General features: G+C 43.5%; 1 protein-coding gene and 1 pseudogene across 2 annotated transcripts; one reads left to right on the top strand and one right to left on the bottom strand.

Moving 5' to 3' along the window:
* Window positions 1–40515: 40515 nt before the first annotated feature.
* LOC120248168 lies at window positions 40516–41786 on the bottom strand (annotated as a pseudogene).
* A 2580-nt stretch (window positions 41787–44366) lies between these two features.
* SUB1 (SUB1 regulator of transcription) lies at window positions 44367–64679 on the top strand. 2 transcript variants are annotated; one of them, XM_039256417.1, is made up of 5 exons: window positions 44367–44470; window positions 47007–47079; window positions 49415–49537; window positions 59624–59732; window positions 61660–64679. In XM_039256417.1, the coding sequence occupies exons 2-5, from the start codon at window positions 47008–47010 to the stop codon at window positions 61737–61739; spliced, it is 384 nt and encodes a 127-aa protein (XP_039112348.1). In that variant the 5' UTR covers window positions 44367–44470; window position 47007; the 3' UTR covers window positions 61740–64679. The 2 variants fall into 2 exon arrangements, with proteins under 2 accessions (XP_039112348.1, XP_039112347.1); XM_039256416.1 differs by lacking the exon at window positions 44367–44470 and adding an exon at window positions 44703–44721.
* Window positions 64680–71662: the final 6983 nt, after the last annotated feature.

The raw sequence follows: 71662 nt of genomic DNA, 5'->3' as shown, positions 1-71662 counted from the left end.
ATATTTAGGGGAGGGTTATCGGTTCAATAAAGAAGAAGAAATATACTTATTTGAAAAATGAATGTACTAGATATTTTTATTTTTTATTTTTTTAAGTTTATTTATTTTGAGAGAGAGAGAGAGAGAGTGAGCGGGGGAGGGAGAGAGAGAATCAAAAGCAGGCTCTGCTCTAGCAAGAGCCTGACTCAGGCTTCGATCCCACCAACCGTGAGATCATGACCTGAGTTGAAAATCAAGAGTGGAACGCTTAACCTACAGAGCCACCCATGCGCCCCTGTACTAGATATATTTAAATCAGCAAAATATCCCTTTTTATGATGCTTTGCAATGTACTAGTTGAATGATCTTGAGGTAAATAAACAGGTGACCCTACTAGTTTACCCCCGTGTTGGGAAGGAAGTAGCTGTCTGATCCAAGCCACAAACTGATATACTGATGAAACCCAGACACCAAGTCTGGAAGGATGTCCATTAGAGGGTTCACCTGGCCAGGGTGGGGGGTGCTAGAGATGGGGGGGGTGGCCCCTGTCTTGTTTCATCAGCTTCCTGCCTGGTTTCCCTCCCTGGGGTGGAAAACCTCAGCTCAGAACTCTGTGAGCCAGATTGCCTCTTCTTCCCTTGCTGGGTCCTTTTAGTGATCTTCTTTCTGGTGAAAGCTGGGTGGGGGGAGGGAGGGCCAGGTCCCCGGTTTTGTCATCCCCATAAAGACTGTATCTCCACCTCCAGCTGCGCTTCTCCTTGCAGATGGAAAATACACAGGCCCCTCAAAGTACAGTGACGTCTTGCCTTCATCTTCTACTTCCTTGGATTTCTTATCTCCTCTGCCCCCCCCTCCAGCCCTGGGGCTCTTCCTTCCCTCACCCCTTTTGCCCCCTTCCTCAGTTTGAATTCAGTCCTTCTGCTTCATCTGTTCTTTTCTGGATAGATCCAGGGCTTTGGGCGGGGAGGGTGCTGGAAAAGGGGGCAGGAGAGGCCCCTGGGGAGACTGCCTTTGGGGAACAGCAGAGGAAGGTTTGCAAACCTTTGACACTTGCCAGTTTAACAGAGTCTTTAGGTTAGTGGGTTAAGAAGCATGGCGGCCTCCTTTGTTATTCTATTTTGTATTCAACCCAGAAGGAAGAAGGGTGCAGGAGGGAAAAAAAAAACCCCAAAAAACCCTTTCCTGCCACATATAAAATATTGCAGATGTTAACTGATGATTACAAAGACAGTAAAGCAGGCCAAGAAACTGCTGGGGGGAGGGGACTCGCTGAACTGACTGTTCAGGGCAGATGCTCTGGAGGATTGAATTACAGAGAGTGAGGTTGTCGCTGCCATCATCCCCCAGCCCTGCTCAGTAGGGCTGGAAGCTATTTCCAGCATGTGGGAACGAGAGAGTCTGCACTATGTGTCTTTAGGAAGCACTTGATTTTATTCCTTGTTTTGGAAAATGATACCCACCTCTGCATGCACGTGGGTGCCTTTTTTACGGAGTGTTACTCGGAGACTCAAAATAAGGAACAGTGGTAGACTGGGCATGTGTGGGTTTTGCCTCTTCTGTAGCCATCCCCCCCACCTCCTCTGGTAACAGCCCTACATTTTTGCGGCGGGGGGCACCCTTCCTGACTCCCCAGTTCATGCAATCAGTGAGACCGAACCCCACCCACCCCAGTGCCCCTATTCCAAGCTGGCACTTTACATCAACCTAAGCAATCTGTCACTATGAATGCACTGGGGTGTCCGTGTGACTTAAGTTGGGGTGAGGAGAATCAGCCCCGGGACTTTGCTGTCACGTCGTGAAAGCGGGGCTTCCCTTCTGCTACAGGGGCTAAATGGAGGGGATATAAATCCAGAGAGGCTCCTGGCTTTCTTTGTGAAAGCTTGCTGGAGAACAAAGCCCAGTGCAAGGCATCCGGTTGTGCAATGAAGAGAGAAGGTTCCCAAAAACATTGTCTGAGTGTCTGCATCTAGCTGAAGCTGAAACTGATAGGGCCCCAGGACTCTGAGCTCTTTGTGCCTGTGAGTCTTCCCTCCTCCCTTTTGTTTTCAACATTTTGCGTTTGAGTTTCTGTCACTTGCAAACAAGAGGCTTCCACCTGGTTACAGGAGGCTCCGGAAAGCCCAGCAGACTTGTTAGAGTCACTGTGCTGGGTGAACGAAGTAGCAAGGGCTGCTGTGCCTCGGCCTCTGCAGCTGCTCTTGCAGTGGCTAAAGCTTGCAGGCTTCCTTCCAGGTCATGTTTGACTGGGAGAACACAGCTGCCTCTGAGAGAGATCGCCAGCCAGGAGTAGGCAGCCAGAACTCAGCCAAACAACCCACACGCTCAGTTCTGTGCTAGTGTACGCCAGGGCTCTCCAAGGACGCCATGAACAAAAATGAATGCACACGAAGGTCTGACAGGATCTCAGAAAGCTGATGTGCCCCTTGTGCCCACGTGAAAAAAGAATTTGTTCTCAGACCCCCTGGAAGAGACGGCTCTTGGCTCACTGACAGGAGCTGATGTGAAAATGTTCCTTGAGTGGAAGGCAGCAGCTGTGAAGAGAACGGACGATTGGAAAGGAAAGGCCATTGTCATATTTATTTCTCTAGCGAACATTGAGTGCCTTCTATTGTCCTAGGACCAGAAACACTAGTAAAAGGCAAAGTTCATGCTCTCAAAAAGCGTGCAGGTAGGTCAGGGAATCAGGCAAGAACATTGATGGGTAAGTGTAATTAGTGATACCTCAGATGGCAATAATAGCAAGGTGATGCCCATCCAACAGCGTCCATCTCTTCTTCCTTAGGTCATAGGATCCTGATCGTATCTCAAGAGGCAAGATGCTCAGCACCGTCCCCAGGCTCAGGATGAACCCATGATAGACCTAAGCCAGTGATTCTCAAATTTTGGTATGCATCAGAATCACCCTTGAAGGGCTTTTAAACTCAGAATCCCAGGGCGCCTGGGTGGTTCAGTCGGTTCAACGCCCGACTTTGGCTCATGTCATGATCTCACAGTTCATGAGTTTGAGCCCTACATCAGGCTCTCTGCTGTCAATGCAAAGCCTGCTTCAGATCCTGTGTCTCCCTCACTCTACTCCTCCAGCCTCTGTTTCTCAGAAGGAAATAAACATTAAAAAAATTAATAAACAAACAAAAAAACCCCCAGAATCCCAAGCCTCCCCCCCCCCCGGCCCTGAGTTTCTGATTCAGTAGATCAAGGTGAGGCCCAAGAATTTGTATTTCTTTTTTTTATTTATTTATTTTTTTAAATATTTTTTATTTTATTTCTAGGAGAGAGAGAGAGACAGCGTGAGCAGGGGAGGGTCAGAGACAGAGGGAGACACAGACTCTGAAATAGGCTCCAGGCTCTGAGCTGGCAGTCAGCACAGAGCCCGACGCGGGGCTCGAACCCATGAACCGCGAGATCATGACCTAAGCGAAAGTCGGACGCTTAACCAACTAAGCCACCCAGGCGCCCCAAGAATTTGTATTTCTAACAAATTCCAAGCAATGCTGCTGCTGCTGGCTGGAGTTCTGATAATCTAAATCAAGCATGGTCAACTGGTTTACCATCCTGGTGTTTGGGTTACGGTTGGACACATGACCAAGCTTCAGCCAATGAAGTGAAAGTGAAAGCCTACGGAGGCTCTCCAGGAAGAATGCTCGCTTCCAGGGAAAAAGAGAGTTGAAAGGAAGCCAACTTTGAGTGGAGTTATGCGAGGAGATACTGTTTGAAGCTCCTGTTGGCATGTTCTGACCGTGTGGACGTGGCCGGGCGACTTGCAAAAATCCTAACCCAGAGCTCTGACATTGATGAGGAGCTGAGCACACTCTGGAACCATCCACCTTCAGACTCTGCTGGGTGAGATAGTTAAACGTTGCTGTTCCCGTTTTCGTTTAGAGCTGGAAATATCCCAACTGATTCAGAGGGCCGCCGATCTGAGACTGAGTGGGATGGGGTATCAGGATAGGCTTCCAAGAGGAGGTGACTCACTCTTATTTCCCAGCTCTTCAGGAAGAATGGCTCCCATTTGTACTTTGGCAAGGTGACAAATGATGACACTTTATAGACTCACTACTTTAGAGTGTAGCTTTTGAACTGGCTAAACGAGGAGGGTGAAATGTATGAATGCCAAGGGTTTATTTCATATATAAAAAATGTTGTGGAAACAGAATGAGGAAAGCATTAAATCTATCTATGGTAAAGTTAAGGAACGACTTGTGTAGGGACATTTGGGCCAGGCCACCTACAGCTGATGTCGGGTAGAGGGCAAGTGTGGTGCTAGAGCCTAGTGTGTAGTATGTACCCGTGTGTTTCTAGGGCTTAACTGATCTTACGAACACACCGTCAAGAGGAAGTGGCTCAGGCACTAGTCTGAAGACATGACAGAACTTGGTGTCTCTGGGTAAGAGCGCACACCCAGGTACGGTGACCTACAGGCAGCAGGGCTACAGGCAGCAGGGCTTGGACTGTGCTGTGATATGAAAAAAAAAAGTGGAGAGCACTGAATTAAATTAAATTAGAAAGCAAAAATCAAGGGCTGTCAGTTAAGTCAACCAAACCAAACCAAACCAAACCAAACCAAACACCTATCCCAACCCTCAAGGGCTTGTGAAACCCACACCCTCCCTGCCTCAGACAGCTCTTACTTCCTGTGTCTTAAGGAGGCAGGCCCTCCCCTCAGAGGGGGACTTGCTTCCTGCCCTACTTAACGCCAGTGAACCAAAATACACCCTGGCCTGTGGTGGAACTGGAGCCCGGTGCGAAGTGAGCCAGGAAATCTAGAAAACGATCATTTGTTAACACATGTGATTTTTACAGCTGGGAGTGACCATTCACCCGGCCCCAGCCAACCACCACAAGGAGGGGACCAGTAGCTCCCCACATCTGTAACCCATTGCTTATTTACTTTAAGAAGTCCTGACGATGTATCTGAGAATGGATTTGAAGCTGCTTAAACAAGGATGATGGAATAGAGTTTGGGTTTGGGCTGAACATGGGAGCAGTTACATGCTATGGTGGGCAGGAGGGTTTGGCTTTTCTCCTTCTCAACAATGAAAATAGCTTTTGAAATGATGTAAAGTAATGCCCATTAAAACCATTCAGAAAAATCAGGCATCTGTAAATCAGGTTTCACCTCTGGTCCTGGGAAATATGCACCTTATACCCAGTGCCTGGGGAGGGCGACTACTTCCCTTTGATCCTTAAATAGCAGCTTTATTGAGATATATTGCACCTCTACAATTCAACTTTTTCAAGAGCACAATTCAGTGGTTTCAGTGTATTCACAAGATGATGGAATGACCCCTTCCGTCTGAGAGAGCTGCCTGAGGGTATGATGGGACCCAACAGAAAGAATCCATGCCCTAATCTCTTCGGGTGGGGAGGGGTGCGGGAGGGAGAGGAGGATAGGATAGTGAGGGAGGTCGGTCAGAGAACTTCCTGAGCAGCCCACTAGAAGTAAACGGGAGAGAAGCGTCATCTAGATCATTTAGTGTGTTCAGAGCAACTGCCAGCCTGGAGTGGTCAGAAGTCACAGAAAGCAGGAGTGGGGGGTGGGAGGTGGGGAGAGGCTGGCAGAAAGAAAAGAAAAGGAAGCATCAGGACACTTTTGCCTCAAGCTGAGGGAAGAAAGATGCTTCAAATTTACATAAAGCTAGGAGTTCTGATTATTACATCCAACAAGACATTCATTTCTAAAATCAGACTTTTCTTGCGGCCTAAAGCAATCAGAAAATGTTTTTCTTTTCTCAGAGTAAGTGATAAACTATGGGGTTTGCCCAGGTTTCATCCCAGACAAACAAGAATTAGCCCCACAAGCCGTATGGTTCCTGTTTTTCAACATAGAAGTTACCCTAATAAATAACTTCAGGGAATATAAGTGTTATGAAGGGATAATAACAGTTTAGGTGAGAGATGATGAAGACAATAAATAAGGTATTTTGGCCAAATGGAGAAAATTGCTTTATTTAAAAAATTTTTTTAAATGTTTATTTGTTTTTGAGAGACAGAGTGAGCAGGGGTAAAGGGGAGGGAGAGAGGGAGACACAGAATCCCAAGCAGGTTTCAGGCTCTGAGCTGTGAACACAGAGCCAGATGCGGGGCTGGAACCCACCAACCGTGATATCATGACCTGAGCCAAACCAAAGCTGGACGCTTAACCAACTAAGCCACCCAGGCACCCTAGGCCTCTAAGTTTTCTAGTTTAAGGGGTTAGGTGGATGATGGTCCCAACCCCTGAAATGAACACAAAAGGAGGAACAGAATTTTATGGGCCAGAGGAAGACAAAAGAGTTTTGTTTTGGACTGAGTTTGAGGTGCATGTGTCCCAAGAAAGTCAGTGCCCAGGAAACAGTTGGAAATACAGTCTGGAGCTCAGGTGACAATTCAGATGCTATGGATTTTGGGGTTTTCAGGACATGGAGAGCAGGGGACACAAAGCTAGATAAAATCCTGCAGAGAAGAGCCCAGGGGGAGAAAAGGCTTGAGAAAGAATCAACATTTATAGTTAGCGGAAGATACCAAAGCAACAGCAAAGGAGCAGGTAGAAAGGAAAAGAGAGGGGCCTCTGGCAAGCTCAGTTGACAGAAAATGTGACTCTTGATCTTGGGGTTGTGAGTTTAAACCCACATTGGGTGAGAGATTACTTAAAAATAAAATCTTTAAAGAAAAAAATAAAGGAGAAGAGAATGTGATAACCACACCCCTAACATAGGGAGCTGAGGGAGGATGTCTGAGCCACAAAACCACTCCTCTCAATAGTGCAAACAAATTCAGTTTTGGTGATGGCTGGACTACTGCGTTATTCTTCATAGCACATCAGCTAACACCCTTGACCGCGCGACAAGATGTGGCATTTGAGCAGTGGATGAACTTGCAGAATTCTACCTGCTCATTTGCGGTGATTCCTTAAAATCAGTGACTTGACCCACAAGATAACTGGATAGAGTTGGGTTTTGAACAAAGGTCCAGAATGAAGTCAACTATTTGACTTCTGGATGATTTCTCAGATCTAGAATGCTTTGACATGGGAGAAGAGGCCCTTCCTGCTCTGACCACTGATTCCTTTTCAATCTTATTTCTCACCATTCCCCTCTGTTTACCTTCACCTTCAGGCAGTTCATTTACTTGAATGTGCCAAGTTGTCCCTCACCCCTCCTGCTTTTACCAACCTCTTCTCTCAACTTGGAACACTGGTCTCTAGCCTAAAACCTTTGATCAACTTCCATTCAGTTTTGGGATAAAATTCCAACATGATTGTACATGACCATATCCTTGCCTATTAATGAAAACAACAACAACAACAACAACCACACAACCACATAAGGAAGCTTCATGTTACCTAAACTGCCAACTGGAAGAAAGTTGAAATTTTAGGGAAGTCCTAGCTCTTTAAGTTTTTACCAGACACTGTGTTCCATCAGATAGATAATGCTTTCCATCATCTTTGACCGAAGCCAGCTTTTTGAATTTGCTAACTTATAATTGTATTTCCCCTCCTCGGTGGAATAACATGATGTCCTTCTTCACCACCTCGGTTTCATGAACCTTCCCTTTCTTTCCCTGGATGCCACAAAATCTCTCCTCCCCTGAGCATCACAGGACAATTCTCAGTCAGGTTCTTCGGTGTACCTATGTCAAAAGAAAACCTGTCACACCATCTCTTTTCTTTCCCCAAATCTAAAACTTCAGTCTAATACTGAGAAAACACCAGACGAACCCAGACTCAGAAACATTCTACAAAATACCTGGCACTCTTCAGGAGTGTCAGGGTCAAGAGAAACAAGGGAAGACCAAGGAACTGTCACAGACTGGAGGAGATTAAGGAGACATGACAAGCGATGGATATAGGGTCCTGGATTAGGTCCTGGAACAGAAAAAAATAGTTTAGTGGTAAAACTGGAGAAATCCAAATAAACTGTGGTTAATTACACTGCACCAATGCTACTTTCTTATTTTTTGAAGAAGTGCCATGATATGTCAGATGTTAACATTAAGAAAGCTAAAAGAATACCTATAGGAAATTTGACATAAGAAAATAACTAAGGTGTGGGGGTCACCCAGCTTTTGACTGGAGAGCACTCCGTTTCTTCCTTCATTAGTTCTTAGTAAGTGACAAATCCTGACATTAAATTCTAAGTTCTACACTACTTCTCTGATCTTATCTCATGCCATCTTTTCTTTGATCCATTTTGCTTTAGCCTGGACCTTCTAGTTCGGGGGACACCAGCCTCCATTACAGGGTCCTTGTGTTTGTGATTTCTTTTCTCTCTCAGCTCTTTCCTCTGCTTTATTGCAAGGCTGGCTTCTCTCCTTCAAATCTCAAGCCTAATGTCATGTTTCAGCTTAATGTCCTTCCAGGAAAGAGAGGCCTTTCTTGACCACCTCTCCCATCGATCTGTCATGCCATCTTTAGTATTTTTCTCCATTGCCATCATCACAATCTGTAAACCATTGATTTATTTACAGATTTTCGCCCCAGCAGAATGTTTGCTCCATCAGGTCAGAGACCTTGTCTATCTTTTTCTCTGTTCTATTGTCTGCCCTTAACGCAGTGCTCTGCCTATGATAGTTGTTCAACAAATATTTGCAAAGTGGATGCCGAAGGATGGTTTTCCAAGAGTTGAAAACATGACATTCATCAATCATATGGTGAGCATATGTCAAGTATTTACTTAACCATTTAATGATGGAACCAGCAAGGTAATAAAGCTGGTCTAGGGAGAATTCTGGGGACAGAGTCAGGAGGCATGCTGAGGTAAGGTGGTTTGGTTAGAGGCACATCTGGTTAATGTCCTAGAGGGCAATAAAAGGTAATCTTTGGGGTTGTCTTTTCTCCTGAATCATTTGCATTTCTAGTGGACAAAACCCTATAAATGAACAGGTAACTTCACAGAAGCTGGACCCTAAAGATAATAATTGATAAAACAATGTTAATTCTTTACAGGAATAATGTTTGGGTAGGTCTGCTGGGCAATGCTCAAGCATGACATTGAAAGGACATGTAAGTATCTTTTTGCCTTAATTCTAAATCTTGGACAATTTTTTTAAGTGTTTTTATTTATTTCTGAGAGAGAGAAAGAGACAGTGTGAGCAGGGGAGGGTCAGAAAGAGAGGGAGACACAGAATCGGAAGCAGGCTCCAAGCTCTGAGCTAGTTGTCAGTACAGAGCCCGACGTGGGGCTCGAACCCACAAACTGTGAGACCATGACCTGAGCTGAAGTCAGACGCTTTACCGACTGAGCCACCCAGGCACCCCTAAATCTTGGACTATTTAAAAAAACTAGAATAGATGAACAAATTGAAAATTTCCGGTTGAAAGGGGGAGGGCTCCATGAGTTAGGGAGCGAGGCCACAGCTCTCTGCTTTATCACGGCTTCCACGAAAGCCATCAGCATTTGATTTAGCATCTTCTTCAGGAGGCAGCCAGTGTCTCACCTCCTTCATGAAGTCTGCCTAGCATTTTCTCTCACCCCTAGCGAGGCAAACTGAGGTGTTCCTCCTCGTTACTGAGACAGTAATTGTTCTCAAGACCTTAGATGGGTTTCCTGCAAAGCCCTGGTTTATGCCAAGATGCCCTATTCCTGTTGTATTCCTTGCTTCCCAGGCCAGACTTTTGTTTTGTGGGTTTACTGAGACATGCCCTGGGGATCGCCAGAAATAATTGAAGCAGGGCAGGGAGGAGACTTTGAGGGCGAGAACCCCATCCCTAGGGGTCAGTCAGGACAAAGTAGGCAGAAACATTAAGGAGGACCTCATTTGTATTGTGGCTGGTGAAGTCAGGGGCCTACTGGTCAGACGGGCCTCCAAGCTGCTTCCTCACTCTTCTCTCAATCCCATGAGATGCTCTCCTGCAGCGGGTCCGGAGGCCAGCCTCACACAGGTATCTTTCTCTAGTTTTAGAATTGACTTTATTCGCGGTGAGGGTGGGAAGGACAGTCTCTGGGACCAAAGTCCTGAGCATCGAATCGAAGAATTCCAAGAAGAAATCATTTCAAGGCCAATAACGACTCAACCCAAGCTGAAAACAGTCCCCTTAGTGCGTCAGAAGGGAACTTTAGGCAAGTGGCATCTTGCCAGGGAATTGACTCAAAACCACTCTGTGGCAGCCCAGAGGTGCTGGAGGGGAGTTTCAGAAACAGTCAGCACCGGGAGGAAGGTGCAACAGTTTACAGGAATTGCCTCACTCACGCGTTGATGTTCATCCTCTGCGCAACGTTGCTCATCTCTGCGGCTTCGAAGCAGCATGCAGGAATCAGATGGTTACATCAGGAAATCTGGACACCCTGGAGACATTCGACTCAATCTCTTTCCTTGTGCAGGTGAGGAATCCAAGGCATAGAAAAATGAAAGGGTTTGCCCAGAGCCACACAGTGGAGAACTGTGAGCTAACTCCGGCTCTCTTGTTTCTTAGTTCATGTGTTTCCAATCCCTGGTAGCTTATATAGTAGCTAGGCAGAAGGTGTGGCCAACAAATGGGCTTGCTCTTCTGCTGCTGTATCTCTATTCCTGGTGCAGAGCTCAAGCATCAATCAACAAACAGTAGGTAGAGGGAGATATGGCCCCAGCGTATGGGAGCAGCATGTGACAGTGTCTGCACAGACATAATTCAAAGCAGTGCCATGGCAACCAGCATTCACTTTGGCCACAGATCGCACGGCAAGCTTCAGGGTATAATGAAAAATGGCTTCTCACTTGCTGAGCTGGAGTGCTGCAGCCTCTGTTTCCCCTGTAGCGAGTGACTCTAAAATATCCCCAGCACTGACTAGTCCAGTTTCTTTACCAAAAGTTGGGTACAGGTGGGGGGTGGGGGGTGTTCCAACAAGAGAAATAAACTGCACAGAGTTGGGAATCCCCAAGCATTACTAGGTCTAGCAGTATGGTTTTACTTCGTCATAGAGTAATGCATTGTTTCAGTGTTTTCCCTGAACACTAATGTTCCAATGAAGTACCTTGAGTGGTGAGGGGAAGGTAAGGGGGAGGGGCACCATCATGGCTATCTTTCTTATATATGACAGGTTCTGCTGCTACCAAAACAATAACAATGACAATGACAACGACAGCCCTAAGCCATGGCAGTAGACCAGGAGGGGTCTGGTCTGAGTTAAGCATCATCTGTAGAATTGATTTTTAGGACATCATACTGAGATACTGAAGCCTCCTTGATTTTAACTTGAATGCTCATGTAATTGGCAACACAGAACTCAATTAATATGTGCTTTCCCCTCCTTTTCCTGAGTTTCCAATTGGGAACCTTGGAATATAGACTTCCGACTTCCCTGACATGGAGGTGTGACACTGCTGATGCCACCGAGTACAAGTGTGACTTTCCTGACTGTGCCCTCTCCTGGGGCCTTCTCCTCTTCCCTTCAGCTGGTTATAGAGTGACAAACCCTGTAGGCTATAGGATGAGGGGACACAGGAATGGCAGAGCAGTAAGGTACACTTTTTTGATAATTCACGAATATTGCTACTTATTTTATAAGTACTGAAAAAAATAAGGTAGGAAGTATTCAAGCTGCTTGATACCTGAAACCTGGTTCTGAATGAAGCTCTTGAACCTGAACTGACCTGCCAGCCCTCTATTATTTTAAAAGAATTATTTCTGGGGGGGCACATGGGTGACTCACTCTGTGAAGCTTCTGACTTCATCTCAGGTCATGATCTCACGGTTCGTGGGTTGGAGCCCCGCGTCGGGCTCTGTGCTGCCAGCTCAGAGCCTGGAGCCTGTTTCAGATTCTGTGTCTCCCTCTTTCTCTGACCCTCCCCTGCTCATGCTCTCTTTCTCTATCTCTCAGAAATAAATTTAATAAACATTAAAAACATTAAAAAAAAGAATTTCTGTACTAATAGCTAAGTCAACATCCTATAATACCCCCATCAAAACTGCCCTTGGTCATGCTAAAAGTGTTACTTACAACACTTTGGGATAAAAGTTAACAACATGCTTTACTGATAATAGCAGAGGCATTAAAAAATGACATCACTTGAGAAGAAATCGAGAGCTAAGGAGACCCCAGGGCTGGTTCATTATTAGGTTTTTGTTGATGAGAAATTACTGCTATAAGTTATCACAAAAGTGACGGGTGAGAACAACGCAGACTTATTCTTTTACAGTTCTGGAGGCCAGAAGTCTGAAATCAGTTTCACTGGACTAGTGTCAGTTGGCAGAGCTGATATTTTCTGGAAGCTCTAGGGAAGAATCTATTTCCTTGCTTTCCTTAGCTTCTGAAGGCCTCCCACACTGCTTGGCCTATGGGCCCTCCTTGAGATGCTACAACCTTATGTCTCCTGCAGCCACACCTCCCTCTGCCTCTCATAAGGACCCTTGTGGTGACAGGGCCCACCCAGATAACTCCAGATAATCTCTGATTTGAGGATACTTCACTTAATAGCACCAGAAAAGTCCCTTCTGTTATCTAAAGTAAGATCGGCAGGTTCCAGGAATTAGAACACAGATATCCTCAAGGTTATTATTTGGCCTACCACTGTTGTTAAACACCCGGGCCCTTTCTGTTTTCCTGCCCTGCTGTTCTCAATGTTTTGGTGATGTCCCAAAACAAAATTCTCAGGAATTTTAATTGATCAATTAATTAATCAATTATAAAATTCCAGCAGAATTGACATGCAATGTTATATTAGTTTCGGTGTACAATACAGTGATTCAACTCTCCCTTTGTGGTTTCAAAATCACTTTGTGGAGCGCCTGGGTGGCTCAGTCGATTGAGCATCTGACTCTTTGATATCAGCTCAGATCTTGATCTCAGGGTGTCTAGTTCAAGCCCTGGGTTGGGCTCCATGCAGGGTGTGGAGCGTACTTAAAAAATAAATAAATAAAATAAAATTTCTTTGGGGCTCCAAGCATCTCATCCTCATGAGGCCTTGTCTATGGCAAGAAGGGAGGCGGGTTCCCAGCAGGCCTCTTTGGTTATCAAGGAGGACCTACTCTCCCAAAGAAGCCACGGCAAGTCCCCGGAGTCAGACGGGTCACCCGCCTGTGCTCTAGCAGCAAACAAGGCTGGGAAGTTGCTGGTCTCTGCAGCATGGTGTGGGGACTGCTTCCATTGGGAGAATTCCCTGGAAAAGAGGGAGACAGCTCCTCACTCTTGAAGGTCTTGCTGTTGATTCCATAGTCATGAGCACCAGGCAGCCATAAAGGCACATGTGATGAGATGACAATCATGACAGATGAACTGTCAATCCGTGGATGGAAGCGAGGACATTTAATGTGTGTATGGGTGTATTTGTGTGTGTGTAAAGCATCAAATATAATGTTTGACAACTATGGTCATGAAACATGCTCTTTAAGGATAATGTGTGATAATCGAGTTGCCTTTGATTCATTTAACTGACCCCTGAATCACCTTTCATGTGCCCAACTGCTCCATCAAGGGCTGAAGTTACAAATATGAATAAAGAAGGTCTCTGGTGTCAGAGAGACCCTGGATAACCCTGGTCAGAGATGATCTACTGAAGAAATGGTGTTGCTCTGAGGGAGGCATAAGATGCTGGGGTGACACACAGTGATGCTCTATGAAATCTGGGTGCTGTCACGTTTTATGGAAGCAAGAAATGAACTAGCAGGAGCCAGAACTGGCTGATGGCCTTTCGCTTTCCCATTTCAAAATTTCCTCCCTCCACACCTTCTCTCTTTCCTCTCTCTGCTCGCATAGCTGAAGTTGAACACCCTACAACCGATGGGCTCCTGTGCAGTTGGCTGTCCCACTGTGGTCACACCTTACATAGACGCTACAGCCACGTAGGAGGGTTGCGAGTGCAGGAGGCATCCATAGGTGCCTCTCAGAGATGGGAGGTGACCAAAAGAATGAGGAAAGGGGGGGCAGGCAGAGGTGAGGTTGTAATCTGAGTCCCCTATGTTAGCCGTCTGTACCCACTTACAGACAGCTTGTTCCATTTCTTTGAGCCTGGAAAAGAGTGAATAAAACTCTCCCTGGGTTTGGAGGAGGGGGGAGCCGCCCACTGCTCTCCCCAGGGAGGGCTAAAGCAGTCTGCTATGGAGAGGCTCCCGGCAGGTGCGGAGATGTGGGCTGGCCCTGCGCCAGCCCCTGTTGTGTTTTGGATCAAGTAGGAAAAGTTCCTGCCCAGAAATAACAGAGCTGAAGGATGTGTGTGGGATTTTCTTCTTGTGCTCAGTGTGTTTCTGCCTCCATCCTGGCCTCACTTCAGGAAGGGGAAGTTGGGGTGCTGTAGCCCCTGGCAGGCCACTGTTAGTCCTGGAACCCCTTCAACAGTGTTCCATTCCATTTCCATCAACAATTACCAGGCAAATGCTCGAAGTATGAATTAGTCTTTCTGAGGTAGACACTCCAGGCCGCAGAGACCCTGAATCTTTAGGAGAGCTGAACTTCATCACCGGCGGAGGGAGGGGTGCGGTGGGGCCCCTATCTTAGCTGTTATTAAGCTGGCATTTTCCCCCAAAGCTAACGTATTTTTCATCTTGACCTCAAATTAAAAACAATGTCAGTAAGAACACTCGGGTAGTAGACGAGAAGGCTCATTCTGTTGACAGAGGGAAACAGTGCCCCCCTGTCTGCGGCTTCAGGAGGGCCCCAGGCCGCCCCAGGCCTGAGGCTGGTCTCAGGCGAACAGGCACAGGCGCTCACAGGGTTCGCGCTCCCTTCCCGGGAGAGAAGGTGAAGCAATGTTTTGAAAGGCTGGCTTCTCGCTGCCCTCGGGAAAGTGGGTCAAAAGGAGAATGGCTGCTTCTTTGTTGTTGTGGAGACTCCCTCTCTCGTTTTGAAGCATCAGGGAGGCTTTTCCTGCTGGTCTATTAGAGGCAATTTTGGGGAGAATAAAGAAAATGAAGAAAGAATAAATAAAATAGGATGTTTGAGGGGGAACACCGGAAGGTTCTGAGGAAAAGTTGGAGGTGGCGGTGACAGGGGCTGCTGCCCAGAGGTGCCGTGAGGGGTCCCCCTGAGAAGAGGGTCGCTTGGAGGCTGTTTTTGAGGTGAAGTCCCTCCAGCTTTCCCAGGGATTCTGAGGCGTTTTCACTCCCCATCCCGGCTTTCCTTGGCTAGAAACAACTGAATTCCAAGCGCTGCATCCACCAAGGCTTCACTCCTGGTACCGGGGCGTTTATCTGAGTTTAAACCTGCATCTGCGGGGCTTAGAACACCAAAGTGTGGCAATGGTGGCGGCGAAGGCCCTTTGCTCTTCCGGTCATCTGTGCACGTAGGTGTCTGCCGAGACGGCCCCTCCAACTTCCCAGTTCATGCAGTTTGCACCTAGGACGCTCCTCGTTCCTGCCCACTTGGTTCCTTCAAGTACCAGGGCCTTTCCTATGCTATTCCATGCTTAGTCTTTTTTGGGGGTAATGTTTGTTTTTGAGAGAGACAGAGTGCAAGTGGGGGAGGGGCAGAGAGAGCGAGGAAGACACAGAATCTGAAGTGGGCTCCAGGCTCCGAGCCTTCGGCACAGAGCGCGTTGCAGGTCTTGATCCCATGAACCACGAGGCATGACCTGAGTCAAAGTTGGACGCTTAACTGACTGAGCCACCCAGGCGGCCCTTCCATGCTTAGTCTTGAGAGCAACAGAGTCCCTCTGAGGCATGAACTTCTCTGCAGCCATTAGGGCTCAGAGCACCAGGCCCTTGACCCTCATTGACATCTGTCCTGCTGTCCATCCCTCTTTTCATCAGCACAAAGCAAATTTTCTCAAGTGGAAAAGTGGCCCCTCCAATCCCACTTCCAAACATCTGGCTCTGCCTGACTCCTATCAGTACCTCTGTAGGCTTTAGGCTTCTGGAAGCCACAGTCAGGAAGAAGTCTGTCCGCTTATCTCTCTGATTCTCCTTTGCTTTTGTCCTTCAAAATGGCAACGGGCATGAAATAGGCTATATGCTGGAAATGAGCAAAAGAGAAGACTATATGGAAAAGATTTGTTAAGGCTTCGAAATATTATTCTGCACACACATGGGTGGGAACTTCATATCATCTGCCCAAAACTAAACCAGTGTGTACATATGGACCCAGAACCACCTGTGTGCTCGCTAAAACTATAGAATCCTATGCCACACGCAGTCTGCTGACCGGAAGCCTTCCGGGCAATTCTTGTGTGCACTGAGGCTTAAGAGTGACCTAGTCCCAGCCTCGATCCAATCATCTACTGAACTTAACATTGAGTTGTACCTGTTCCCAAGCCGGTTCTGAGTACTTTCCTGTGTGTGCAGGGATCTTGTTAAGTTGCATGGTGGGACCCGAGAGTCCACATTTCATTTTTTTTAAAGTTAAATTAAATTTTATTTTATTTTAATGTTTATTTTTGAGAGAGAGACAGAGCGTGAGTGAGGGAGGGGCCAAGAGAGAGGGAGACACAGAATCTGAGACAGACTCCAAGCTCTGAGCTTTCAGCACAGAGCTGTACACGGGGCTCGAACCCACAAACTGGGAGATCATGACCTGAGCTGAAGTTGGACGTTTAACCCACTGAGCCACCCAGGCGCCCCTGAGATTCTACATTGCTAACAGTGGCTGCTGCTGGTTGGAGGACCACGTTATGAGTGGCAGCATCTGGAGAGTCTGTGTTGCCGTCCTTTGCAGGCCTGTGAGTTTGTCTTGAGATGTCTCAAGTCCCTAGTGCCAGTGGTTTGCTTGACCTGGGATACAAAATTGCTGTACATTAATGGATACTGTGCTTTGTCGAGTGGGCTCTATCTAGTGGTCATCTAGACTCTGCCTCCCTGTTCCCCTCTTCCCTCCCCTTGCTGCCTGCTACCCTCCCCCTGCTCTGCCCTAAGCGGCAACTCCACTGCTGTGCCCGTTTTCCTCACCCTGTGGGCCTCCTCTGACTGTAGGTAAATAGCTGAACATCTCTAGAGAATCTTAAGTTTGCTAATATGACAAAGCCCTTTTTTAAAAAATTAATTTTTAATTTTAATTTTATTTTATTTTAGAGAGAGAGAGTGAGTAAGTTGGGGAGAGGGGCAGAGTGAGAGAGAGAGAGAGAGAGAAAGAGAAAGAATCTTAAGCAGCGAGGAGCCCACCTGGGGCTCGATCTCACAACCATGGGACCATGACCTGAGCTTAAATCAAGAGTCGGACTCTCAACCCACTGAGCCACCCCGGTGCCCTGACAAAGCCCTTTCTGTAACAAAAGGGGAACTAAAATTTGAGCAAGCAAATAAAGGTGAGTTAAGAGTTCTCTTAAGTCCCTCCTCAGTGGGAAATACATTATAACTGCTGGCACTGGCCTTGACTTTGGAAGAAGAACTGTGTCTGAGTCTGTGGGAACTATTGCCCCTTTCTGATAGGCTGAGGATAAAGAGGAACCCTAAACTCTCTTGCATGGCATATGCTTATCCCTCAAGTCCTTGCAGAGTAGAGGGGAGAGCTTATAGAATATAAGAAGTGGTGAGCTTCTTTTCTTCAGCCATGGAGAACTTTTGATGTTCAAACTAGCATGGCTTTAATTTCTATTACTTAGTAAATAATCTCTATTACTTAACAGAGATTGGCTAAAGACAACTTCTCATGGCAGTGGGGTCCAGGCAACAGTCTGTGGAAAACTCCATCATGACACTTGGGAAAATTTGATAACAACGATTTCAATGCCCACCCCAGAGAGGCTGGTTCAACAAGACCCTGAACTATATTTTTAGAAATACTCTTTAGGTAATTTTATACATACATCCAGGTTTAGGAACCAGTGCCTTAGTACGTGATTTGCCAACTTCTTAGCAGAAACATTTATTCATTAGATACTTAACGAACAACTGTTATATGTCATGTATTGCTCTGAGCCTTGGGCAAGCAGAATAAGACTGGTGACATATTTATAGCACTTCAAAATATGGAAGGGAGAAACATGAGGAGTGGATTTTTCAGGAATTTTAAATACTCATTGTTTGGCAGAAAGTACTGGTTTTTGCGGAACCCATGAAGCACCATCAGATGCTGTGATATATAGTTTGAGAACCACTGCGCCGGAGGCCTGGGAAGCAGTTTGGAGCAATAAAACTAGAATCAGGCATTCAGTTTCCTGATCCATTAGGTGGGGACACATTACAGCCTTGCTGTCAGTTACAAAAGTTCCAAACACAAAGCATGGTGTGCTTTGCACAAAGTGCAGAGGCCGAGGAAAGGCCCTACCCCTAACATAACAAGGAGCATCCACAGATGCAAAATGGTGCAGCTGCTGTGGGAAATGTCTGAGAGTACCCCAAAAATGTTAAACCGTATAACCCATCAAGTCCCCTCCTAGTTATATATCCATGAGACAAGAAGACACATGTCCATCCAAAAACACGTAAGCACGGTTCTCAATGGCATTATCCATGAGAGCCAAAAAGTAAAAACAACCCAGATGTCCATCAAGTGATGAATGGATAAACAAAATTGGATATATCCATATGGCAGACTGTTATTCAACCATAAAAAGGAATGAAACACTGCTAACGTGCAACAGCATGGGTAAGCTTGAAATCAGTACGGAGAGTGAAAGGTCACAGAAGACCACATATTGTAGGATTCGATTGATATGTTCTGAATAAGAATATCGATAGAAACAGAAAGTAGCTTAGTTGTGGCCAGGGACTGGTGGAGGGAGTAGAGAGTGATTGCTGATGGACAAGAGGTTTCTTTTGGGGTGAAGACAATGTTCGGAAACCAGGTAGTGGCAATGGCTACACAATCTTGTGAATATACTAAAACCCACTCAGTTGTATACTTTAAAAAGTGAATTTTATGATGTGTAAATTATATCTCTATCTAAATTCAAAAAAATTTTCAATGTTTATTCATTTTGAGAGACAGAGCATGAGTAGAGGGGCTGAGAGGGAGGGAGACACAGAATTCGAAGCAGGCTCCAGGCTCTGAGCTGTCAGCACAGAGCCTGACGTGGGGCGTGAGCTCACAAACTGTGAGATCATGACCTGAGCTGTAGTTGGACCCTAAACTGACTGAGCCACCCAGGCGCTCCGCAATCTAAAATTTTTTAAAGAAAGAAGCAACCACAGATGATAAAGCCAGCCCATGTTGTATGTCTAAAAACTAAGAAAATGCTCAGATCCTGTTGTGCCTTAGCTGGAACCCACAGGATGCTGCAGAAGGGGACTCAGGGTTTAGATGATAAACCTGGTCGAGCCCCTGATGGCCTTTCTTTGCTGGGGTTGAAAAGGTTATCAATATCTCAGACAAGAGGGATTGGTGACTACCAAAACTATACCTATTACCCTCACAATAATTATCTTTTCTGGGCCCACATTGATTGTTTATATATGTTTATATTCAAGTCATAGGAATGGTTTATTAATTTTTTTTCAAATGTTTATTTATTTTGAGAGGGAGGGAGTGCATGGGGGGAGGGACAGAGAGGGAGAGAGAGAATCCTAAGCAGGGTGTGCCCTGTCAGCATGGAGCCCAACATGGGGCTCAACATTACGAACCATGAGATCATGATCTGAGCTGGAATCAAGAGTCAGACTTCACCCAGGCGCCTCAATTTGTTAATTTTCAAATATTTAATTCTGTTTGCTATTTTTCAAAGACCCTGTTCCAGAAGCCCATTCAGATTGCCAGAAATTCAGTAACAGGTCGTGGTGTAACTCTCACGTAAGCCCAACTAGACAATACGTACACAGGCCTCAGTTAAGTAAATCTACTCGATCAGGTCTCACAGGCTCCTATTGGGTCGTTGAGGAAAGTATTTTCAGGAGAAGCAATTTGGAATTTACATGCTCTGTGGAAATGCCTTAGGGGGACAGAAGGTGTTTTTCAGCATGAAAAGTTTGGATCATGGATGGGAGTAAAGGCCTGCCAGTGAATCCACTTCCACTTTCTGGCTCATCGCTGCCTTTGGGTTTTCTCCTTTGACTGGTTCTGACAATGTGCCATTTTACAGAACGGGTCACCGTTGCTTCCGAGCTGCTGCACACACGGCCTCGCACATCTGGGATTACTGCATCAGGTTCGCAAAACCGATGAGCAAAAAACTCTTTTGAAGTTTGCCTTTAGCATTTTGCAAGGAGGTTGCTCACCAGCTGTTTGTGTCTGTTCTCTAGTGATTGTTTTCCACATTATCAATGAGTAGCGTGCAATTACATCGTTATAATGGCAAGTACAAATGGAATTCTCAGTAGGACATTTCTGGGAGAAGAGATGTACTCTTTCTAGTCCCAGTGCTCTAAAGAGGCTCCATAGTTAGACAAACCCATGGCTTCAGGGAGATGAGGGCCCTGTGGTCAGTTGCCAAAGCTTAGGGCTTCTAGCAACCCTCAGGCCATTAGCCAACAAATATCAAATGCTGATGGCACACCAGGATTGAGGTTTGCCGCTAAGATCCATCTGAATCTCTTGCTACCTGTATTTCTGACCCAAATAATTAATGATAAATCTTCCTTCTCCTGGAATTCACACTGAATTAAAATGATCCCTATGGTCTAGGTATAATTAGAACCTCATTTGTTCATGCATTTTTAAACAACAGCTTTATTGAGATATAATTTACATATCATAAGTCACTTTTGTTTCAAGAAGCAGGGCTAATGAATTCAGGTTGAAGGAACTATAGCTCAGTTTGACATAGAAAAAGGTTTGGTTTTTTTTAATATTTACTTATTTATTTTGAGAGAGAGAAAGAGAGAGAGAGAGTATGACAAGCAGGAGAGGGTCAGAGAGAAGGAGAGAGAGAGAAAGAAAGAGAGAGAGAATCCCAAGTAGGCTCTGTGCTTTTAGTGCAGAATCTGACGTGAGGCTCGATCTCATGAACTATGAGATCATGACCTGAGCGAAAACCAAGAGTTGGATGCTTAACTGACTGAGCTCAGGAGCCCCTAACTTTTTTTTTTTTTTTGATTTTAGAGAGAAAGCAGGTCTCAGGGGGTGGGGAGGAGACGGAGAGAATCTCAAGCAGGCTGCACGCTCAGCACGAAGCCTGATGCAGGGCTCAAACCCATGACCCTGGGATCATGACCTGAGTCAAAATCGACAGTCGGATGTTCAGATGCCCCCTAGAATTTCCTTCCTTTTATTTTATTTATTTTTAAAGTTTATTTATTTATTTTGAGAGGGAGAGGGGCAAGGAGGGACAGAGGGAGAGAGGGAGAGAGAGAATCCCAAGCAGTCTCCACACTGTCAGTGCAGAGCGCAATGCAGGGCTTGAACTCACAGACTGCAATCATGACCTGAGCCGAAATGAAGAGTCTGATGCTTAACTGACTGAGCCACCCAGGCACCCTGGATTTCCTTCCCTTTAAAGGCTGAATAGTATTCCTGTGTGTGTGAGTGTGTGTGTGTGTGTGTGTGTGTGTGTGTGAGAGAGAGAGAGAGAGTGTGTGTGTGTGTGTGTGTGTGTGTGTAATATACCAATCACATTTTGTTTATATATTCTTCTGAGTTGATGGACACTTGGGTTGCTTCCATGTTTTTGGCTATTGTGGATAATGCTGTTATGAACACAGGTCCCTGCTTTCAGTTCTTTGGGGTAAATACTCAGAAATGGAATTGCTGGATCATATGGGAGTTCTATTTTTAATTTACTGAGGAATCACCGTATTGTTTTCTATCACGGCTGCACCATTTTACATTCCTGCCAACAGTCCACAAAATTTCTAATTTCTCCTACATGTCTCCAACACTTGTTATTTTCTGTCATTATTATTTTTTTGACAGTAGCCATCCGCAGGGGTGTGAGGTGGCATTCATTCATTCTCCATGCTAGGTGGGTGTGAAGAAGGAAAAATAGAAACAAAATTGTAGACATAACCCTTGCTTCAGTCTTAAAATTACTTTAGGGAAGTGAGATCATAATTTTAAAGTCAGCATTTTCAAAGCAATTCCAGCAGTTCCAGGCACTGTGCTAAGTGCTTCTCTAATTCAGTCCTTTTAGAGCAGCCCTGTGAGGAAGGTAGGAAGGCGGGGACCCGGAGGGCAGGGACCCGGAAGGCGGGAACCTTGGAGGGCGGGAACCTGGCACGTCTCAGCATTTGCCAGCTGCCTCCAGGTCAGAGCTGAAAGGCTAGATGAGCCACCTGTCCCTCTGAAGGCTGTGCTCTGTCTGTAAATCAGAGGATGAGGTTAGCCTGATCTTGTTAGCCCAATCTCACCAGGGCTGGAGAAACTGGTGTGGCCTACAGAGGTAAGCACAGGTGGTGCTAGGCTCCCACTGGAGATGTTAGTCATCTGCTGCAATACACTTTTACCCCATTGTCCGGAACTAGAACAGAATTTGTTTGTAAGTGGAAGCAATAGAGAATCTACCCAGAGATGCCCTCTATTCTCTCCATTGCTATTTTTATAGAGAAGGGAAAAGGGCCCCCAGGTCTGTAGCTTACCCAACATCATACAGACCGATACAAGGAGGGGTGGGAGAGCAGCATCTGAATGCTGGCCTGATGACACGTCTGATTCTTGTTTATTCTAGGAGCATATTGTTTAATGTCTTCACTGAATATCTTTATCTATGTATCTCTATCTCTATAAGTGGATAGACATCTATATCTCCACTGAATCTCTCTCTTTCTCTCTCCAGTTTCCCCAGACGGCCACTGAAGTAATTTTTGGTCTAGACCTGCTTGAAGATAGCAAACCCAACCAACTCTGAGCTAGTGACAAAGACCAGCAAGCCCTCACAGACACAAAGGACACTGGGAGCTCCAGCAGGAGTTACAGCTTTAGAGCAGGCTTGAAATAGATGAAGAGAGGAAGGCATGTGGAAGGCAGCATGTACCATTCATCTGTGGGCTCTGCAAGTCTGGACCATTGCAGAGGGCTCCCTAGAGGCCGTGCCTGTACCTCGGCTCTGATTCAAGTCCTATGGAATCCAGTTCTTTTCCACTAGGTAGGGTTTTAGGACTGTAGTGACGGTCAGTTCTAGGTGTTAACCTGGCTAGGCTATGGCTATGTTAAACACCAGGCTAGATGTTGCCGTGAAGGCACTTTCAGATGTGGTTAATATTTAAATAAACAGACTTTGAGTAATGCAGATTACCCTCCACAATGTGGGTACGGCTCATGCAATCAATTGAAAGCCTTAAGAGCAAAGCCAGAAAGAAGTTCCCCAAGGAAGAAGGAGTTCTGCCTGCCGTCCACCTTTGCACTCGAGGCTGCAACATCAGCTCTGCCCTGGGTCCCCAGCCCGCCTTGCAGACTTCAGACTTCCCAGCCCCCCACAATCATGTGAGCCAATTCCTTAAAGTCTCCCTCCTTCTCTCTACCCCCTCCCCCCCACCCTACATACTATTGGTTGTGTTTCCTTTGGAGAATCCTGACTACTACAACTAACCTAATGTCCAAAGATATCTGGCCTTTGTGCTCCTATAATTTGGTGTTAGGGAGGAATTTGCAGCTGGTGTGGTGGCTCAGGTCTCAGGCCTGGTCTCAGTGGGGACAAGGCTACAAGAAAAACCAACAGCGTGGAAGGAAATACACTGCACGTTGACAGTGCCATTTACACAGTTCCCAGCATCCTTACAGCAGCTTGGTTTGAAATAACCTTTTTTAAAAATCTGGTTCTTTTTTCCCCATTATAGATTTTTGTCTAATCATCTTTCTGATGCTGTCTGTGGGGAATCTGCAAGATCGTGACCCCCGCCCCCAGGCTTATTCACGGAGTGGGGGGGGCAGGGGGACAGTCGAGGCAGAAATGGTCCATCTCTGTACTATAGGCGAGCTCAGCCAGCTGTACAGGAGACAGCAGGGGAGGCCCTTTACAGATGCTCAGAGGCCGGCTTGAAGCAGCTGAAATGGAAGTTCTGGGAGGAGAGAGCTGCAGAGGCAGCTGCAGGCAGAACCGTAGGGGAGGGGATGGGCTGGAAGCGGAAGAGAAGACAAGCCTGGGGAGCCTGGCCTCCTTCTTTCAGCAATGCCCTGACCTTGAGAGCCACGAGCCAGAGAAACAGACGAGCTGCAGAGAAGGGATGGTCCCCGCTGGCAATTTCTCTCCAGGAGCCCTGCGCATCCTCTCTGGTGACAGAGGTAGCTAAGGACTATTATTCCTGTGACCATCGCGGATGCCAGACACGCAAGAAATGACACTGATCACTTTCCTGCATCCCGAGAGACGATGTGTGTGGAAGCACCTGAAGCTATACCCACAGCACCCAGTTCACTCTTACCTGCGGTACTGAGAGAAAACCAACTCCCATAGCCAGATGGGAATGAGACATATATTATCTATTTGCTTCTCTGTAGATACAATTATAATTATATGTATAAATTCCCTGCATTATACATTTTAAAAGGTTATTAGTTGTAGCTGTTGGCATCATTTTCAGATGAAAAGGATAGGATGAGGGAATGTTTGCAGCTGAGTTTTTGGGGATGGAGACGTGTGGTGTTTGGAAGTCTCTGTGAGGGGTAGTGCAGGGCCCCTTACTTCCTCCACCTGTGCTAAGTCGGGGCTCCCGTATCAAATGTACATCACATAGTTGCAATATACTTTTGAATATCGTTAAAAAATTTTTAAATGTTTATTTTGAGAGAGAAGGGAGAGAGAGACAGGGTGTGAGCGCAGCAGAGAGAGAGCCAGAGATGCAGACTCCAAAGCAGTCTCCTGGCTCTGAGGTGTCAGCCCAGGGCCCGATGTGGTGCCCAAGCTCACCTGCTGTGAGATCATGACTGGAACCGAAGTCGGACACTTAACGGACTGAGCAACCCAGGTGCTCCTACTTTTGGATACCATTTTAGGATGACTAGAATAATGAGTTACTGTTCTGTACCATATCATCCACCTTGTTCGGAATTCACAGGAATGTCCTAGATGGGAAAGTCACTTTGATGAAGTCCACTGAAACTCTGACAGCTCTCACAAGCGCAGTTCTCAAATGGAGGCTACTTTGCCCCCTGAGGGGTTTTTGGCAATGTTTAGAGATGTTTTCTAGTTGTCATACCTGGGCGAGGAGTGCCATTGTCATCTAGTGGAGGCCAGGGATGCCACTAACCATTTTACAATGCACCGGAGAGCCCCACACGAATTACTCAGCCCCACACGCCGTAGTGCTGGGGTTGAGAGACTCGCCCAAGAACAAGTCAACAATCCTTCCAATCGGCCCCTCTTCCCAATCATTGTAGCTAACAGGAAACCCAAGTGTCATTACCACATTCCTTGCCTGTCTTCCTGGACCCCTTTCTCCTTTATCTGGGACAGCCTGTCAGGAGAAACTATATGTTGTTTTTAAAACAATGAAAATAAATATCCCATTTAAACTCGGGTACCTTCAACTGTACTTCTTCTTCCGCTTTCTTGGTTGTGCCACCAGGCCGACACATGAGGTGTGCAGGGGGCAGTCCACAGGGTGACAGTCACATGTCGTGTGAGAGCCCGCCTACTACAGGCCTCCCTTGGTCCCTAAAGAGACTTGCTTGAGGCCATCCGTCCCCAGGGCAGGAAGGGATCCAGCAGGCTGGGGCCTCCTTATTTAAAAAAAATTTTTTAATGTTTATTCATTTTTGGGAGACAGAGCGTGAGCAGGGGAGAGGCAGAGAGAGAGAGAGAGGGAGAGAGACACAGAATCCAAAGCAGGCTCCAGGCTCTGAACTGTGAGCACAGAGCCCAACGCAGGGTTCTAGCCCACAAACCATGAGATCATGACCTGAGCCGAAGTTGGAGGCTTAACCAACTGAGCCACCCAGGCACCCTTCCTTTTACATTTTTAAAAAATACTTATTTTATTTTTGAGAGTGAGAATGCGAATGAGTGGGTGGATGGGGGAAGGGCAGAGAGAGAGATGGGGACAGAGCATCCGAAGCAGGCTCTGTGCTGGCAACTGAGAGCCCAATGCAGGGCCCGAGCCCACAAACTCAGGTCATTATGACCTGAGCCAAAGTGACCTGAGCCAAAGTCAGACTCTTGACTGAGCCACCCAGGTGTCCCATCCTTTTACATTTTTAAGGGACTTGAACTTTGAGGGAAGTTCACCTAAAGCAAATGTCAGGAGACATTCAGCTTTTGTTTGAGGGCTCCTCTGGGTGAAGGAACACCTTGCTTCCGCACAATTGTCTAGACTCAGAAATTAGAGTGTCTGCAAGGTCCCTGCTAGGGGGAAAGTTCATAAGGTGTACAGCTTAGAACATCTTTCTTGACATTGTTCCAGTACACCCCTCAAGGCCTACGCAAGCCTGGTTTATCTAGAAGCTTCCCAGGCCTGGCATGAGGGCACAGACTCCACAGCGGCCCTCCCTCCTGGGGTCCTGCGAGTTAGGGGGCAGCGCAGCGCCAGCCTGAGTGGTGCCCAGCACCCGCTCTGGCCTCACCCTAGTCCTGGCCTGCACACCACCCCCCCCCACCACCTTCCAAGGGGCTGGAGCTGCCTGTGCCAGTGGAAAGGGTGTGGGAGGATCCAAAGTGCTTGTGAGCAGACATCTGCAGGGGCCCGTGTGATCTTGAATCTCTTGTCCAGTCCTGGAGATAAACCCTAACAGAGTCGCTTGGTCTCAGACTCTTCCTTCCAGCTGGGACCCAGCCTATTCTTGGTCCAGATTATTTTACTTAGTTTCCTAAAATGTCTGTATTGTCTTCCCATTTCTAAATTGCCATGCTCCTCTTTCTGCCTGTCCAAGCAGTATCTCTCTGTTGACCTTCTGAATTCCTATGGTTCTCAGGGTGCTCCCTTTTAATTTTTTTTTTTTTTATTTTAGAGTGTGAGGGAGCACAAGTGGGGGAGAAGGACAGGGGGGGGAGAGAGAGAGAGAGAGAGAAAGAATCTCAAGCAGGCTCCACACTCAGTGCAGAGCCTGATATGGAGCTTGATCCCACTACCCTGGGCTGAAATCAAGAGTTGGACACCAACTGACTGAGTGACTCAGGCACCCCCTCAGTGTGCCCTCTTAAACATTTTTTAAGTTAAAAAAAATTGTTGAAGTATAGTTGACATACAATGTTATGTTAGCTTTGGGTGTACAATGTAGTGATTCAACAATTCTATACATTAATGATGCTCACCACGATTAAGTGTCATCACCATCTGTCATTACAGTATTATGGACAATACTCCCTATGCTGTATTTTCATCTCCACAATTTATTTATTTTATAACTAGAAGCTTGTACCTCTTAATCCCCTTCATCTGTTTTATCTGCCTATCCTTCCTGCGGCAACACTACTTTATTCTCTATACTGAAGAGTCTATTTGTTTTTTTGTTTATCTGTTTGTTTTGTTTAGTTTTAGAGTCCACGTATTCATTTTGCTCTTTTTTTTCAAGTTTATTTATTTTAAGAGAGACAGAGACAGCACAAGCTGGGGAGGGGCAGAGAGAGAGGGAGATGGGGAATCCCAAGCCGACTCCACACAGTCAGTGTGGAGCCCCATGTGGGACTCAAACTCATGAAACCTCGAGATCATGACCTGAGCTGAAACCAAGAGTCAGAGGCTTAGCCGACTGAGTCCCTAATTTTGCTCTTTATTCAAGGCCCTTGCCAATGCTGTCATCCTTTTTTTCCCTTGCACTTATTAATTTATAACTTACTATTTGTGGCAGGCTGATAATGGCCACTAAAGATATCCACGTCCTAATTTCCAGAACCTGTGAATGTACCTCACATGGCAAGAAACACTTTGCCATTATGACTGGGTTAGGGATCTTGTGATGAGGAGAGTTTCCTGGCTTATCTGGATGGGCTGCAAATGTGATCACAAGGGTCCTTACGAGATGGAGGCAGAGGGAGATTTGACTATAGCAGGAGATGTGATATCGAACGGACTTGAGGAGGGGGCCACCGACTAAGGACTGTGGGCAACCTTTTGAAGCCGGAGGCAAGGATGGCCAGGAAACATATTCTCCTTTCAGAATCTCCAAAAGGAAAGAGCCCTGCCAACGTCTTGGACTTAAGCTCAGCGAGAGTGATTTCAGACTTGTGGCCTCCAGAAGTGTAAGAGAACAAATCTGTGATGTTGGGTCGCCTAGTCTGTGACTATTGGTTATAGCAGCAGTAGGAAATGAGTACGCTGTCCTTGTAGTCTGGTAAATAGCACGCATGCTCTCCTAGACTATACATCCATGAAGGAGTCAGCACAGTTTGGGATTTAGAGCAATGGCTCTGGGGCAATCAAACCTGGGTTCAAATTCTGGTGGACCCTTGTAGTGGACGTTTGCCAGTGCTTTGTCCACTCAGGCTTTTGAACATCCTTCCTGTGTGAGGCAGACTATGTGACCCAGTGCTCATTTCCCATATTCCATTACTAACAGGAGTCTGATCCTATATAGGGTGGTAAATGTGACCATCTTAAAAGTAATCACATTTCTGGGGCGCCTGGGTGGCTTAGTCGGTTGAGCGTCCGACTTTCGCTTGGGTCATGGTCTCGCGGTTCGTGGGTTCAAGCCCCGCGTCGGGCTCTGTGCTGACTGCCAGCTCAGAGCCTGGAGCCTGTTTCAGTCTGTGACTCCCTCTCTCTCTGACCCTCCCCTGCTCACCTGTCTCTCTCTCTCTCTCTCCTAGAAATAAATAAAAATATTAAAAAAAAAAGTAATCACATTTCATATTTAAAAGTATTTGCACCAGGGCTCCTGGGTGGCTCAGTCGGTTAAGCGTCCGACTTTCGCTTAGGTCATGATCTCGCGGTTCGTGGGTTCGAGCCCCGCGTCGGGCTCTGTGCTGACTGCCAGCTCAGAGCCTGGAGCCTGTTTCAGTCTGTGACTCCCTCTCTCTCTGACCCTCCCCTGCTCACCTGTCTCTCTCTCTCTCTCTCCTAGAAATAAATAAAAATATTAAAAAAAAAAGTAATCACATTTCACAATCTCCTTTGAAGCTACAGGGGGCACTGACAGTCCTTTGCCAAGTGGTCATTTCTGGGAGGGGCTTCTGAGGAAGCTCTTTAAAAGGGGAGTGATTTTGACTGGCATGCACGTTTGTCCTTGGACTTATCCTTTTTTCCTCAGAAGGCCACATGCTAAGGACGGGGAGTGGAAAGGTATAACTATCTGGGGTTGTAATGGAGTCATGGAGATAGCGTTCCAGCCCTGGTCCGGTCTGCACACTTCCAGCTTCTTTCTTTGTGGGAAGAATAAACCCTTTATTTGGGTAAGCCACTGTTTTTTGTTTATTTTTGTGTTAAATATTTCTTTGGGGGAGAGGACACCACACCTCTCATTTAAGAGAAATATGGTTATAGTCTAGAGGTCTTTTGTTTTTTTTTACACTTCTCATGCCGTGAATTCACAGGGCCTGTTGTTCCAGCAGCTCAGGCTCCTTTCGGTTGGTTTTCACAAAGTGTGCGTCTTGGGTGGAGCAGGCTGGGGCTTTGGTTGAACCCAAGTACCTTTCTCTTTGGCTTCCTTCTTTTTCTGGTCACTTTCCTTCACACACTTCACAAGCTATCTCTGCTCATAGAGTGCTTAATAAGCTCACTAAGTACATGGATTCTCTTGGCAAGAATCCTGCCTTTGTTTATTTACAATAGCACCAATTGCATGCTGGGTACCTTTGTAGACACTTCGAGTTCTGCTGTCCACAAACGGTAATGTTTGTGGGGCATTCTTCCCTGAACAGTGCCCATTCTCTTGATGTCCACAATATCACCTTTCTCATAGATTTGCATGTATGTGGCCAAAGGAACAACTCTATGTTTTCCAAAAGGCCTAGAGAACATACAGCCGGAGTCCTCTTTCTTTCCTTCTGTTGGTCATCTTGATGCATTACTGGAAGATGGCAGATCTGACTGAAAGGCTAAGTCACTTGTTTTTCTTTTTCTTTTCTTTTTTTTAAGTTTATTTATTTTGAGAGAGAGACAGAGAGAGAAAGAACGCACACACAAGTAGGAGAGGAACAGAGAGGGAGGGAGAGACTCCCAAGCAGGCTCAACACTGTCCGCACAAAGCCTGATGTGGGCCTCGAACTCATGAACTGTGAGATCATGACCTGAGATGAAATCAAGAGTTGGACACTTACCTGACTGAGCCACCCAGGTGCCCTATTAGCCACTGGTTTTTTATGTCCTCTGTTACCTTAACCCTATGATTTGTTGTTTATTCTACTCTGTGGAACATAGCCATTTTTATCTTTGATTCTACTATTCTAGTCCATTGTTCATGTATCTATAACCAAGCTCTAAACTTCCTAAAGGAGGCAAATGACGAGAGGGGAAGAATACGGGCTCTGGAGTTCCATAGACCTGGTATATTTGTTGGAATAAGTGGTGCCAGTGGTAAGACAGACAAAACTCAAATTCTTTGTGGTTTCAGGAAATATAAGCTTATCTGTTCACATGGAGCCCTTTCTGGTGCACATGGTTGTTCAGTGAACGGGCTCTCACCCTCTCATGGTTCTTTACTGCCTATTTCCCTGGAGTGGTTTTCCCATGTGCACAGTTAAGAACTTGGACAGATCTAGCTACTCATTAGATTGAGCTGGAAGAAACTGATGACATTTGAACACAAAAATAGACTACAAAATGGCAGTTTCACATGATTCTGCCTAATTTTACATGTGTGATTTTAAGCAAGGGACTCTCAAAATCCATTTCCTCAGCTGTAAAATGGGGTACCGACACTTCTTCCCTCTAGGGAGGTTATAAAGATTAACTAATAGGATGAAAGCAGACCACTTAGTAGAGGGTCTGACACATAGTAGGTGGCTCAAAGGAGTAGCTACCTTTTTACCTCGTGCTTACCTCAGCATCTCTGGCACGTGCTAACCACTCTTTAATTATCTTCACAAAAATTGAGATACACTTCACATACCAAAGGATTCACCCCTTTAAATGTATAATTCAGTGGTTTTTATTTTCACCACCCCAAAAAGAACCCTCATAGCCAATTAGCAAATCACTTTAATAATCTTTTAACTACTACTCTAGCCCTGGAATCAATGATCTTTTCTCTTTAGTATTATTTTATTATTTATTTATTTACTTAAAAACATTATTTTTTAAATGTTTCTTTTCGAGAGAGAGAGAGAGAACAGGGAAGGGGCAGAGAGAGAAGGGGAGACACAGAATCTGGGGCAGGGTCCAGACTCTGAGCTGTCAGGACAGAGCCCGATGCAGGGCTCAAACTCACTAACAGTGAGATCATGACCTAAGCTGAAGTCAGATGCTTAACCGACTGACCTACCCAGGCGCCCCTATCTATTTATTTACTTTTAATGGAAGTCTAGTGGACACACAAAGCTGCGTTAGTTTCAGGTGTAAAACAGTGAGTCCACAAGTCTATACATTATGCTATGCTCACCACAAGTGTAGCTACCACCTGTCACCATACAATGTATTACAATGCCATTGACTATATTCCTTCTGCTGTACCTTTTATCCCCATGACTCCATTCATTTAATAACCAAAATCAATTATCTTTTTTCTTTAAAGACTTTTTTTTAAGTAATCTCTACATCCAGCCTGGGGCTCGGACCCACAACCCCAAATCAAGAGTCACGTGCTCTACTGACTGAGCTAGTCAGGAGCCCCTGGAATCAATTATCTTTTGAAAGAATAATCCTTGTTGAGAGTACCTTGCCGATAGTCCTTGCTTATAGGACTCACTCCGTATTTATTTATTTTATTGGCATGTTCTGCAGAGTTAAAGAAACATTATTTATTCAACAATTGGTAACCTAATTTAATGTGCATGCCCATGTGTGTGATAAGTGTATGTAATCACAGATCCTACACTGACGTTCAGGAAATCAGAGTGTCCCACACCAGAATAATAGAAACAAAAACAACAACAACCTAATAATGTTGGTAACAGTCCTGGCTGTGTGTTTAGAAAGACACAGAAGCTGTTGCAGGGCTGTGAGGATCTCCGCCTCCACAGCTGGGAGAGAATTCACCAGGGAGACTGGCAGGAAGAGCGCATCTCCCATTCTTCTCACTTGCAATGACCTTCTTCTTCTCTTCCCCGTGGCAGTCACTGCAGCTCCTGGAGCCTCAACGGAAGAAACAGAATCAGAATCCGCATTTAGGAGGGCCCTTGAAAGCTCCTCAATTGTATTTAATTTTTTGTTTCGGAGCATTCTATAAATAGCATCGTTTGGGGCACACACAAAGAAGGGCAAGTCAGAGCGAAAATAGCCTAGTTCTTCTTCGTAGCTAAGAATGCCCACTTTCCACACCTGTCACATTGGACAGGATGTGTCACTGGGGCAGTTTGCCTGATTCTGTTCAGAGTCGCAGCTGTAGAAGCAGATGCACCTTTGCCTACTTTACACTCTTGAAGAAAGGTCATCCTGGAAAACAACCCACTTTAGTATTTATGTTACTCTGCATGGTTGATGGTTTCAGTAGTTAATCACTGTACTATATTTATTTTGGAGATGGTTCATTGCTCTTATTTCGAAACAGGCCAGTTCTCCTTTGCACCTGCTGTGACTATGAGGGCATTGTTCCGGCTTGGGTCCTTCCTTAAAAGTATGAGGTGCTGTCAACTCAGAAGGAGCAAGAAGTACTATGCCACAGCACTGCAATCAAAATAGTTCCATTATTTTAATTTCTGATGCCTAGGAGTGAACACATAGATACGAGAAAGAAAGCTTTCAATGTGAACGTGACCAATCCAGTGGCAAAACATTTAAAAATGGAAAAATCCAAATAAAACTTGAAGACTAAACAAGGCAACAGGAGTGAAAATAAAAACAGCCCCTGGTGGGTCCAGCCAGCTGGTTCCACAATTGTCTGGAATTACATGGACTAGTTGGTTGAACTGCTGACAGAGCAGGACCCTGAGAGCCGGGGAGTTGACAGACTTGCCCTATTCCTATTCTGGTCGACATCACTACTGGTCTCCGGACCTGGCTCGTCAGCACTCTTTCTGTTGCTCTGTACAACTCCCCCCCCCCCGCCCCCTCCCCCCATCCATTCCCTGAGTGACAAAAACATGGAGTTTGGGCATCTGTAACTCTCACCTTGAGTTCAGTCAGATCAACACTTCTAATTAGCTTACAAAGTCTGGAGCATTCCTGAATAGGTTTAGGATATTAGGTGGCAACAGAGTCCTCCCTCCCCCCACCCCATAGCCCAGAGCATGGGTTGTGCTTAAATCTGGGATGCCGGCAACTGAGATCAAGTCCAGCACCTTTACTCACCAGCTGAGTGACTCTGGTGCTTTAGTGTCCTAAGGTTGCCTTAACAAATGACTACAAACTGGCTGGCCTAAAACAACAGAAATTTCTTCTCTTACAGTTCTGGAGACTAGACATCCAAAATGATGGTGTCAGCGGAGACATACTACTTCTGATGGCTTCGGGGGAAGGATACCTCCTTGCCTCTTCCTAGCTTCTGTGACTTCCAGCAGTCACTGGTGGCCATTGGCTGGTAGACTTTTCATTCCAGTCCCTGACAAGGTCATCACATGGCTTTCTTCTCCATGTTTCTGTATCCAAATCTCCTTCGCCTTTCTCTTATAAAGACAGCAGTTATTGGGGTGTCAAGGTGGCTCAGTGGGTTAAGTGTCTGACTTCTGCTCAGGTCATGATCTCACAGTTTGTAAATTCAAGCCCCACGTCGGGCTCTGTGCTGATGGTGTGGAGCCTGGAGCCTGCTTCAGATTCTGTGTCCTCCTCTCTCCCTGCCCGTCCCCTGCTTGTACTGTCTCTCTTTCTCTCTCTCATTCAAAAATAAATAAAAAACATAAAAAAAAGACAGCAGTTATTAAATGTATGGCCCACCCTAATTTAACATGATCTCATCTTTTTCTTTTTTTTTTAAGAGAGAGAGGGGCAGAGAGAGATAGAGAGAAAGAGAAAGAATCCCAAGCAGGCTTCATGTGCAGCATGGAGGCCGATCACACCACTTAGGGTTCGATCTCATAACCTGAGCCATTACCTGAGTCAAAATCAAGAGTTGGACGCTTAACCAGCTGAGCCACCCAGGCATGATCTCATCTTCTCATCTTAATTTGATTACATGTACAAAGACCCTATTTCCAAATGAGCGCACACTCAAAGGTGCTAGGAATAAACAGTAAACCAGCCCTGGGTCAGAATTCTAGAGAATTAATAAAAATTGCATAAATGAACTAAATGTAAATTTGTGTTGAGTGTTTAAAACAGGCAAGTTTTATTAAAAATGTCCTGGGGAAGAATTGTTTAAATTCATAGAAGACATATCTTATTTTTAAAGATCTAGATCTTCACAGCAGGGACATTAGTAATCTGAGAATATAACTTTAGCAGAATCTAATGTGGTAAGGGGTCTCCAGAAATTTCTAAAAAATTTTTTTCAATGTTTATTTATTTTTGAGAGACAGACATGAGCAGGGAAGGGGCAGAGAGTGAGGAGGACACAGAATCCAAAGCAGGCCCCAGGCTCTGAGCTGTCAGCACAGAGTCTGACACGAGGCTTGAACTCAGGAACCACAAGATCATGACCTGAGCCAATGTTAGATGCTTAACTAAGAAGTAGATCTTTAAAAAAAAAAAAAAAAAAAACAGAGATACCAGAATCTGTATACCTGTCTTGTTTCCTTAATCATAGTTAAATGTTTGAAACTGGAAGGGAGAAGCTGATTGCTTTTGAACAACATGCACTTATTAAAGATACGAGATGTGAAAAGACCACAGTTCTGAAGGAGGTAAAGTGGCATGGTCATGTTGATCCCTGGTCTGCAGCTTTTTGTGATGGCCCAGAGTCAAATATCCCCACAGAGCTACCCTGAGCCCCAGTATTCTGAGGTATTAGCACATTGGATTATTTGGGTTTCTCAATGTAGGTAACCAGCCCTGCGGCCTCTGGTTAAGAGGCTCTGGTTTGTAAGGTTGGCAGAGGGGAGTTCTTGTTTCAGCAGCGATCATCACAGTGTTTGATTGCCCGCTCAATCACTATGCCCACCGATTGGCTGGTATAGCTCATGCTGTGCTCACGGACAGTATCCTCAGGGGTGTGATGGTCAATCAGCCAGGTAAACCTTAGCATTGGGACCCAGTGAAGGAGGAGAATGCTTGGATTGGATTGTCATATTGGTTTCATTAACTATCACAGGCATAGCAACATAGGATGCATGTTTAATGTGGAGCACTTCAAAAAAGTTTAAGCAATATAACGTCGACATGGAGTGTCCTCCACGGCCTCTTTGGGAGGTTATGTACTTATCCAAACGGTGATAACACATTTACACTTGACATCCTTCTTTTTTTTTGAATTGTCACCAGAGCCATTTAGTGATCCACATACAAGAATATCGTTTTATGAATGTTTTTATGACTCATATAAACATGGCCCTGAGAATTTTTTTTACTCCTTCCAAACAGAAATTGATTTCAAAAGCTAAGTATTTCCTATTACCAGGGACATATAAAAGACCAGACAGCTACTCTCAAAATGGAGTTCTGAAAGTTAACTTTGACCAATGTCAGAGTCATTGTGGTAATTATATAGCTTCTAAGAAGATGACTTCTGAAGGGGAAAACATTCATTTGGTTGTAAGTTATGGCATATTTACTAGGAACTAATTACACTATTTTATAGAACATTAAGTAAGTCAGGTATAGATAGTAAGAGGAGTTATGCCATTCACCTAGTAAAAGTGGTATGTATTTTTTGGTATTACAAAATGCATGCTTCTGTGAGAGGTAACATGGCATTTCTAATGAAAGTTTGATCTAAGAATAGTTCTGCTACGGAGTTCAGAAAAGTCACCCTAGGGGAAAAATGCTTAGCAGTTTGTATTTAAATAGCCTCCTTAAATATATTCCTGTTACTCACTGCATACGACCTTACATATAATTCATATTTATTTATAATTACTTGAGTGGGAAGAAGTATTAAACTTTGGGAACTATAAATTATTCACTTTTTAATGTTCTACTATGAAAGTTAATTCCAGTAGATAAAGAGGAAAAAACGCTTGTAGCAGCTTGTTTGGGAAGAAATTTTAACCCTGTGCATTCAGGAGCAAACACAGTCCTTCCTCTCTCCCCACATTTATATCAATTTGTCCACTTTGGCCTCCAGCTGTCCACAGAGGAATTTCGCTCTTTGCTTTTGATTGCTGTTGGCTATTTGATTTGGTTTATGTCTCACCGAAGCCAGGCTCATATAACACTAGGTGAATATTCTTGCTGGTTCCTTCCTTCTCTGTCTCTAGACTTAACTTTCCAGACTCTCAGTGGGGTAGGAAAGGGAGAAAGGAAACTACTTTACCATCTTCCTCAAAGCCTTTGAAGCACGACTTCTCTCCCTTAGCTTTTTCTCACTTCACTGCATCTGAGGGACGTGGCTCTCACCCTGCAAAGACAGACACACTTCCTGTGTCTCCTCTTACGGAGAGGTGTACCACCGTGTCACTGCTCTCCAGCATCAATGCACTGAAGGGTGCCCAGGGCTTGTTTTCACTTGCTTCCTCACCTGCACATATGATGCAGATGCTCCCTTCTTAAGTGTTCCCAGGACCTCAAGATGTCCAACGCTACCGATGTTTTAATAGTCAAATGGAATGTTTGTTGCTATCATGTCATTTGCTATGGGATCTCCAGTTGGCTTCCTAAGTTGTCCAAAAGTCTGGAGGGAATTGTGGTCTGCTTCCCTGTGTTAGCCTAGATGCTCTTGACCAGAGGCTTCTGACCTCCCTCTGTGCACACCCCATCCCTGGCACATAGCATGGCTCCTCTTCCTTTATTTCTTGTTCCCTCTTTGTACATTACAAGTACAGCTCTTGTGCTACAAACTCAGGCTCAGGAGAAATGTGACTTTCTGGATTTTTCTATGATTGCATTTACCGATCACCATTCATTCCATCTAGTGGCAGAAACGTCATCTTAGCCAATTTCAGGTTAAACCCATGATTTCTCCGGTCAGTTGTGGGCAGGGGTGGGACGGGCTTCTGCGGTGTCAGAGCCTCAAGGGCGGCGGTGGGGTCCAGACTGTTTCCCTCCACCTGCCCACGCAGATCTTCAGTTAAGAGTTGGTCTTGTCTGGTTCTCGTCTTTCGTGCTCCTTCACGCTGGCGTTTGTTGAGATGTCCTTTTTCTGTCCACTCTGTCCAGATCATGGCTGGTGGGATCTCCCTGCCCTGACCGCAAGGCCCCCCTCAGACCTGCTCGATGTCAGTGCCACATCTGCGCTACTCTGGACAATTGAGGAAGACCTCCTGCTGAGAGAGGCCCGGAATGCAGCCAAGCCGCCCTGGGCCTGCCATCCTCAGCACACGGACATCTCTGCCTCACCTTGTGGCGCACAGAGGACCTCGGCGAGCTGGAATGACTGGCTAACTAGGTTTGCTTTGCTCTCAGATCCTCAAACTCTCTGGGGATCTTTCTTCCCCCAGGGCCTGTCTCAGGGACAAGGGACAGAGCTCCCTCCTCAAAGACACTGAAGAGAACTTTTATCTCATTTCTCTTTTACTCTCCCTTTCCCTAGTCTGGACAGCATCTCCAGGGCCTTTGGGTAGAGACAGAGATAACAGGGTTTGATGAATCACATATTGTTTTAAATCTATAATTTATGCCTGGAATCCTAAGATTTTATCATTTTTTTAAATCTTATTTATTTTGAGGGGGGAGGGGCAGAGAGAGAGGAGAAACAGTGAATCCTAAGTAGGCTCCTTGCTGTCAGTGCAGAGCTCTATGAGGAACTCTGATCATGACCTGGGCAGAAACCCAGAGTCTGGGCGCTTAACTATCTGAGCCATACAGACCCCTTGGGAATCCTAAGATTTTAAAAGTCAAAAGGCAAGAATTGGATTCCTGTGCTCTGCCCTAACATCCTTCTCCTGTGGAAGGCTGGGGCTGGGGAAGTGGGAAGTCAGGAAAGGAAAAGGGTCAGAGTGGGAAGTGCTGGGAACCAGAGCCGCCCTGGGTAACATTTCGAAGGGATACCCTGCTGCCTGAATAACTTTTTCTGAAGTTTCGGAAGAAATGAGTAATGGAGGTATTCACAGTGCAGCATATGGCAGGGAACCCCTGAAGAATCCTCTGCACCCTCACCCCTCCGGGGCACTAGGAATTTCTCCCTAACTGTCTCTTCCTCAAGCTCTGGTCTTCTGGGGCGACTGAACCTTGTCCTTCACGCTTTCTCTTCTCTTCTCTGCTCCCCAAATCACCTCCCTTTCTGGTCTACCTATAGATATTCCAAATTCATCTCATTTTTTACCATCCGCTTCTTCCAGAGCAAGGCCCGGAGTTGGGGATGGGGTCCATTCAAGTCCAAAGATTCCCTCTAGGGATTTCCCTCTGAAAGGAGCAATCCCCCACCCCATCCGGTAAAAAGACAAGTGAATTCACCTGCCTCCTATTATTTGAAAATGACTGCATTCCTATTTTGCTGTAAATGAATTTTAAAAACCCCACAAACCTACTCTTTCACTTAAATGTAAACATTTTTGTTTATTGCTTGAATTATATTTACTTTAAAAAAAGAGTGGATTTACTTTCAAGGATTTGCTAACAGCTTCACCAAGTATCACAAACCAAGAAAGCAGAGCCAACAACATTTGCATGCAAGGCCTCACCTTTCTGTGCTTCTAAAAATTCATACTCCTTAACAGTTCTCCTCCTCCCAAAGCTCAGAGAATTGAAACTCAAACCCGCTGCAGGCAGACCGCCCAGTTCCCACAGTGACACACAAACTGAATGAAAACTTTTGTTAAAGGGGGAAGGAATGGAGAGGAGAGGACACTGTATTTATTTATTGGTGGTTGGTTTCCTTAGAATATTGAGCAAGATTTTGAAGGAGACCCAAATATGCTAGCCCAAAAGATGCCTCGAAATTGACATCAAAATTGTTTTGGGCTAAGGGCACCTAAAAGAAACACTAGGTGCAAGAAAGACACTTTGATATCCCCCTTTCTTCCTAAAAGCAGGAGATAAAATCCCCATATGGAAGATATCTTTCCCAAACCAGAAGAAGAGTAACGTTCTTATCGTCAAGTCCAGAAGTTGAGACTGAGGAAATTCTGTACAGATAGGCCTTGTTCAAATAATTCTTATCTTTCTTTAGCCTCCCCCACATAATTTAATTACTTATCCATAATCACCTCTAGTTCAACCTAATATAAAGGGATGCTGGTTTTGCAACTTACATGAAATAAATCTATATGCTTTTCTCCTCTATATCTTTCTTATGTCAACTTAATGCTCAACCTCAGCAAAGACCCTAGAGGGTGTAGGTAAGCGCTTGCTTCTGCTACAGTTTCATTAGGTAGGTGTGTATGACAGAGGGGACAAGAGAGCAGGGGACCGAGCCAGTGGGCTGTGCCAGTGTTTATTTGCATGGCTACTTTTATTTCATCATGATTTAGAGTTCCACAAAATATTTATCTTTAAGGAATTAACTTGTATTTTTGTCTGCATTTAATCTTTTATTTCTTTGTTTATTTTCAGACTGGTTTGGTGTGGTCTTTGCCAGTGTTTGTTTTTTTTTTTAAAACTTTACTTTTGAGAGAGAGAGAGGAAACAAATGAGTGGGGGAGGGTCAGAAAGAGGAGACGGGGAATCTCAAGCAGGCTCCCTCCACCCCCATGTGGGTCTGGAACTCAGGAACCTAATCATGAGATAATGACCTGAGCTGAAGTCAAGGGTCAGGGACTTAACCTACTGAGCCACCCAGGTGCCCCTGCATTTAATCATCTAGAAGTCAAATAGTCCTAGAAGGGAAAGGGTCTGGGGAAGGATGTTTCACACGAGCAGACTGGGAAGCCGTCTTCTGAATTCTGCTTGTTCCTCAAGCCCTTCACACATGCCATCCCCCCGCCGATTCTCCAGAGAAGACAGAACTCCCTTCTCCTGTGAGAAGGGGTGGATGGAACCGCTGACCACATTGTTCGACATAGAGTCCCAACCATTCCCTGCTTTCCTCATTCCCGTTTTCTGTACCCCTCAGCCTTCTGTGGCATGTCAGAGCTGTACTTCTGAGCTTCTGTAGGATTCTGCATTTATTTTGCCAACTCTCTTACCATTCTTCTACGCACCCACCATTCTTCTTCATATTTTGGGAATTTGCACCATGTATGTTCTCTGCTATGGTGGCCATGAGAATGCACATCTTCTCCTACTTATAAGGGGCAGAGAGAGAGGGAGAGACAGAGAATCCCAAGAAGGCTCTGTATCATCAGCTTGGAGCCTGATGTGGGGTTCGAACCCAGGAATTTTGAGATCATGACTTAAGCTGAAGTTGGATGCTTAACCTACTGAGCCACCCAGCTACTCCAGGAAATTTATCACTTCTTATGTTAGCAATCAAAGAAGTCTCCTCTATAGTGTTTCCAGGCTCTAGCTCTTCCTTCTTTCTTCAGCCCCATCTTCATCTCGCCCCAGACATTCTGAAAACATTTTAACTGCCACAGCTCAAAAATCTTCCACATTTCATTGTCTTCATTTTCATATGGGGTAATCCAAACTCTTCGGACTTCATTTAGGGCCCTTTACCATCTGGCTTCATCCTACTTTTCTGGAAGAATTGCCTACTCTTCCTTGTGCCAACTCTACTCCATGAGGATTGACACTCAGAGCTTCTTAGTGTGCTCAGAGTTCCTCTCTTCCCATTCCACATGTTCTCTCTCATTCCCCTAGGTCAAGTTCAAGGCTATCTTTCTCTTCAAAGCATTCCCAGTTTATTCCAATCCAGAGGTCCAGCTTTCTGGACTTTTCTAGTATTTGTGGTGGTAGCTGTCATTTCACAATCATCCAGTCCTTTGCACCATTTCATGGAAATTGGTACCCCAACCCCCCCTCCCCCCCGGCTAACGTAGATCCATTTCTCTGGGCATAGACGCTACTGGAGGGAAGCTGCAGGATTCCTCAGTGCTGATCAGTAATGATGGGTGAGGAGGAAAAGGCAGAGGTTCTGTCTTGGATCTTGGAGAAAGGCCAGAACTGGGACCCTGAAGGTCTGCAGAGCCAACACTTCCTGGGACTTGAGCAGCCCTGTTGTTGCCCCTGGGGCGCTGCTTTTCATCAGTCTCTTCTACTTCCTTCCTCTCAGGTAGGAGTTTTTCCAGCACAGAGAGTTAATCAAAAGAGAGAAAGCCATTCTCAGGATAGTTTACCTTAAATTCGATGATTAGGTGACATTTTTCCTGTGGTCTTTGATAAATTGGCATGCCCTCATTCAGCACACACTTGATATCTCCATGCTTGACGATTTGACCTGGGTGAGAGGTGATGACAACGGTTCTGCTGTCAAGAGTAGATATTGGCTTTTGAAAGGCACACAAGTACTTCCACCGACTCTATGTCCATACACATGAAAAGATCCTCTCCTCGCCTGAGTAAAAACAGCTTGATCCTGATCTAAAACAATGATAAGAACTCCTGGTTCTGGTCCAGGTTCTTGGTCTTTTTCACCATGGAATGTTATCTTCTGGCCATCTTTTATGCCTTTGTCAATATGAACTTCTAGAATCTTCTTTTCTCGAACTATCTTCCCTTCATTGCAGCTTTTACCTCTATCTTTAGGACTGATCTGTTCCCCATGGCCCTGGCACTCCATGCACACACATGGAATTTGCCGAACCATTCCAGGTCCTATCTGATGAATTCTTATTTGCATTCCAGTGTCTTGGCAATTGCGACAACATTCTACTGCTCCTTTCTTACCACCTTGGCCTTCACATTTGTCACAAATCACATTCTTTTGCAGACCTAGTTTTCTTCTTGCACCATTATATAAATCTTCTAAGGTTGCAGAGAGCTGATGCACAACATTTTTACCTCTCCTTTCTCTTTGCATTCTTTCTCCGCCTCCAAAAAGCATATCAAAGATGTCCATGGGGGAGACAAAACCACCACCTTCTATAATTGCTTGCTCTCCTCCTTTGTCATATAATTCCTGTTTCTTCGCATCAGAAAGCACTTCAGAAGCTTGAGAACTCTGTTTAAACTTCTCTCCTTCATCTGGAGTCTTGTCAGGGTGGGACTTGAAAGCCAATTTCTTGTAAGCCTTTTTCAATTCTTCCTGGGTAGCATTGGATTTGACCCCTAAAACATCATAGTAAATAGTTTCTTTCTCCATAGTCTATAGTTGGTGAGTTGGTCGGTGAGCTGGCCGAGGCTGGTGTAGGGGAGAGGAAGGAGTGCACTGTTGGGCGCAGCTCGGGTAGCCACTGCTCCTCCGCTTTTCATCGAGTGTTCTAGAAAGTTCCCTAAAAATTTTTTAAAAATGCTTATTTATTTTTGAGAGAAAGAGGGAGAGAGAGAGGGAGGGGCAGAGACTCCAGCCTCCAAGCTGTCAACAGAGACCTATGCAGGGCAGATGGTGAGATCATAACTTGAGCTGATGCCTAATTGCCTAACCAACTGAGCTGCCCAGGCACCTCGAGAACTTTTTGATCTTCAGACTCATCTTAAAGCCTTTGCTCTGCTTCAAACTCCCAACACCAAAATTTTAGCCCAGCTGCCCCTTTTCCTTCAGATTTCTGTCCAAATAGTCCCATTTCATCCCTATCATATCTAAATTAATTTCACCCAATATTCTCTCTATGGCATCATTCTGTTTTTCCTTTATTTTTCATAGTACGTATCTAAAATTATCATCTCTATTTCATTTTTTGCTTGTTTATTGTCTGTTTCATGTATTTACATAGGCCCTATCAATCCTATTTATTCCTGAATTCCTGGCCTAAAGAAGGTGCTCAAAACGTGTTTATTGAATGAGTGATAAACTGGGAAAGGACCTTTGGGCAGTTTCTAGCATTTGAGGAGAGAGAATTGTAACTCTTTCTATCTTGAAGGAGGAGGAGGGGGAGGTTGTGAGTCAGATGACTACAACCAGTGCCCTGAACCCTTGTCCCTCCTCAGCCAGCACCAGATTTCCAGGAAGAGACATGTTCATGGCTCCCAGGGCCTGGGCAGCCCAGTGTGACCCGCTAGTTACCCCAGTATATGAGCTCAGTACAACCAGATATGCTGACAGTGCCCTATGGCACTATTGGCCACTGGGAAACTTTGGTCAGCTGGCCACAGCATTGGTGGGGGAGCTCCCTGAACTTCCTTTGGCAGGGGGCAAACTCTAGGCTGGCAAGCGACCATGCTGGAACAGCAGTTATTGAGTACCTTCCTTTTTTTTTTTTTTTTTACAAATTAATTTAAATACTTTTAACTTTTTCAACATTTTCATTGAAGTGTATCTTGTATCTGTGAAATGCACAAATATTATGTGAAACTTTACATCTGTGTACACCTGTGTAACTGTGACACGGAACAAGATATGTTCAGCCTCTTAGCAGATTCCTTCATACTTGCTCCTACATGATATCCCCATAGATTATTTTTGCCTTTTTTGGAACATCATATAAAAAATTATACAGTAAGTGTTTCATTTTCATTTTTATTTTATTTATTAAATTTTTTTAAATGTTTATTTTTGAAAGAGAGAGACAGAGTGCAAGCAGGGGAGGGGCACAGACAGAGGGAGACAGAATCCCAGGCAGGCTCCAGGCTCTCAACTGTCAGCACAGAGCCCAACATGGGTCTTGAACTCTCTAACCAGGAGATCATGACATGAGCTGAAGTCTGACGATTAATGCTTAACCGACTAAGTCACCCAGGCGCCCCAAGTGTTTCAATTTTAAGTGGTCATGTAGCCTGACACTACATGATTAGGAGGGAGGTAAGAACTCTCGCATTCTCCCTCAGTCTACAGCAATGTGAGTTAGACAGTGCAGGGTTTGAATCATGACTCACTCCCTCTATAACCTCTAGCTGTTTATTCAACCTTGTTGACCCTTGGTTTCTTCATTATAAAATGGAGAGAATAATTATTCCTACTTTGGAAAGTGCTTGTTAGGATGAATACTATATGCAAAGTGCCTCATGCAGCAGCTGACACATAGAGGGTGCTTGATAAATGTGTGTTGGATAAATAAAACTTTATATATATTCTTTTTTTAAGTTTATATTTGAGAGAGAGAGAGAGACAGAGCACATGAGCAAGGGAGGAGCAAAAAGAGCAAAGACACAGAATCCCAAGCAGGCTCCTCACTCTTGGTGCAGGGCCCAATGGGGGCTGGAACTCATGAACTGTGAGATCATGACCAGAGCTGAGCTCAAGACACCCAGAGACCCCTATATATATTCATAGCTATAGCAGGCATTTATTAATTGTAAATCTATTGGCTATGTTCCTACTTGTAGTACGGATTTCTCTTGTCTTCTGTGAACTACCTCCAGGACTTCAGTTTAAGGATAGGGCGTGGGTGGTCAAGAACTTCTGTAAAGATTACCTGTGCTTTCCAGGATTATATATGTAACTTTGGCTTCTTTCCTTTGGATTTTACCAGCCAGAGTCAAAAACTGAGGATGGGGGGGTGGGGAGGGGGGGTGGGAGGTCAAAGGACTATTTCTGGGAAAATGGGCTTTTTCAGCATAGAAATTTCACTTTAGTACAAGAAACATTTATGGAACTAAGTGCAAAGCTCGATGTTTGTCATTCATGCTTTATTCGTGCCCTCAGTCACACTCACAGGTCAGGCTCAATCTTTGCTGCATTTCACTTTCAAGGTACTGGCTCAGGACGAGGGCGGTCCCTTTAAGGCCCTGGAAAGGGTCTCGCTGTTGGTTTCGGCCGGGAGGCCACGCCCCATCACGTGTAAGCAGTCCCAGAGGGGCGGGGCCGGCATCTCTTGGCTTTCGTCACTTCCGGTTCTCTGTCAGTTGCAAGCGAGCTAGCAGAAGGCTGTTCGGCTGCAAGAGCGGAGCGTGAGTGCTGGGGACCCCGCCCCCACCCTTCGAGTCCCTGCCCGGCCGATCCCCACCCTCCCGGCGGGGCCGCGAGCCGCCTGCGGCCTCTACCCGGTTCACAGGCGACGGCCGGGGGAAATGGCGGCGCTGCCAGACCTCCCCTTTCCCCGCCTCGGCCTCCCTGGACCTCCTCCTTCCCCGACCCCGCGCCCCATGCGCTGTAGGCCACTCCGCGCCAGAAGCTGGCTCCCGGGAATGGCTCCGGCGCGGCGAGTGCGGCCGTCCCGGGCAGCTGGGCGCGGCCGGGCGGGGTGGGGAGCTGCGGGGAGGGGGCCGGGGCGCCCTCGGGACAATGCAGCGGCGGCCCGGGCCACCGCGGGGGCGCGTGCGGAGACCGCCTCTCCTCAGGGCTCTGCTGGGGCTCTCACCGTGGCCCCCAGGGTGGGGGGCTGTCTAGGGGAGGGAGAGAGCGGACCCCGTCGGAGGAGGGCTGGGGGGAAGGACGGGTGGTGTGCTGGGGGTAGCTAATGCTTCGAGAGAAGAAAATGGCGCTTGGTGCAAGTCCCTCCTCTTCCCATACGGTCTCCTCCGCACTTCGCCGCCTCCCACGCCCCCTCCGACCAACCTGTCTCCCCCCGCCCCAGCCGTTGCCAGCCCCAAGGTTCCAGCAGCTTTCTGGCGTCGCGCAATCCCCTTCCCAGTGTTGGTGCTCCTAACCCTCGTGTCGTACCGAATTCATGTGCCTTTTAGTCTACGTTTATCTTCACCTCGTTTTTACTAATCCTCCACGCCATCATCAAAGAATGAGGATTCGTTTTTTCGGTTGCGTTTTGTATATAGTCTACCCTAGCTTTTTAATATCACCTGCCTGAATTACTAGCCTGCCTCCCCCCTCCCCTTTTTGAACAGTAAAGGGTCATTAAGTAAAAGTAAAAATACATTTTGTCAGAAGTTCAAAGTTACCTTAGTTACCATTATCTTGGATTTTTTTGTTGTTGAATGGGCTTATAATTTGGGTTAATTACGAGGTCATTCTTTGAAATAATCCTAGCCGTCCCCCCTCACACCGCCCCCCCCCGCCGCATTTATTAATAGACCGTATAGTTATGCTTGACTGTTTCAAAGTGAAAAAATAGGGTATGTTCAATTTAATTACTTCTTAAAAAATGTTTCTTGGCATTATTAGCTGCTAGCTTAAAAAAACCTAAATTGATTTTGGAGTTTAGGATGTAAAAAATGGAGCAGTAACAGGATTAGTACATAGGACATGGTTCAGAACGTTGTAGGTTCTCCCTGAGTTTACTCTTCGCATTAAGAAATTACCAGTTAAAATCAACATGGCTGGTTGGGTATGTTTGAGCTTTTTGAAATTAGTGGCTACAATTGGAATGGATGGCCCACTTCTTTTACCTTGACCTCCTATTGTGGAATACATTCAATGCCAGTGTCAAGACCAGTTTAGTCTTAGAGAGCTAGATTATTTATTATTTTTTCGGGAGAAAATGTGGCCTTTTTCCCTTTATTCAACGTTTAATAGACTATGTTGTATATATTGGGCCCTTTAGGGTATATAAAATTTAATAGAGCCCAGTCTTTTTGGATGGAAAGCAAAAGATATTTTAGTAATCAGTTTACCACTTGGTGTTATAAAGTGTGTTGAAAAGAGGTACAGCATGCCTTGGAATCCCTTGAAATTTGGGCTTTAGCTCTTTTTTTTAATCGCTGCAAAAGGAGATGTACAAGGCCCTCTGGCTGTGCTCAGGCCCTCAGTGAACATCCACTTGAAAGCAGGGGACTGGGCTATGTATGTACCTCTGGAGGCACTAGGGAACTAGGGTCATAGTAGGAATTTGAGAAGAGGTGGTGTACCTCCCATAAGCAGATTCTTCAGAATTTTAATTATATGCCAGAGAAGAAAATCAGTGTAAAATGTAATGAATTGTTAAAAGTTATGTATAACTTTGTGAACTCTGAATGAGTGCTTGTTATTTTGATGGCATGGTCAGAAAGCCAAAGAACATTAAGAACATACATAAAATGTGAAAAAATGGGATAATCGTGGCAAGTGAATTAGCTATGGATATCTATAGTACAGCTCTTCTCCCAGCTGTGTGAATGATGGGGTCATTTCCTGCAGTGAATAATTCTGTTAGGTCTCCTCAGTGCAAAATATAAAGCAGTACTGAGAATATTCCTACTTCCTGGTTTTAACAGAGATTGCTGTCAGCTGCCTTCTTGCAATTTATCTTACCCATAAACCTCTCACCTCTCAAAAATGCAGTATAAAAAGACCCAATGGCTTTGAGAAAGTGGTGTAGGAGTGTGAGATGTGTGTGACATTTTACTTCTTTCTCCTTGCTGGGTTCTGGGTGTTATTTTCAACTTGGAGGAGCATAGATTAAGAGTATAACTTCTAGCATTGTGCTTCACGTCACAATTCCAGTATCACAAAATGGTAAAACCATGGAACTTCTTGAATTTTTGCTTGGGAGAGATTAAGTTGGAGGTAATGGAATAATTTGTAAATTATTTATACAATGTATTTGTCTTTCAGAATGCCTAAGTCAAAGGAACTTGTGTCTTCAAGCTCTTCCGGCAGTGATTCTGACAGTGAGGTTGACAAAAAGGTGACTATTAATACCAGCCATTTCTGTGATACTTACTAATTCAGCATTATTGCCCACATCCAGTTCTGAAGGACAGCAAGGCATGTCAGAATGGTAAAAGGAGAGCCTGGATGGCTGTTTTTGAAAGTGCAAATGGTTCTGGACCACGTGACCAGAGTGCCTGGGGTACTTGTTCGTGCACACTCCTGGCCCCTAAATGGGACTTGAGCAAGTCTTCCGACTTTAAGAAGCCTCCCACTGAGGACTTCCAGGAACACTAAACCTGCAGAACCACCACCTTACTCCGTAGGGGGAATAGTATTAGAAATAGGCCAAAGCCACTATTTGCGTTAATTGGAAATCTGCCTAATCTGTAGGTATTGTGTGTTGTCGTTGAGCTAAATTACCTGAACTCTTTGAATGCAGGTGTCCATTTTGACAGTCTTCTCAGCCATTGATGTTTATCCAGCCCAGCAGCGTTACTTAAAATGTAGGCTTGGTACATGTTAAGTTAGAATGTTATTTACTCTGGTCTCCTCTTAGTTAAATCAACACCCAGCAAAGCAAACACGAAATTACCCATTTTGACGACAGGCTTTTTCTACATTAGATGACAGCTGTGCGGGAAGCTGGGCATTCTGCTTAACTGCGCAGCCCCACACTGTAGCTCCTGCCCTGCAGAGCTTTTCATTTCCTAGAAGCTTGTATAATTCTGTCTCTGAGTTTAGTTGACAGTTAGTTAAAAGAACTTACGGGTGAATCTTGGAGGAGATGGACCTTTATAGGGAAGTACAGAACCTAGTACCTAAAGGTTGAAATAAGGCCTCAAAGAGCATACATAGCTGTAGTCCAGAAGGAAATATCTCTTAACTTTTTATTTGCATTTGGTATGGCAATTTAATATGTTCATTTAACATTTTTATTGAGTTTTATGTGCCAGTCCCTAGGGAGTATCCAGGCCCTGATATAAAGAATAGTCACTTTCTGCTTATTGAGCTGAATTGATTTTTGCCATTTGTCCCAAATAATATTCTTAATTCTGTAAGCACTTAAATACATTTGGTTTTGGGGCGCCTGGGTGGCTCAGTCGGATAAGCGTCCGACTTTGGCTCAGGTCACGATCTCTGTGGGGTTCAAGCCTCTGGTCACTCTGCGGAGAGCTCATAGCCTGGAGTCTGCATCAGATTCTGTGTCTCCTTCTCTCTCTCCCCCTTCCCTGCTCATACTCTGCCTCTCAAAAATAAATACACTTTAAAAAAATTAAATACATTCACTTTTTCAGTTATATATATGTACATTATATTTTATCTAGCTTCATCTAATTTAGTAAGACTTAACACATCAGTTTATACTGTCCACTAAAAGGAACATGACTGCCCTCTACTGTTTAGGTTGGGAACTCCACTAGTTTGCATAGGCATTAGCTAGTTTTAAGAATGAGGCTGTATAAAGTTTTTACAGTAATGCTGCCTTATTTAAAATATTGTTTTGATTTTGAATATTAGTTTAACACATTGCTGTCCACCTTTGGTGATTTTTTTTTTTGTGATGAGGAAGTTCTTGAGAATGCTCAGTACAAAATAGCTTTCTTAGATTTGCGTACTCATAAATTTTTTCTTTCTTTTTTTAAAAAAATTTGTTTATTTTGAGAGAGTATGCACTCGTCTGTGTGAGCAGGGGAGGGGCAGGAGAGGGAGAGAGATTCCCAGGCAGGTTCCATGCTCAATGCAGAGCCTGACTTGGGGCTTGATCCCATGAAATGTGAGATCATGACTTGAGCTGAAATCAAGAGTCAGACACTTTGACTGAGCCACCCAGGCACCCCACATACTCATAATTTTCAAAGTCAATTTGACTCCCTTTTGGAATAGGCAGTGAATAAATAACATATCCTAGATTAGAATAAGTTGGTTATATTCTTCCTAATTAATATATTTCCTTTGTAAAAATAAATTAGTAGCTGACTAACCTTAATAGACTTGTGGTTTCTAAAAGTTTATTCAAAAGCAGCACACCCACACCCCCGTCTTTTTTTTTTTTCTTCTTCCCAAAGAAATCAGATGTGGGTACCTGGTCTGTTAGCTGTTTCTCTGGTTATTACCTCTTTGATGCCTGAAGTGACTTTTGGGCTCTTGGGAACACATTTTGAAAACACTGTGTTAGATATTAGGTTAGTCCCATCGTTTTCTTGTCAACTGAAACTTGCCTGTGTATATATATAGGATTGTTCTTCTAATGAATAAATGTAATCTTTCGATTATTTAAGTCCTAAGGAGTCATGAAGTGTTTGAACCTGAGATGTGTTTTTTTCCTTATGTGTACAGACTTTAACCATTATTCTTGTTTTTCTTTCAAGTTAAAGCGGAAAAAGCAGGTTACTCCAGAAAAACCTGTAAAGAAGCAAAAGACTGGTGAGACTTCGAGAGCCCTGTCATCCTCTAAGCAAAGCAGCAGCAGCAGAGATGATAACATGTTTCAGGTAATTTCCTTAGATCCAGAGGAATTATTATCTGGCTTGATCTGATGAATGTTAAAAGTACTATAATCTGATCCTGCAAAATAATTTTTAATGTCTCTTATAATCGTTTTGACGAAGGATATTCATTGAAATATGAGAGCAAGTTCATAGAAATGAAAGTAATTTATATGATACTAGGTTATTGTTAAAGTCTAAAAGCTTGTAGTTTGGCTAAATGTAAAACAATGAATTTAAAATTATATAGACATCCAGGGGCTCCTGGGTGGCTCAGTTGGTTAAGTGTCCGACTTCAGCTCAGGTCATGGTCTCACAGTTCATGAGTTTGAGCCCCGCATCAGGCTCTGTGCTGACAGCTCAAAGCCTAGAGCCTGCTTTGGATTCTGTGTCTCCCCGTCTCTCTGCCTCTAACCCGTTCTCTCTCTCTCTTTCAAAAGTAAACATTGAAAAAAATTTTAAAGTTCTAGACATCAAAAACAAGAGCTTGAGAACTACACATTTAAGAAGCAGTTTGAAGGAGATGGGTCTAGTATTGGGCAGTGAAATATGGATTGGGTATTATTGGAAAAGCAACAGTGATATGGCCTGCATAGTTAGGGCTTGATAAGAACAGAAGAGGCAAGTGAGTTTAGTGAAATTGGCCCCCTGTTTGTGTATAGTGGGGAATAAGGTTGAGTATCGGGAGTTCACTGCAGGGATTGGTAAAATCATTTGGAGAGGACCAGTGTAGCTTCTTTCCTTGGGTTTCTTCTGGTTTTAGACTTCTTACTGGCATCTGTGTACTAGGTGGATTCGTAGGGAGAGGTAATGGAGCCGAATGGATGCAGGTAAGGTCTCTTAGGTAATTATAGGTCATGTCTGTATTGAGGTGATAAAAACTGAAATGGTTTTTCCCAAGGACGAAATCGTGATGATTATGAAATTACTGTGAAAGGACCAGTGGACAGAGGAATGAAGCAGTCCATGAAGAGGGAGAAGAGGAGGTGACTAGAGACCTCTCGGTGATGGGAAGGAAGGAAAAGGGTGATGTAGGGGAGAGAAGGTAAAGGAAATTAGGAAGAGTACAGCATGGAAGCAAGAAAAGGATAAGTTTTTCAAGAAGGGGGCACAAGTATGGGGCGCCTGGGTGGCTCAGTCAGTTAAGCAACTGACTTCGGCTCAGGTCATGATCTCGCCGTTTGTGGGTTCGAGCCCCACATCGGGCTCTGTGCTGACAGCTAGCTCAGAGCCTGGAGCCTGCTTCACATTCTGTGTCTCCCTCTCTCTCTGTCCCTCCCCTGCTCGTGCTCTGTCTCTGTCTCTCAAAAAATGAATAAACATTAAAAAAAAAAAATTAAAAAAAAAAAAAGGGGGCACAAGTATTAGTTGAAGCCAAAATGTTGGACAGAATGAGGTTGCAAAGACTTGACTGTAAAAGGCTAGTGCATATATATGTGTATGTATGTACCTCCATATGAAGTGTCTAGTTAAGTGCTAGATAAGATAGTATTTATTTTTATTTATTTTTCTTCTTTTTTTCAATTTAAATTCAAGTTCGTTAACATATAGGGTTTCAGGAGAATTTATTGATTCATCACTTAAATGCAACACCCAGTGCTCATCCCAATAAGTGCCCTTCTTAATGCCCATCACCCATTTAGCCCATCCCCTGCCCACCTCCTCTCCAGCAACCTTCAGTTCTCCGTTAAGAGTCTCTTATGATTTTCCTCCCTGTCTTATTTTTTCCTTTCCCCTATGTTCATCTGTTCATGTTCTTAAATACAAGTGAAATATATTTCTTTTTCTCTGCCTGACTTACTTAGCTTAGCATAATACACTCTAGTTCCATCAATGTTGCAAATGGTAAGATTTCACTCTTTTTTTTTTTTAATTTTTTTTAATGTTTATTATCTTTGAGTGAGAGAGAGAGACAGAGCACGAGCGGGGGAGGGGCAGAGAGAGAGGGAGACAGAAAATGAAACAGGCTCCAGGCTCCGAGCTGCCAGCACAGAGCCTGACGCGGGGCTCGAACCCACAAACCGTGAGATCATGACCTGAACCGAAGTCGGACGCCCAACCGCCTGAGCCACCCAGGTGCCCCGATTTCATTCTTTTTGATGGCTAATATTTGTGTGTGTGTGTGTGATCTTTTATCTGTTTATCAGTTGGTGGACATTTGGGTTCTTTCCATAATTTGGCTGTTGTTGATAGTGCAGCTATAAACATTGGGTTGCATGTACCCCTTTGAATCTGTATTTTTGTACCTTTGGGGTAAATACCTAGTGCAGTTGCTGGGTGGGAGGGTACATTTTCAGGAACCTCCATACTGTTTTCCAGAGCAGCTGCACCACTTTGCATTCCCACCAACAGCGTGAAAGTTCCTTTCTGCGCATTCTCTGCAGAAAGAAAGAAAGTTCCTCTTTCTGTGCATTCTCGCCAACATCTGTTGTTTCCTGAGTTGTTAATTTTGTTTTACTTTTAATGTTTTATTTTGAGAGAGAGCATAAGTTGGGGAGAAGCAGAGAGAGAGAGAATCTGAAGCAGGCTCAGAGCTGTCAGTGTGGTGCCTGATGGCAGGGCTCGGTCTCATGAACCTGTGAGGTCATGACTCAAGCTGAAACCAAGAGTTGAACACTTAACCGACTGAGCCACCCAGGCATCCCTGAATTGTTAATTTTAGCCATTCTTACCGGTGTGAGGTGGTATCTCACTGTGGTTTTGATTTGTATTTCCCTGATGATGAGCAATGTTGATCATCTTTTCATGTGTCTGTTAGCCATCTGGATGTCTTCTTTGGAAAAGTGTCTATTCATGTCTTCTGCCCATTGCTTCACTGGATTATTTTTTTTTTTTTTGCGTGTTAAATTTGGTAAGTTCTTTATGGATAAAATAGATATATATATATTTTGAACCTACTGATGGACTTGAAAGACAGTGTCAGGATTAAGGTTAGAATGGGAAAATAGAAGTTGGATATTTTTACTCACTTTTTGCTAGTTGTATGTGTGAATAAAAAAACAGACATATGATGGTTATACTTAATACTGTATTGAACATGGAATATGCTAAAAGAGTAGATTTCAGGTGCAGTGATCATACAAAAAATGGTAACTGAAATGATACGTTAATTATTTTGACTAGTAATCATTTCATTAAGAATAAATCACATCTTCATATGGTACACCTTAAATGTACACATTTTTTGTTAAAAAATACTAAAAAGTTACAGGGCACCTGGGTGGCTCAGTCGGTTAATCTTCTGACTTCAGCTCAGGTCGTGATCTCATGGTCTGTGAGTTCAAGTCCCGCCTCGAGCTCTGTGTTGACAGCTCGGAGCCTGCTTTGGATTCTTTGTCTCCCTCTTTCGCTGCTCCTCCCCTGTTCACACTGTCTCTCTCTCTCTCAAAAATAAATAAATATTTAAAAAAATACTAAAAATGTAGACAAATTGTAGGTGGATTATTTAGTTATAGATTTTAGTCCTCTGACTTATCTATAGCTTATGGGAGCAGACTAATTTGATAGAGAATATAAGTCACTATATGTAAGGAAGAATTATGAAAGGGCCCTCATTTCTTTGAGTAGATACTAAGTTTCAATGCTTACTGTTGTTTGTATTTCATCAAGCCTTGCTAAGTTCTGGGTAAGCAGGAATGCTCCAAGTAGACGTGATCTCTAGTTTCATCAAATTCATGGGGACAAATATTACACTAATAAACATATGTATGTGTGTGTGTACGTATATATATATACACATATATTTATAATTAAGTTCTATTAAGGGTTGAGAAATAAAAGGGTAGGTTATTATCAGAGAGAAGGTGCTCTGGGAACTTTTCTCTAAAGAAGTGACGTTTGAAGCTTAAGACATAAAGGAGGAGGAGCCAGTCATGTGAAGTGTACGGAAGAGGGAATCCTTTCCTAAGTAGAGAGACTTGTGCAGATAGTTTGTGGCTGGAGCCTAGGAAACCTGGTTGAGAACGTAGATAGATCTGGTAGGTACGGAGGGTGAAGGGCCAGGTCGTGCACTGTTGGAATTTTATCAGAGTGCTATGGGAAGTTTCCATAAGGGTCAGAATGAAATGTGGAACCTGCGAGAGAAGCAACCTTCCTTACCTAGCCCTTCCTTTTGTGGAGAATGAAGTGCTGTACTGTCCTATTTTTTTTTTAACTTTTTAATTTATTTTTGAGAGACCAAGACAGAGCATGAGCGGGATAGGGACAGAGAGAGCGAGAAAGAGAGAGAGACACACACAGCATCTGAAGCAGGCTCCAGGCCGAGCTGTCAGCACAGAGCCTGATGTGGGGCTTGAACCCACGGACCGTGAGATCCTGACCTGAGCCGAAGTTGGACGCTTAACCGACTGAGCCACCCAGGCGCCCCCTGCAATGGAATATTTTAACTTAATGTTCACAATAATGGTAAAAACTTTTGAGGATTTGGGCAGCTATCTATATTGGACTTTCTCTGATCAGTTCTTGTTCACCATGTGCCTGCCTTTGTCTAATGAAAGCCTCTGTGGCATTTTAATGGATTTTATCTTGTCTATTGAAGAAACCAGGACCCACATTTAGATATTCTATTATGTTAGAGCCGTTTGGGAAAAACCAGATCTTTTTTTAGGGGGTGGTCATCTCATCACAAAAAATGGGTTCAATTTGTAAAACCTCATATGTGGAAAACTTCCTGAGTCTCATAAAGCTGTAAGACTCCTCACTCTTTTGAAAGTGCCTCTTGGTTCCTCTAGGAAGAACCGTATGTTTTATTTCCAAAGTGACTTTTCACAGACCTTAGTAGTGACAGGCAAGATAATCTTGACTTTTGTTGCCATTACAGCCTTTTCCTTGAAATAGTATTTTGGCCATTAAAAAGTATTTTGGTGGTAATACTGAATTTTAATTGCCTTAGAGCACAGTAGAATACGTTGGTTGTATAATATAAAATCAGAGCTTCATTTTTATTTATAATAATGGTTTGATAATTTTATTAATATTTTATTTGAAATTTTTTGTATATGAAGGAATTACTCACAACCTTTATCAGATCTCCAAAGAAGGGAATCAAAAAAATAAAAGAATCAGTTTTCTCTATGTTGTACCTTTTTTCCTCTTGTTAAATTCCACATTATATGCATGTAAAATTATATGCATTTTGTCATCTGATTTTATTGCCTCGTAACATGTAATTATACAGATCTTTATTCTTTCTACTTTAATAATTCTATCCGTACACTATTGCCTTCTCCTTGTTGTTTTTGAGGGGAGTGGTTATAAGAGTTTGTGAGCTTTATTCATTTCTCTTCAAGGAAGAGGTGACTCTTGGGCAAGTTCCTTTCTTTTTTAAATAAACTTCATTGAGATACAATTTAATGAAGGGCACACATTAAGCATAACTTGGTCAGCTGTGGTCACTGTATGTACGCTTGTAGTGAGGCCATTTCCATTCCCCCAGGAAGCTCCCTCCTGGCTTCTCTTTGCAGTCATCCCCTTGCCTAAGTAACTAATCTGATTTCTGTAAATAGAGATTTATTTTGCCTGTTCTAGAACCTCATATAAATGGAATCAAATAGTTTCTATTGTTTTGTGTCTGGCTTCTTTTGCTCAATATAACATTTTGGGGCCGGTTCTTTTATCAGATTGTTCCTTTTTATTGCTGAGTGGAATTCCACGTAGGATTATACAACAAATTGTTTATCCACTCCCTTTTTAAAATTAATTACTTAAAAACAATTTTTAATGTTTCTTTTTGAGAGAGAGAGATGTCGACAGAGTGTGAGTGGGGGAGGAGCAGAGAGAGAGGGAGGCACAGAATCTGAAGCAGGTTCTAGAGCTTTGAGCTGTCAGCACAGAGCCCAACATGGGGGCTCGAACCCAAACACTGCAAGATCATGACCTGAGCCGAAGTTGACTGAGCCACTCAGGTGCCCTTGTTCCTTTTTTTTAATGCTTATTTATTTGTTTTTGAGAGAGAGAACGGGGGGCGGGGGGGGGGCAGGCAGAGAGAGAACCCAAACAGGCTCCACACCGTCAGTGCAGAGTCATGTGGGGCTCAAACCCACGAACCGTCAGATACGACCTGAGCTGAAACAGAGTTAGATGGTTAACTGACTGAGCCTCCCAAGTGCCCCTGTTCACTTTGGATAGACATTTGGGTTGTTTCTATCTAGTCTGGGGCTGTTAGGAATAAAGCTTCTGGGAACATTCTTGTACAGGTCTTTTTGTAGATATTTTTTCCTTTTGGGTAAATATCAGATGCATTCACTGGGGCTAAGTGTATGTTTAGCTTCATAAGAAACTGTCAAACCATTTTCTGTAGTAGCTGTGCCATTTACACACCCACCAGCAATGTGTGAGACTCTAGTAGCTTCACGTCCTCGCTGGGTTTTGTCAGTCTCTCGTTCTCTTCACATAAAGAAGTTAATGGATGTATAGTGGGAGCTCCTTATAGCTTTACCTTGCGTTGCTGTCCAGCATCTTCCTTTATTGGAAGATTTTGTTCAACTGTTTTTAGCCCATTAAAAAACAAAAAAGGTCATTTGATTTTATTGAGTTGAAAGAATTCTTTATTTTAGATACAAGTTCTTTGTCAGATGTAAATGTAGTAGACATTTTGTTTAGGTCTGTGGTTTGTCTGTTAATTTTCTTAAGCATTTAAAAAAAATGCTTACTTTTTGTTTTAGAGAGTATGAGCTCATGAGGGAGAGGGGCAGTGGGTGGGGAGAGAGAGAGGGAGAGGGAGAGAGAATGAATGAATGAATATTAAGCAGGTTCCATGGTCAGGGCCAAGCCCGATGTGGGGCTCCATCTCACGATCTTGGGATGATGACCTCAACTGAAATCTAAGATGCTTAACTGGCTCAGCCACCCAGGTGCCCCAAATTCTTTTAAGCATTTTCAGAAAGCTTTTATTTTGGGGATTCCTGGGTGGCTCAGTAGGTTGAGTATCCAACTCTTGATTTTGGCTCAGGTCATGATCTCACTCACAGTTGAGAGATCAAGCCCTGTGTCTGGCTCTGCACTGTGCTTGGGGTCTACTTGGTTCATTTTCTCTCCCTCTCCGTCTCTCTGCTCACCACCCTTCCTCCCACCCCCCGCCCTTCTGTGTGCATGCATTCTCTCTGAAAATAAATAAACATTAAAAAAAAAAAATAATTTTTATTAAGTTCATTTTTGTCAATTTTTTTTCTTTTTTGGTTAATACCTTTGTTTTCTAAGACCTGCTTCAGTACTTACCTCTAGGTCACAAAAATTTTGCCACTTCTTTTTTCCTAGCAATTTTTATAGTTTTAACCTATGTGTTTAGGTCTGTGATGCATGTAGAAATGGTTTAGTTTTTCTGTATATGGTGTGAGATAGAGGTTGAACTAATTTCTCCCCCCATAGAGATATTCTTAGAGTTAGTAATTGCGTATGGTAAATCACAATGAACAGTTCCACTATAATAATTATTCTGGTCTTATTTCATTTATCCATTAAAACAGTTTACTGGGAACGCAGTATGATAGGCACTCGGGGGTTTCAAGAAGACTGATTAAAAAATAAGCCATTTAACGTGACCATAAGATCACTGGTGACTAATTTAGAGTAGGCAGTGGGAATTTAATTAGCAAGAAATAGTATTTCTCTCCTTTCAAATTTTAGCAATAAAGGAAATAGGGAAACACGGAGAAAGTTTATAAAATGCAGGTTAGGGAAAAATGTTTTCTAGAAGAAGGGAATGAGCATGTTAGGTGTGAAGCCAGTGAAATGGGAAAGAGCGCATATGCAAGAAATGGGATAGACAAAGTAAAGAAGTTAAGAACTGATAATGCTGTGAGTACAGAGAAGAGAGATTTGAAGGCACTTACTTGTATCCAGTGGACTTCATTTTCTCCATAAAGCCTGGGGCATGCCATGGAATTAGGGTTACGCCAGCAGGACAAGAATCTTGAAAATAATAACCAAAGGAGAATGAACAAGACCTAGCTGAGACTAGAAAAAGAAGTCTAAGAGGAGTAGGCAACATGGAAGCCATTAATATGTACTGGGTCAGCACAGCTGTGATTCTACTACAGTAATACTTGTGTCCCAATAAAAAGGATTATTTAATAATCAAGGGATCCAGGTCCAAAGGGAAAGGAACATAGCCGAACCCCAAATCTCTACATGTTGATGTGTTCTAAGCACAAAAATCACAGCTGGCTTTTAGTCAGTAAGCTTGAAGAGTAGTTTCAGAATGAGTAAGAGATGGGCAGGTGTTAACAGCTTTGATCAGAAAGTGTGACTCCTTAGTTTAAGTGCTAGATAGTATATTACAGCAGCGGGAGACATCCTGCTCACACACACTTTGTTGAGTAAATTCCTTTCCTTCTCTGTGCAATTTGTAGTTTGTTAAGCACAGTGTAAGGTTTTTGAAAAATAATTTTCTGTGGGTAGTTTTAAGTTCTTACTTTGAGACTGTAGGTGAAGTGTATTAAAGATGTTATTTGAAATGAATGTCTAACAGGCCAAGCCTTTCTCAAGTTAACTGTTGACTACATCTCTGCATTCTTAGAATGGTTTGTTGCTACTGGAGTCTGTGGATTCCTACTGGTTGTAGTTGGTACTACAAAATTTTGCTTTCTAATGATTTTTATTATGGTAAAAAATAAAAAAGACTTTACGTAGAATTTGCCATTTTAACCATTTTTAAGCATATAGTCGTGTTAAGTATGTTCATATCATTGTGAAATAGATCTCCAGAACTTTTCATTTTGTAAAACTTAAATAACAACTCCCCTTTCCCCCTCCTCCCCCTACCCATTGAATCTGACTAGTCTAGGCATTTTTTGTTTGTTTGTTTGTTTCAGTAAAGGTCAAGTTTCCAGACTTTTTTTTTTTTTCCTCTGAGGATTTGGTTTCTTTTATTGACAGCTTTTTTTTTTTTTTTTTTACAAATAGTTTATTGTCAAATTAGTTTCCACATAACACTCAGTGCTCATCCCCACAAGTGTCCTCCTCCATGCCNTTTTACAAATAGTTTATTGTCAAATTAGTTTCCACATAACACTCAGTGCTCATCCCCACAAGTGTCCTCCTCCATGCCCATCCCCCCCTCCCCCGCATAGGCATTTCTTATAAGTGGAATCATAAAGCATGTATCTTTCTTGAGTGGTTTATTTCACTTAGTGTGTGTCAGCAAGGTCATCCGTGTTGTAGCCTGTGACAGGATTTCCTTTTTTTCTTTTAATTTTTTTTGAAAGCGTGAGCAGGGTGGGGCAGAGGGAGAGAATTTTTTTTTTAATGTTTATTTATTTATTTTTGAGAGAGAGAGAGAAAGAGAGAGAGAGAGAGAGAGAGAGAGAGAGAGAGAGAGACCTAAGCAGGCTCTGTGCTTAACACTTACCTAACTAAACCACCCAGGTGCCCCTAAGATTTCCCTTTTTTTTTTTTTTTTTTAAGGCTAATACTCCATTGTATGTATATAACACATCTAGTTTATCCATTCATCTGACCATGGACATTTGGGTTGCTTCCATCTTTGGGGTGCTCTGAGTAATGCTGCTGTGAACATAGGTATGCAAATAAATACTTTCTTAAGACCTTGCTTTCATTTTTTTTTAGGTACATACCCAGAAGTGGGGCTCCTGGATCATTGCTAGATCATATATTAGTTCTGTTTTTAATTTTTTTGAGCAATCTCCATACTATTTTCCATAGTGTTTCTCTGTTTTACTGTTGATTCGTTTAATGTGAAAATGCTTGGAAGGGTGAAAAAATATATATACTTCACTTAATTCCATCTTTTTTCTTTAAGAAAGATTTCTTTTTTTTAACCTTTTTTTTAATGTTTATTTTTGAGACAGAGACAGAGCACGAGTAGGGGAGGGCCAGAGAGAGAGGGAGACACAGAATCTGAAGCAGAGTCCAGGCTCTGAACTGTCAGCACAGAGCCCGATGTGGGGCTCAAACTTGTCAACCGCGAGATTGTGACCTGAACTGAAGTCGGAAGCTTACTGACTGAGCCACCCAGGCGCCCCAGGAAAGATTTCTTAAGAGTGACATTTCCTTTGATTGTAGTTTTGATATAAATATAAATATGGACATCACTCTTGAAATGAATACGTTTCTATATTTTTGTTTCTTTTGCAGATTGGGAAAATGAGGTATGTCAGTGTTCGAGACTTTAAAGGGAAAGTCCTAATTGATATTAGAGAATATTGGATGGATCCAGAAGGTGAAATGAAACCAGGAAGAAAAGGTGAGATTTAATTTCCTGAATTTTGTCCTAATATTAGGACCAAACTAAAGGTTATCTAAGTAACCTGTCTTACTTGAAATTGAAATCGTGCTGGCAGTGCATTGGGAAGATCCTCATTTAGTTGATTGTTCTGTAGTCTTTGTGGACATGACTCTTATTTCAGTCACCTGTCTTAAATAACTTTTGGACTAAATTCCAAAAAAAAGAATACCTTAATATCATTTCATTTGGCTGCTAATTTGTTAGGATATAACTTTTTTTTAAATGTTTATTGGTTTTTGAGGAGGGGGAGGAGGGCCAGAGAGAGAGGGAGACAGAGGATCTGAAATGGGTTCTGCGCTGACAGCAGAGAGCTTGATGTGGGGCTCAAACCCTTGAACTGCAGGATCATGACCTGAGCTGTTGGACACTTAACTGATTGAGCCACCCAGGCGCCCCTGCTTGGCTATAACTTAAACTTTTTTTTTTTTTTTTTGTCTGAATTCTTAAGTAGTAGGCACTTATGAGAAATTGTAAAGTTCGGGATGAAAAATTCTGGTTTACAGTTTTTCTTTTTGGTGCATCTCTTAAAGCATATTCCTAAAGGGGGGGGGGGTGTGCTTTCAAGGGGGGAGAGGTCTTTGTCCTCTTTCAGTTTGTACTGCATCCAGTCCCAAGCATATCAGCCTCATAGAAAAGCATACTGTGTTTTTTCACCAAATTTATAGCTAGAGAACATTTGTGGACTAGCATAAATTCCTGTATTTGGGTAGGTAGCTGCTTTAGGTTGATAGGTTACTTAGATCCTAATCAAAAAAGGCCTCCTTATCTTTACTCTGCTTGTTTGTCACTTGTTTGCTTCATGCAGATTTTTGGTTTGCTAAACCTAACCTTTGTTTTCATACCCGTTAACAGTTTCTTGTTCAGACCATTTCTGGCTCATTCCAGTTATTTCATTGTGGCCAGTGCCACATTTCTTGTTTCTGCAAATGTTTACTAAAACAATTTGATCAGCTTAAAGCCCTTCCAAGGTGTTGACTCCTGTTGTTCTGTCTTCCTTGCAGTTTCATGGCCCCCCAGCACTTTTCTTAGAAATACACTCGTTCTTCCAGTTCTAGTTTATTTCTCTGTTTACATGGGTCAAGTATTAGAACTTTGGAAGTTCTAAGTTTAAATACTTTCTGTTCATACTTTCAGATCTTAGATAGGAAAGACATGTTATTAAGTAACATTTGAAGTGTTTACTTGTGTGCCGGTGATACACTAAGCTCTTTATTGAGATTGGCCAATGTATTGGTTCACAACCCCCCTTTGAGGTGTAAATACTATTTTACTGGTGAGGAGACTGAGGCTCAGAGGTAATGTCAGTTTTTGTCAGTTTTTGAAGGTGACATTAGTGATTGGGAGGCAGTGACAGGAATCCTGACAGCTTGATCACAGAATCGTATGTACCTTCTGAGAAGTCCTGTGTGGGTCACGTCCCAAGGAATTTTTCCAAAGTGAAATGAAGGTTTCTGGAAGCACGCAGCACAAAGTCATTCACCTTGAGTTCCTGTAAAAATTTTGAGCAAATGTTGGGACCAACTGGATATAGAGATGGCGTGTCACATACAAAATCTGGACCTGGCCACTTAGCCTGCTAGTTTGCAAGCTTGCAAGCTAGCAGATTAGCTTGTGAGACACATCTTCACATCATTTGTCCTCACGGGGTCTAGTAAGTATTGCGCAGGATACAGTGTTGGACGTAAAACTGGATAGGCAACTGGTCTTGGTTCAGGTAATTGTGATGAATCTGTAATTAACAAAGTAAGAGATTTGACTCTTGCTATGGTTTCATTGTGCCATTCAAAGTGACAGTTGTTGATAAAGCAGTATTTTAGTTGGAAATAAAATCATGAAGAAAGCTTAAATAGAGTTTCAACTTTTAATTTTTAAAACTTTGTTTTAGGTATTTCTTTAAATCCTGAGCAATGGACCCAGCTGAAGGAACAGATTTCTGACATTGATGATGCAGTAAGAAAACTGTAAAATCAGAGCCATATAAAACCTGTACTGTTCTAGTTGTTTTAATCTGTCTTTTTACATTGGCTTTTGTTTTCTAAATGTTGTTTTCCAAGCTATTGTATATTTGGATTGCAGAACAATTTGTAAGATGAATACTTTTTTTTTTAATGTGCATTATTAAAGATGTTCTGAGTGAAGCTAATTGTCAACTTTATTAAGGAGGATTGCTTTGTGCCCGCCACCTAGTGTAAAATAAAATCAAGTAATACAATCTTAACTGTTGTGGCCTTTTTTGATCAAAAGAGTTGGTACTGTTTAAGGCCAAAAGTAACAGTTTATAGATCTGTTAGTTTCAACTTGGCTTTTACATTCAAAAGGACTTGTATTGCATTGAATTTATAAACTCTGACTTGTGAAATCCATAGTTGATCTGTTCTCTTCCAGCCCAATGTCTAGACTTGTTGTATTTTTCCACCCCAGTGATACTTCACTTTCCCCTTCTTTTATTTCATTTGCCCTTAGTAACTTAACTTGTCATGTTCAGTTTTCATTTCACGTTTTGCTCTTTTTCTTGAATATATTATACTAATTTGGAAAGTCAGTGAAACTGTCAAAATGTTATCTCAATAAGGTACTTGTAATTAAAATATTATATGAGAGCTACAATCACTAATTCTACTGTATTAAATATTAGGAGATATAGTTTGATAAAAAAAAACATGGCTTGTATGAAAACTGAACAAGTAAGTGTATGTTGTTACCTGTAGTGTTTTGTGTAGTTACCTTATTGCTTAGTCTGCAGAGAATAATGACTTAGATGTCTGATTTGCTTTCACTTATTAAACATGTTCACCGTGGGATGATGTCTATAAAATTAGATACTGTTATATTAGATTAGGATTTAATAAAAATTGTGAAAGCTTATTGGCCTAACATTTTATTTTGTAACATGGAGAATGGATTATATAGAACCAGAGATCTCACTGAGCGTTACTGTCATAGACATGTGGTCGAGTTTGGAGGAAAGAGTAGATCGAGCATATTCTTATTGGCCTTTTCTTAGTAGGCTTGGTTCTTTTTGCAGTTTTATCTCCTGGACCAGTAGTATTCTAGACTTACTGTTACTAAGTGTTACCAAGTACTCTGATTTTCGCTGAGCCATAGTGGTAAAGCAGACCTAGACTGAGGCACAGTTTTCAGGAGCTTTGTAGCAATAAATAGGGCACGGTGTGCCTTAGGAAAAGAATGTAAAGGAGCTAGAACTGAAATTGGAGAAGGTGGCAGTGAAGGGGAAGGAATTCTCTTCACACTAAGTGATAACGCATATTTTGATCACATTGATAGGACACAGTTCTAAATGGACTAGTAAAAGAAATGTTTAAAGACCTATAAAAATTCTTGTTAACAAATTAGGTATTTTTGGTAGCTAATTTTAAATGGTTTACTGCCATATCAGAGAGTTGCACTATTATACCAAGTTTGATTACTGCATCTAAAACGCTTTATAGTAGAATTGTCAAGGACTTGATTTTGAAACTCGCTGCCAGGACACGTACAGTTACTAAATTTTTTTCTGGCAGCTGTTCTGTTTTAAGTATGTTTTTACATTTTTTAGATGGTTTTTGTAGTGCTTTTAGCAGTAACCCTAATAGGTGCATAATTGGGGAAATAAATCCTCTCTTCTGGTATTTTAGCCTCCAAATAGTAGGTACTAAAAATGTTCAAAATGGTGTTTTAGACAAATCATACTTGATTGATAGCTTTCCCCTTATTTGGGAATATAAATGTGTTCTGTTAACTCAATTGGGTGAATTTGGAAAGTATTCCTTACTATGTATACAGAAAGGATAGTTAGAAACAGAATTTTGATTTTGGTATAGTTGCAGAAGGAATAACGCGTAGATTTCCCAGGTATATATGAATTCAGGGTGTGTGCATTTTGAAACAATCTGCTAATACAGAGGTGGTGTTGACATCTATCTAGGCAATTTCTAGCTGTATATCATTATGTCATTAAAACCTTCATGTAAGGAGAGTTTCCCTGGCAGAATTTTATAGGTTGACTGCTAAATTCATTTAAATCTTACTGGATATGCAGTACAGAGAAATTATTTGTCTTTTTTTGGGCGCAGGAAACAATGAGAACTAGGTTTAAAAGAAGAGACCAATTAGCTATACTGAAAAGAGAAGATAAGGGACTAATATTTTCTGTTTAAACTTACCTTCCTGGTCAGATTTCTTCCAGGAAGAAGGCTTGGCATTTTGAGGCAGTAGTTTCTTACTTTGCGATGCCAGAATGGATTTAATTAATGCCAGATCCGAGTGTAGCTGTAGCAGGGTGTTTCTGATGGGGTTTTCCCTCTTTGTATTTTAAAGTATAAGTAGCATTTGACCGATTTCCAATGCCCTTGGCGTTTTAAAGAACAACCACTAAAAAAGAAAAAATCGTAATAATTAGATTATTCTCTTTTGCTTCATAAATGCTTTTGAAGAATACTCCTACCTCATTAGCTAGTCAAGTTGCTGTGATGATGTGCCTATTTCTACATAGGAAAAAAAGACTTAGGAAAAAAAGTATGTACATCCTGGCTTGGCTGCTAAGGGGAAAAGAGAAAGAATTGGGTGTCACTTAAGTGTTCCTGACAGAGTTATGTCAGAAGAGCATTATAAAAGTTTGAAAATTTGAAAAAGCACTGGCTAATATTTAGGTATCTCCTCAAAATCTCCGCTATTTGCTTTTTATAGAAGTTAATCCAGTGAAAAAACTTAGTTTTTTTTTTTTTTTTTAAGCGGTATTTTCTGGATAAAGTCTAGGGGTAAACATTCACACAGTCACAAATATGTAATTTTGGAATTGTGGAATAACCTGTATGCTTTGTTCGGTACATCTTCCATGGAGATGTCAATGAATATAATACTCCATCTGTGAATATTTTAAATGTTGAAATAAAAATAAGAAATGTGCCCTATGTGTCATCCCAGTTTCACAGACCTAAAGATGAATGGTTTAGTTATCTATTGAATGGGTTTTGTTAACAAATAGAATGTCTTCCTGTGTGAATGCTTCTGGAATGTGAATTCGCCTTGGTATGTTACATCTTCTGAGGATCTCTGGGATGGGACGAGATGGGGCCAGGCAGGTTGGGGTGGAGTGGGCATTTTTCCCATCTACCTGATCCAGGTGGGAAAGTGCAAATACTGAGATGTACACGGTCTCCCTCCCTCCCTTCCTCTCTCTCTCATTTTATTTATTTTGAGAGAGAAAGTACACAAATGGCAGGGAGGGCAGAGAGAGAAGGAGAGACAAAATCCCAAGTAGGCTCTGTGCTGTCAGCACAGAGCCTGATGTGGGGATTGATCTCATGAACTGTTGAGATCAATTCCTGAGCCAAAATCAAGAGTGAGACCCAGAGCCTCCCTCCTCCCCCTTTTTAAAACCTTATGAGTGTTTTGCAGCCTAATTATTCCTTGGTATACTTAACTGTATTGCCTACTGGACTCCTCTAAGTACTTTTAACTTGTATTTTCATTTAGAAAGTATCTTTTTTTCCCCCTTTTTAAAAAATGTTTATTTATTTTTGAGAGAGAGAGAGACAGAGCAGGGGAGGCACAGAGAGGGAGACAGAGGATATGAATTGGGCTCCTTGCTGATAGCAGCTAGCCGGATGCAGGGCTTGAACTCACTAAGAGCAAGATCATGATCTTTTTTTTTTTTTTTTTTTTTTTACAAATAGTTTATTGTCAAATTAGTTTCCACATAACACTCAGTGCTCATCCCCAAAGTGCCCTCCTCCATGCCCATCCCCCCCCTCCCCCCCACATCCATCAGTCCTCAGTTTTTGTCAGCATTCAAGAGTCTCTCATGGTTAGCCTCTCTCCCTTTCCCCCACCATTTCCGCCCTTCTTCTCCCCCTTGTTCCTCCGTCGAGTTCCTCCTAATCCTCCTATATGTGCAAACATATGATATTTGTCCTTCTCTGCCTGACTTATTTCGCTCAGCATAACACCCTCAAGGTCCATCCATGTTGCTACACATGGCCAGATTTCATTGTTTCTCATTGCCATGTAGTATTCCATGGTATAGATAAACCACGTCTTCTTGATCCATTCATCTGTTGATGGACACAAGTTGCAGGGTACAAAATCAACGTACAGAAATCGGTTGTATTTTTATACACCAATGATGAAGCAACAGAAAGAGAAATCAAGAAACTGATCCCATTCACAATTGCACAGAAAACAATAAAATACCTCGGAATAAACCTAACCAAGGATACAAGAGATCTGTATGATGAAAACTATAGAAAACTTATGAAGGAAATTGAAGAAGACACAAAGAAATGGAAAAGCATTCCATGCTCATGGATAGGAAGAATAAATATAGTTAAGATGTCATTACTACCTAAAGCACTCTACACATTCAATGCAATTCCAATCAAAATTGCACCAGCATACTTCTCAAAGCTAGAACAAACTATCCAAAAATTTGTATGGAACCACAAAAGACCCCGAATAGCCAAAGTAATACTGAAAAGTAAAACCAAAACGGGAGGTATCACCATCCCAGACTTCAGCCTCTACTACAAAGCTGTCATCATCAAGACAGTATGGTATCGTCACAAAAACAGACACATAGACCAATGGGACAGAATTGAGAACTCAGAAGTGGACCCAAAAGTATACAGCCAACTGATCTTTGACAAAGCAGGAAAGAATATCCAATGGAAAAAAGACAGCCTTTTTAACAGATGGTGTTGGGAGAATTGGACAGCAACATGCAGAAGAATGAAACTAGATCATTTTCTCACACCATGCACAAAAATCAACTCCAAATGGATAAAGGACCTGAACGTGAGACAGGACACTATCAACACCCTAGAGGAGAAAGCAGGAAACAACCTCCTTGACCTCCACCGCAGCAACTTCTTACTTGACACATCCCCAAAAGCAAGGGAATCAAGAGCAAAAATAAACTGTTGGGACCTCATCAAGATTAAAAGCTGCACAGCCAAGGAAACAACCCAGAAAATTAATAGGCAACCAACGGAATGGGAAAAGATAGTTGCAAATGACATATCAGATAAAGGGTTAATATCCAGAATCTATAAGGAGCTCACCAAACTACACGCCCGAAACACAAACAACCCAGTGAAGAAATGGGCAGAAGACATGAACAGACACTTCTCCACAGAGGACATCCAGATGGCCAACAGACACATGAAACGATGCTCAGCATCCCTCCTCATCAGGGAAATACAAATCAAAACCACACTGAGATACCACCTCACGCCAGTCAGAGTGGCTAAAATGAGCAAATCAGAGAACTCTAGATGCTGGCGAGGATGTGGAGAAACGGGCAAGATCATGATCTGAGCTGAAGTCAGATCCTTAATTGACTGAACCAGCCAGGTGCCCCTCTTTTTTCCTTCTTGATTAGTACTTTTTTTCCTTGGTTTTATATTGAGATCTCATTGTATAGATTTATGTTTAGGAAAACTTACACAGTGATAGAAAGATCCATGGAAGAATACTCTTGACTCTTCACCTAATCAACTGTAAATTTGCTCTTTAGTAAAACATACTGACTCCATCCAGGCAAGGAGAAAAAAGTAGTACTTGGAATTCATGCAATTAATCACTGACTTTGCAGTGTTGTAGCATGGCTCAAGGGGGAGTTCAGGGATTAAAACATGGTTTTAAGGGGTACCTGGGTGGCTCAGTCGATTGAGTGTCCGACTCTTGATTTTGGCTTGTGGGATCAAGCCCCACTTAGTGCAGAGCCTGCTTGAGATTCTCTCTCACCCTTTGCCCTTCTCCCAAGCTCACATGCTTTCTCTCATTAAAAAAAAATTATATGGAATTATTTACTGTGTAACAGTTCATCCAAGACTTAGTCCATTTTAGGAGATGGTCTTGCTACATAGGACTTTTCTCCAACTTGCTTTACCTAAGTCCTTTACAGAGTCCAGACTGTCCGAGACCTGGTTTTCCAGCCATTTCAGCCCTAGATTAACAATGGCCTATTGTTTCTAAGTAAAGGGATACACACCTCTCTTTCATTTCACTCTTGGGCTCTTGATTGAATTAAAATAGTTTATCTTCTTGGGTGACTTATTTTAGCATAGAAAAGATTTTAGGCCACTTCCTTTCTTTCATTCTACCAGGAAAAACACTTGTTCTGAATCTCAGTTGTATGCTATATCCCAGGGTAACAAAAACACTGTGCAAAGTGTTTCTACCACCCATGCCAGAATTTCACTAAAATTGTGCACGTAGTCGCTCATGTGTCTTGGAAAGTGATGTGAAGTTCCGGTTTGGCCTTCTAAATAAGACAGAGTCTTCCAATAGCTCCTACTCTGGTTCCCTCCCCAAATACGTAGTTGTTGGAAGAATGGTACATACATACATGTATTCTTTGTGTGCCATTTATCCCTTCACCTAGAGGCCCATTTAGATTCTGTCAGTTGTTGGAATAGTGTCTTTATAGTGAAAGCTTCCGACCCATTTCATAGTTGTGTCTTTAGTCTTCATTCTGACATGGTTCTTTAGGATTTCCTAGACTTCTACAACCTTGACGTTTCTGCAGATGTGGTAATTTTTAGGTCACTGGTAGTGTTGACGGGGTTGCCCAGGGCTGGGCAGACCGAGGCTGGGTGAATGGGGAGTGGAGACTCAGCAGCCTGGCTGTGAAGGGTAAGGAGAAATGAGAGGGTGGTGGCGGAAGGTTGTGGGGTCAAGGGAAGGCTGTGTGTGACTGAAACAGAGTGCAACATCTAGGTATGGCTGGGTTCAGGGCATGTTTAAGTTGACCTTTGTGGTTCTGGTGGCTTCTTCCTAAATGCTTCCTGAACCATCAGTACTTTCAGTAATTTTAAAGAAAAAATTTGTACCTTCCCTACCTCATTTTGCTATGAACATGATCGTTTTGCTTCTCACTTTTCACTCCTCCAGCTCAGCTGCTCAAGTTTAGAGCATGAACTTGTCCAGCAGTGCATGTGGGCCACTGTGCGGTCATGCTCGGTGCGTGGGCCAGCCACGGGCCTCCCCTGTTTATTGTTTCTGAGGCACGAGCTCTCTTGCCCCTAGTCACCGTCGGCCTGGGAAGATAATAAAGGAGAAAAAACGTTTTCATTTATTCATGCTTCAGTGATACAAAATGGTGAAAGGGTGGAAGGTAAATAGTAGACATTTGAAGATTTTGAGGAATTTGAGGGTTTCAGCCTGGATCCTCGGTCAAAAGTCCCTCCCGGTGTTCAGGATTTGAAGACTGACCCTTTATACTATTAATTGGGAAGTAATTTCAGAAGGTTTATGGTTTTCCTTAAAATTTTTTACTCGGAAACCAAGGTCTTTTGGTATCCAAGCATTGATATATCTGTTTTTGACCTAGGACTTGTTTTTTTCTGAATATGGGGAAAATGCTTCTTGCTTACTCTAGAGCCTCTAACCGGTAGGCAGAGAAAGCTTTTAGAAAACAATCGAGAACACTTTCAATGCATTAGAGTCCTGGAACAGCGGTTCTTAAATTTTTAAATAGCAAGAAAACGATCACTCACTGTGAAGAGGTGTTGGAAGCGGGGCCCTCCGTGAGCCTCTTCCATTAGAAAGCCACCTCCCCCAGGCTGGTATCTGAGGACTCTGAAAGAGGTTTTTAAAAAATGCATTGAAGTCCGGGTTTGTAACCTTTCCAACCCTCACAGACTCCAGGGGGAGAAAAGAAACCGGAAGTATTGAAAATAATTTGGGTTAGACTCCTATTTAGAAATTTTTTATCTCAAGAAAGGCAGGAACACTAAGTTTAACTCCCAAGTTTATGTAAAACATCCCTTACTATAAACTGCCCGGTGTAAAGATTAGTAACAACCATACCCATTGAGCCATGGTGAAGTGCGGTCAGTGGCAGGTATTTTCTTTATTTTCTCATTTAATACTCTCTGTTCCATGAGAAGGTACTCTTGTTCCTTACTGTACAAAGTAGAAATCGAGGTTTCCAGAGAAGAGCTGATTTGGTCGAAGCGACGCAGTAAGGGGCAGAAGTAGAATTTGAATCCACATCTGGTTAACTCCTGAGACCATTTACCTATGTTCATGTGGTGTAGACCATGGACAATGGCAGAATTCTTTTCTTGGCTCATTGATTTTGCAGTGGACTCTATCACAGGAAGCGTCGCCCTGATTTTCACCAGCATCTTAAGCTTGGATTAGTGTCTGACCCAGTGACTCTTGCTCATTTTCTTAAAACCACATTGCCAGCAGCAGCAGGAAGGACAGTTGTCCACACTTGTACCCCAGCACATAGTTGCATGCTAGGATTAGATGGACTTTGCTGCACCTTTGAATCAAGGCTGAACTCCCAAAAACGTCTTGTGTTGGTTTGCACTGATTAAATTTTGCCACTGGCCAGAACTCCTAAAATAGAGGCAAGTGGAATTAATTCTTTTTTTTTAATTGTTTAAATTTTTTTTTAAGTTTATTTATATTGATGAGGGTTGAGGTAGAGAGAGGGAGGGAGAGAATCCTAAGCAGGCTCCATGCTGAAAGCGGAACACAGGGTTCAATTTCATGAGTTGTGGAATCATGACCTGAGCCAGAAATCAAGAGTTGGACACTTAACCCAATGAGCCACCCAGGCCCCACCCCTTTTTTTTTTAAAGATTTTATTTTTAAATGTTTATTTTTGAGAAAGGGAGAGTGGAGTAGGGTCAGAGAGGGGGACAGAGAATTTGAAGTGGGCTCTGGGCTGACTGCAGCAAGCTTGCTAAGGGGCTTAAACTCACGAACCCTGAGATCATGACCTGAGCCAAAATTGGATGCTCAACTGACTGGGCTGCCCAGATGCCCCTTAAGATTTTATTTTTAAGTAATCTCTACACCTGATGTGGGGCTTGAACTCACAATCCTGAGCCCAAGAGTTGCATGCTCCATCGACTGAGCTAGCCAGGCGCCCCATGTTGAATTATTCTTGAGGACAGGGACTAGGATTGCCTTTGGGCCTGGTCCCTACTGCTTCCAGGCACCCTGGGCCTATGGTAGTGTAGGAGAAACGTAATTAGTAATGATAATACTGGGGAAAGAAGAGGATTGTGAGATTTGGCCGTACTCTCTTCCCTCCACCCAGCTTGTCAGGGGGTCTAGAGAACTTGGAGGCTCTCTACACTGTACGTGGGCTGTCTGCTGGTGCTCCTCTAAATCCACTCCACACCCCGGCCCTGCAGGCTGGCCTGGGGCCCCTGGCAACAGCGTCCCCTGCTCTCCAGTGCCTGGCTGGGTCTGGCCAGCGCAGAGCCTCACTGGGATATTGGAGAGAGGGAGGAACAGAGGTCAGATAACTATTCCTTGAGCTCCCTCCCTCCCTCTCGGGTCACCTTGTCCCTCAACTCAAGGTGACCTCTCAAGGGACCTTTACCCAATTCTTTTGATTTCCAGTAGTCACGCCTTCTCTTGTTCCTTTGGGCCTAGTGTGTTAACCATCCCTGTGGTTTTCCTGTGTTTGACTCATATTTGTAAATGGTCTCTCTTGACTCCTCCTCATTTCATGATTTGAGTGTGCCATCTGCTTCCTGTTGGCACTGTGGTGGCTACAGGAATAGGTACCAGAAATGGCCCCAGGACACACCCTCTAAATTGTTTAGGGGCACACCTATCTGGAGAGGTCAGAGGGAATGTCAATGTGGCGGCAATGGGACACGACTAAATGGTGGTATATGGTGGGGCCGCAAGTACTGTCAGTGGGGTAGTATGAGGGCAGTACACCTCTGGAGGGCAAGACTGCCATAGACCAGATGGCTGTGACACCATCATTATGGCAAGTGGGACTGTAAAGGTCTCGCAGGCACCTTACTTCTGACTGTCCTGACAAAGTACATAGAGAAAGAAAAAGTAAAAGCAATGAACACAAAATAGAATAAGACGCTTCAAGAGCTCGAGAGGCTCCATGCCGGCTTCGG

Source organism: Hyaena hyaena, unplaced genomic scaffold (genome assembly GCF_003009895.1).
Source record: "Hyaena hyaena isolate Hyena2069 unplaced genomic scaffold, ASM300989v1 scaffold_577, whole genome shotgun sequence".
Lineage (NCBI taxonomy): Eukaryota > Metazoa > Chordata > Mammalia > Carnivora > Hyaenidae > Hyaena > Hyaena hyaena.
Note: the sequence above shows the minus strand (reverse complement) of the source record. Positions and strands in the feature narration are given on the sequence as shown.

What these genes read in the sequence shown, in the direction of transcription:
- SUB1 (XM_039256416.1), top strand. An exon ending in ACAGTGAGGTTGACAAAAAG is followed by an intron (nt 47,080 to 49,414) that starts GTGACTATTAAT and finishes TTTTCTTTCAAG; the next exon opens with TTAAAGCGGAAAAAGCAGGT. An exon ending in AATGAAACCAGGAAGAAAAG is followed by an intron (nt 59,733 to 61,659) that starts GTGAGATTTAAT and finishes ACTTTGTTTTAG; the next exon opens with GTATTTCTTTAAATCCTGAG.